Here is a 63,842-nt window from a genome sequence, read left to right as displayed (position 1 = left end):
TATTTTTAAAAATAAGGCCAGCACCTTCCAGGAGGCAGCTTTGAAAATGTAAAACTAAATTTGCCCTGGCCCTGAAATCCACCGGATTCCAGTGAGATGTCCCACAAAGGTTGTCAGAGGAGGAGGAGTTTGAAGTCTCCAGATCTCAGGGCTTTTTGCAGGTGTGTTGCAGGCGTACGCTGCAACATGTCACTGATGTAATAGCAGCACATTTGGGGGATGCATTTATGCTGGACTGTCCACACATCATTCTTCTGTATTCGTTGTTCTGTAAGACTACCTCAGTGTTGCTGCATTATTTCCATCGGGTGGGGGGCACTTTTGAACTTATAGCACAGCAAAACCAGAATAATCTCTCCCTCCCCAGAGAACATTGAGGATATAAAAAGTTAAAAGACTTCAGCAAGAAGTTACAGAAACTTGCACTGACATAAAACAAAGCAGGATAACCACCCCAGAACTACTGAAGCAAGTATTGAAAAATTTGCATATAATTGCCTTTGCACCATCATGAGCACAAATAATCACAAATGCCCAATAAAAAGGATGTCTCCAGAGTGAGGAGCCAGGAGCAATCCATACATCATCCAAGCTTGTTTCCTCAACGGTCCTACCACTTGAGAAGGTCCAAACCACAACACCATCTCCTTAAATTCTCTGCAACTTTGCATGAGGGGTGGCTGCTAGTCATGTGATGCTGCTCAAGGTATAAAAGGAGCTCAGTTGAGCCAGAGGCCGCCTTGGAGCAACATCTGCCTTTGTTGGGAGCTCTCCATGGTGCTGCAATGCCTGAGGTAAGAACCCAGTTCATAAACGAGGAATAGGGAAACTATGGTCCTCCAGATGTTGCTGAACCCCCTGGCCATTGGCCATGCTAGCTGAGGCTGATGGGAGTTGTAGTCCACCATCATCTGGAGGTTAACCACCCCTGTTTTACACACACACTCCTTTGCAGGGCCAGATAACTCCTGTTCAAGGTCAGGCCCCTTCAGGCCTTGATTAAAACAGAAGCAGCACTGTGTCCAAATCTTATACACAAGCCTTAAAAAAGGACTGAAAGGAATAATAGGGCCACATAAACAAGTCTATTAATATTCAACCAGTCAGCCTGAGGGGCAGAGATGGAAAAGGGTTGTAAAATACTAAGATGGCTACAAGATTAGCCACTGAGAACAAAACAGGCACTGCATGAAATTGCAGGAAGCTAACAGGAGGCCAAGTGTGAACCCAATGGAAGCTCCTAAACCAGGGACTCTGTGGTCCTCTGGACATTTGGACTCCATTTCCCATCAGTCCCAGTCAGCACAGCCAGTGGTCAGGAATGATGGGAGTTGTAGTCAATCAACACTAGGTGGGTCACTGGTTCCTCACTCTAAACCAGAGTTTACAAAACTTGGGTCTCTGGCTGTTTTTCAACTACAACTCCCATCATCCCTAGCTAGCAGTTTGGGAAACTGTGCTGTAACCAAAGTGCTTAGGGGATCCTCTCCAGGCAACTCAGGCAAGTAAGCCAAGCTGCGTGTTCCAATTGGAATGGAGATGGAGGCAAGGCAGAGATCATTCTTTCTCAACCTAATAAGGTTCTTTCTTTGCCTAATAAGGCAAAAGCATAACAATAACCAACTCTACCCCCCTAAATGAAAGTCTTGCTTGGACACAATCTCACATCGACCCAGTACCAACGGGACCGCCTCTCCCGGTATGCCCCACGGAGAGCCTCAAGGTCCATAAATAGCAACACCCTAGTGGTCCTGGGCCCTAAGGAAGTTAGATTAGCTTCAACCAGAGCCAGGGCCTTTTCAACACTGGCTCCGGCCTGGTGGAACGCTCTGCCTCATGAGACCAGGGCCCTGCAGGATCTCATTTCTTTCTGCAGGTCTTTAAGACAGAGTTGTTCCGCCTGGCCTTTGGCTTGGAGCCAATTTGATTCCCTCCCCCTCTTTCTTTTTTCTTTTTCCTTTATCCTCCTGTGATGAGGCTGCATTTTAATATTTTAATGTTTCAATATTTTAATTGTATGTTAATCTTGTTTTTAAGTTGTATTCATTCAACTTGTTTTTTTTTATTGCTTGTTAGCCGCCCTGAGCCTGGCCTTGGCTGGGGAGGGCGGGGTATAAATAAAAATTATTATTATTATTATTATTATTATTATTATTATTACTACCCCTATAGACAACTATGACTTGAAATGACTGAAGTTCTTTGCCTGGTGGAAATATGAAGTCCTCAGTTCAGATTTGTTGTGAGGCTATATTGAAACATTATATGTCCATGAATACTTTAGAAAGATAAAGAAAATCACTGCATAAATGCTGCGAAAATTATTGGTATTATCAACTCTACCCTGTTCTAATAAGAGTTTCTGGGAATCAAAAGTGGGGAGAGCTGTACACAGGTATCACCTGGCAGGTTTTAGTAGGACTGACATTTCCCAAAACCACCATGTGATACATCCTAGTTTGTGCTCAGTCCCCAGGGCAGTCTTCCCCAAATAGCTCCCCAACTGCTAGATGTTGCTGGACTCCAATTCCCATCAGCCCCAGCCTGCCTGGCCAATGGTTAGGGATGATGGGAACTGTAGCCCAAAACATCTGGAGTGGCACCAAGACTGAAGAAAGCTGTACTTGTGCAAAATCTGAGAAGTCATTCAAAAGATATGAGCTTTCTATTCTGGTCTGAAAAGAGATTTCTCATTGTCCCTCCTCTCCGATATTGTCTCACGCTGCTTGTTTCATTCCACCCGCCTCCCTCAAAACTGAATATTTATACCTTTGCAAATTTCATCTGCTACTTTCTTTGCAGATAAACAAAATTGTGCCTTTTTTGTATTTGCCTTTGTATTCTCTCTCTCCCTCTCCCTCTTGATCTTCTCAATCCTTCATGTTGTTGGGACGGGGTTTTTTTGGGGTGGGGGGAACAGCTTTAGTGTTTGAGTTTTGCAAAGTGGATCCTGTTTCCTGGGGCATGCATGCATGCCCGAAGGACAATTAATTCTGCAAATCCAGCACTTGCTGAGGCAATAAAATAAAATAAACCAACCTTCTAGTTAGAAGGAGGAGGAAGTGAGGGAAATGGACAGAGGCTTATAGTGGGCTTACAGTTTACGCATAACTCTTCTCTAGATGCACTTAGGCTGCGTGCACAGAACACATTTAAAGCACACACACTCTTAAAAAGGAATCCTGGGAATTGTAGTTTATCCCTCACAGAGCTACAATTCCCAGCACCCTTGACAAACTACTATTCTCAGGATTCCTTGAGATGGGAGAATGTACTTTAGATGTATGGTCTGTATGCAGCCAATATCTCTCATCTCAAGAGAGAGAGTTGCCTCTGTCTTCATGTCTCCATCTTTATATCCTGCTCCTCCTCAAGTATTTCATCTCAATAGCAACCTTAAGGGGCAACTAAGTCTGGGAACGACATCTCTCCAAAGGCTACCCTGTGAGCTCCAAAACTGAGCAGGGAATGGACTCTGAGTTTCCCACAATGAACCCTAGCACGCTAACCATTGTGCAAAACTGCCAGCAATGCTTTATCCTCTGGTTAAGTGTTCATCTGCTTGTTTGTTCTTTCCAGGGGGAGGGAAACTTGTGCACTTCCTGATGTTGCCGGACTACAACTCCCATCCTCCCTGACTATTGACCATGTGGGTTGGGGGCTGATGGGAGTTGTAGTTCAGTACAGATCTGGAGGGCCTCCAAGTTGTGAACCCTCAACGGGAAAGTCGAGGAGGGACTCCCTTAACAGGATTACAAACCACCTGGTCTCAGGGTAGTAGGGGATCAAGGTCTCGTGCACAGCTGAGAAATTACAACTGTAGATGTTGCTTGTGGTGGAGGGAACTTCTTCTTCATATCTCTGCCTTTACCAAATTTAGTCCTTTACCAAAGCCTAACCCATTCTCTTCCCCTTAGCTGTGTTCATCAGAATAGATTACTAGCCCCCCCAACTTAAATGCATTAATTCTGTACGCGTTGCACAGCACCTGGTGCACTCCTGCAGTTAAGTCGGCTGAGCCACTAGTGCATACGCCTACACAAAAAGGTTATTGCTTACACACACACACACACACACACACACACACACGCCAGTCAGTTGTGACATATTCACAGCCTTCAAGGTGGAAAGGAAGAACTCTTGTTTGGTAAAAGGGGAAAAAATAAAAAAAAGCTTTCTTCCCTAGTCGCCACGAGGAGATTCCGACTCGCCACAGGCGACCGGCGAGTTCCAAGCCTGGGCCTGGCACTTTGCTGGTGTGAAATGAACTGGTCTACAGCAGGAACTGCAGTGGTGGAAGACGCATTCCCACCCGAGGACGATCAGGCTGTGGGAGGGTGTGAGGAGTTGGCAGAGCCCGGCGTGAGCCGGTTTAATCGGCTGTGTCCATCTGGACGGATGGGGCGGCGGTGCCAATTCCCGGCCTTGAGCCCAAAGCACCAGCTACGGTTCTTGCCGGGCTCTCCGAGGCAATTAACCATGATTAAGAGAATCAGCCCTTGCCTGCTCACGCCTAAATAGCTCCTGTCAACCCCGCTTAGGCACAGACCGCCTCAACGGCTCTCTCCACGAACTGTGTCTTCTTCTTCCTCCTCCTGCTCCTCTTCCTCCTCAGGAAAAGAGGTCCGTGGCTGGAGGCAAGTATTGCAAGCACCCGGGCTAGCCAGAGGCCTTGCCCTGGCGATCACACAAAGAGGGGAACATCAGAATCAGGACAGTGGCCAATCTAGACCAGCACCCTGTTTCTCACAGCGGCCACCCAGGTGCTTATGGGAAGCTCACAAACAGGACTTATCTCCATTCCCGGGGGCTCCAGAAATTGGTGTTCCCAAACGTACTGCCTCCAGTAGGGGTTGTAGCCCAGAGTGCCCCATAACAGCTGGGAGGTCTTCACAAGTGGTGCTTGCAGAATAAGTTTGCTAAGGAGAGAAGCTCACAGGATGAGGCTCACAGTCTGTCTGGCCCATCGCTCCTCTGGTGCGCACTTGTGATGCCTTCAGAGACAGCTTAAAGAGATTGACAGTCTGTCTACTGATATCAGGTGCCGCTCGCCGCCTCCTTCCCTGCCCCGCTTGTGGGCTTCCCAGAGGCACCTGGATTATTAATGTTATTTATGATTACAATTCTATCCCAAGGAGTTCAAGGGGGGCACGCAAAGCTCCCCATTTCCTTCATTCCATCCCCATAACAGCCTTGTGAGGTAGGCCACACCAAGAGAGTATGATTGTCTTACCCCTTCCCAAGATCACACACACCCCAATAATAATAATAATAATAAATAATAAATTTTATTTATATCCCGCCCTCCCCAGCCGAAGCTGGGAACCAAGGGAGGTTAATGGCTGAGTGGGGATCTGAACCTTTGTCCCCAGTCCAACACTAACCACAACAACAACACCCTCTCTGTCAGGTTCTCTGGCACTGCAGTCACGAGGCTGGGCTACCTTTGGTTTGATCCTGCAAGGCAGTTCTTTATGAATACAAACATTATTTACACAATGTATGCAATGGCTAAACGGAAATTCCATAGACAGAGGCAGTCTATCGTAGCTGACACGAATATAAGAGCAGCTAGGTAAGGTCAATGGGGACGCAGGTGGCGCTGTGGCTTAAACCACAGAGCCTAGGACTTGATGATCAGAAGGTCGGTGGTTCGAATCCCCACAACGGGGTGAGCTCCCGTTGCTCGGTCCCTGCTCCTGCCAACCTAGCAGTTTGAAAGCACATCAAAGTGCAAGTAGATAAATAGGTACCGTTCTGGCGGGAAGGTAAACGGTGTTTCCGTGTACTGCTCTGGTTCGCCAGAAGCGGCTTAGTCATGCTGGCCACATGACTTGGAAGCTGTACTCCGGCTCCCTCGGCCAATAAAGCGAGATGAGCACCGCAACCCCAGAGTCGGTCACGACTGGACCTAATGGTCAGGGGTCCCTTTACCTTTACCTTAGGTAAGGTCAAAGGTCTAGGTAAGGCCAAATGGTTGTCTTCCAGATGCCCACGAGCAACAGAGGCAAACAGTCATTAGCTCCCCCAGCGACTGCTAATCACAGATAGGCTATTCCTGAACATGGAGGCTACCCAGATTAGCCACCACCTCGAGGCTGCAAATCCCAAACGCATCTGCTAGGGAGTAAGCCTGGTTGAATGCAGCTGGGGCTTATTTCCAAGTAAATACCCTTGAGGACTGTCGAGGGAGCGAGCCTTCCTAAATCTGCCTAATTTATTTATTAAGCCATCAGCGCTTCTCAGGGCAGAGAATTCCCTACATGAATGCCAGATTGCTTGAGAGAAGTGGCTCCTTGTCAGACGATGCCTGGCCCTAGTACTGCTCATCCGTTTTGTGGGGTGACCACCCCACCCCACCCTGAGTCCTTATATCACAGAAGGAGGGAGAAAATAAATAAGCAAATGCCCACTTCTCACACCGCACAGCTCACAGTGTGTTTACGCATCGCACACAGTCCCATGGCTTTTGTCAGGGTTCCCCCCAGCCCTGCTCCAGACATGGGGATTCCTCCTGCCGGATTTGGATCTTACACACACGGTAGGTACTAATGCAGGCTTCAGAGTTAACACATGCATTTGCATCAGTGTGTGTGTGTGTTTGTATATGTGTGCAGAGAAAGAGAGAGATGGCTTGGGGGAAGTGGTAGCCCAGTGCTTGGAGGATCTGCTTTGCATGCACACAGTCCCGGGTTCAGTCCTGGCCTCCCCAGGTGGGGCTGGGAATTTCCCCGGTCGGAAACCCTAGAGAGACTCTGCCAGTCAGTGTAAGCAATACAAAGCTAGACAGATGGACCAACAGTCTGACTCGGTATAAGGCAGCTTCCTATGTTCCACCCAGAGATAGAATTTGTGGATTAACAGACATGGGGTTGTATTAGACACACACTTTATAGTCTTCTCTCATATATACACACACACACAATTTCCTGCATGCACAGAGCTGTATCTCACTTTGGCATAAATACAGGATAGGGGTCTTCTTTGCACCCCTGTCACTCTCTCACATAGGCACCCTTCTATATGGTGAACCAGGTGCAAAACGGGAATGGGTTGCTTGCTGTATCTCTGACTGTTGTGTGGAAGAGGAGATTCCCCCCATCTTTTCATTCAGGGTGGATTAAAAAAGCTGCACTCTCTGAAATTCCCTTTGCTGGAGAACCGTTTGCTTACTTCTCTGTTTATTTTAGCGGTTTGTCCCTATCTGGGCAGGGAAGAAGAAGAAGAAGAAGAAGAAGAAGAAGAAGAAGAAGAAGAAGAAGAAGAAGAAGAAGAGGAAGAAGAAGAAGAGGAGGAGGAGAAGGAGGAAGAGGCATCCCATATATACACACACACAAACACACACCCCAAACACACAAAACTTACAAACATCAACATACAAGTGAGTTCTCTCTCTCTTATACTCTCACTATTCATCTCTCTCTCTCTCTCTCTCTCTCTCTCTCTCACACACACACACACACACACACACACACACAAACACACCTTAGCCATGCAGGTTGCTAACCTTTCTGAACAAACACACTCTCTCCTTTTCTTTCCAGACGCAATCAGCTGTTTGCACAAGAGGATAGAGTGTGCGGGTCACACGCAGCCAGATGGATTAGACGGTGACAGCAGAGCCTGCCTTCCTCTCTCTGTATATACCCCCCTCCTTCCTCCCTGCACCCCAAATGCATCACACAGTGAAGCTGTCTGTCTGTCTGTCTCTCTCCACTTTGGTAAACGCTCCCCCCCCCCACCCCCAGCCTCCAGTGCCCGGGGATCACCTCTGCCACGCAATCTGCCCAGGGGATGCCGAGCGAGCGACGAGAAGCCTCCTCCTCCAAATGGGCATCCCTTGGGGGGCAGGCACCCCCCCAAAAAACCCCCTCCTGGCACAAACCCTCCTCAGAAGACCCTCTCCATCCCATCCCCTCCCGGATTCCCGCATCCCCTCACCTTACTCATGGCGCCGGGATGGTACCCTAAGGATGCTCCAGGAAAGATGTTCTGGTCCTCTCTCCTCTCTTGCGCTCTCTCACTCTCTCGCTCGCTCTCATTCACACACTGCCCCCCCTCCGGCTCACTCGCATATATAGCATATTGCCGGACTCAAAGATGCCCGGCACTTTGAGTGGCAGGTGGAGGCAGCCAATGGGAGAGGCCCGTGGTTTCTGCTGCATTTGCAAACTGGGTTAATACAGCGGGATGGTGGTAGTAAACAGACGCTGAGGAGAGAATTGCCACCTTGTTGATTCTAAACTATCAACGTGGTTCTCTCTTTCTCTCCCATCCGCGCCCCCCCCCCCAACTTCCACCAACCTGACATTTATTTATTTCTTCTTTCTGAAATCCAGAGCTGAGTCCTGGGTAGTTGCAAATCTTCAGACATGTTAAAAATGAATAAAGACAGTTTTAAAAAGGAAAAGCAATTCTGTATGCGATTTCCCCATAGGAGCTGATGATCACAGAGGCTGCAAGTTTGGGGATGGGGACCCGGTTAATTGGGGAGGGGGAAGTTTCTCCTACCCAAATCAAATTGCATCCTTTCCAGATATCTTAAGGCAGGGGCAGCTGATGTTGTGCCCTCCAGCCATTTTCGGAAGGTAATTCCCATCGCCCCTCACCATGCTGGGAGTGAAAGGAACTGGAATCTATTAAATCTGCAGCTTACGGCATTGGCTACCTTTGTCTCAAAGGGACACATACAATAAATTCCACTTTTATGTCAGATCGCTCAGTTTAAAATAGTGACTACTCTCAGTGGCAGGACTTTGGGGAGACCCCAAATGCAGCAGGGTGGGCTTAAAAGATAAAGATAAAGAGACCCCTGACCATTAGGTCCAGTCGTGGCTGACTCTGGGGTTGCGGCGCTCATCTCACTTTATTGGCCAAGGGAGCCGGCGTACAGCTTCCGGGTCATGTGGCCAGGATGACTAAGCCGCTTCTGGAGAACCAGAGCAGCGGACGGAAACGCCGTTTACCTTCCCGCCGGAGCGGTACCTATTTATCTACTTGCACTTTGATGTGCTTTCAAACTGCTAGGTTGGCAGGAGCAGGGGCTGAGCAACGGGAGCTCACCCCGTTGCGGGGATTTGAACCGCCGGCCTTCTGATCGGCAAGTCCTAGGCTCTGTGGTTTAACCCACAGTGCCACCCATGTCCCATCTAAGGTGGGCTTACTCCAAAGCAAATACATGGAAGAGATAGCTCAGTCAGTAGAGCCTGAGACTTTTAATCTCAGGGCCATGGGTTTGAGCCCCACATTGGGCAAAAGGTTCCTGCATTGCAGTGGGTTGGACTAGATGACCCTCAGGGTCCCTTCCAAGTCTACGATTATGTCATTTATGACATCATAGTCTAAACAGCTCCCCTTCCTTCCAGGGTGACCCATTAGAACAAATACGCACACCATTTGAATGGCAATGCCCATCAACTGGGGGGGCAGCCCCTTCAAATATTTTATTGGGGGGCTGAAGGGACCTTGGTGCCTAGGAGTGGGCTCCTATAGGGAGAAAAGTCAAATGAGCTGGACCCGCCTCTCCTTGTCTCTGGCGCCATCTACTTTTGGGCTCCCTGCCTTCTCCCCTATCAGCCCCAATGGGCCCCAATCACCCCAGCAAGAATCCAGAGTCAGGATTACCCAACTGATGGCAAAACCCTAACCCTCTCTACTCAGATGTGCTTTTGAATTTGTTGGGGTTTACTCCCAGGTATGTGGGATTAGGCTTTTAGCCTGTGCCACCGGCTACACGATGATTCAAGGGTTGAAATCACACCAATAAGCATGCGCTGTAAGTCCAGCCCTTTTATGACTATCATAGCTCTAGTCTGTGTTTTGAATATAACCCTTTTGTCGCGGGAGAATTTCCCCCAGGAAAAGCGAAAAAACCCTTGTTTTATTTATTTAACATGCACACACACGTATATATTGCTCCATTTTTCAAAGAAATATCTTAGCTGCTTGCAATATCGTAAAAAAGCACAAACACAAATGTGGAATAAAAAGACCCCCATTGGAAAGAGTCACAAAACAATTAGATAAGATAACCTCTTAAGGAGAGAGAAAAAGTCAGTGCTGTATAAACCAATCCTCGAAATGCAAAGGGACCATAGTAACTTCTAGCAGATCCAAAATACAGGAAGACAGCCGAGACAGGCAGCCCTACCCACGATGTACACAAGCCTGTATTTAAAGGGAGCAACAAGATTCTCATTTCTGCGGCTGTCTCCTCAACCTGACATTAATCTGCCTCCTTCTGTCCTTCCTTCCTTTGCTGCCACAGGCAGTCTTGAAACATACGCTGTAAACACTTGGGAAGAGAGACTTTTAATTTTATTTTATTATGTTTATCCCACCCCCCCCCCAGTGCAGGACCCACAGCAGCTTACAACACAAATTAAAAACAGATGCAATTTTTAAAAATTGACACCCCCACCAATCAGTTTTAAATTAAAAAAAAGGTTTCCATTTGAAAAAACAGCACTGAACCAAAGCAACTTAAAGCCATTTAAAACACAGCAGAAAGAGAAGAAAACGCTCAACAGCCCACCGTTAAAAAGACCCTGCCCCAACAGTCCAACAAAAAAGTGTTTGCCTGCTGGCGAAAGGAAGGCAGAGAGAGGACCAGCGTACCCTTCCATGGAAGGGAGTCCCACAATCTGGGAGCAACCACCGAGAAGGCCCTGTCTTGTGCCCTCACCAAATGTGCCTGCAAGGTTGGTGGAGCCAAAAGAAAGTTGTCCCCTGAAGATCTCAAAGCCCGGGCAGGCTCCTATAGGGAAATGTGGTTCTTTCTCTCTTGCTTATCTTACTAAGGCAGTGTGGTGTAATGGTTAGAACAGACTGCCTCAACCTCGGCCCTCCAGATGTTTTTGGCCTACAACTCCCATGATCCCTAGCTAGCAGGACCGGTGGTCAGGGATGATGGGAACTGTAGTCTCAAAACATCTGGAGGGCCGAGGTTGAGGAAGCCTGGGTTTGAATGTCACGCTAGGAGCAGGAAGACAACTCCCACTGGTTAGAGTGCTGGACTAAGACCTGGGAGACCCAAGTTCTCATCCCGACTCAGCCCTGAAAGTCCCTGGCCCAGTCATTGTCTCCTAGGCTAAGATATCTTACAGGATTGTTGTTTGGATAAAATGGGAAGGACCAGGCATGCTGCCTTGAACTCCTTGCAGAAAATGTGGGCTATAAATGGAATACTAGTAGAGGTGATAATAAAAATGTCATTGCTGTAATAATAGTGCATTAGCGATGGATTTATAATGGACCAGCCACACATCATTCTGCTTCCTTAGTTGTCCTGCTGTGCTTCCCCAGTGTTGCTGCGTTACTGCCATCTGGAAAAGGGGCTTTTGTTTTACAGTGCGTCAAAAGGGGGATTAAAAAGAAGAAAAGGGCCTGGAACGTTTGTGGCGTGAAAAGCTACTGTATTTCAGCAGGAAGTTACAGGGCACTGAACGGGTTAGAAGCAAAGCATTCTGTCTGCCCTGAAACTTTTGCGGTTGCGAACAGTACTGAAAGCAGAACCATGTATTACTCTCCCGATAACATCAGGTGCACAATTCATCATGAACGCACAACAGAATAGACACACACATACAGTACGCATTTCCCCCCCTCTAAACTAATATTGTGTTGTCCAATCCTTTTTTAAAAACACACACACGATTTAATGGAGTAATGTTAATCAGGTAGGTGACCCAAGGGCAAATGGCCTTCATGCAATAGTTAAAGGTAAAGGGACCCCTGACCATTCAGTCCAGTCGTGACCGACTCTGAGGTTGCGGCGCTCATCTCACTTTATTGGCCGAGGGAGCCGGCGTACAGCTTCTGGGTCATGTGGCCAGCATGACTAAGCCGCTTCTGGTGAACCAGAGCAGCGCACAGAAACACCGTTTACCTTCCTGCTGAAGTGGTACCTATTTATCTACTTGCACTCTGACGTGCTTTCAAACTGCTAGGTTGGGAGGAGCAGGGACCGAGCAACGGGAGCTCACCCCGTCAAGGGGATTCGAACCGCCGACCTTCTGATCAGCAAGCCCTAGGCTCTGTGGTTTAACCCACAGCGCCACCCGCGTTGCCAAAATTGTTATCCTTTCTCAACTCTGGTAATTGTACTATTAACGTCTTTGTTCATCTCCTGTGGAATTCAGTGAAATATTAACAAGCAGTAAGTACACCCATGTAGAATCAGAGAACTGTAGAGTTGGAAGGGACCATGAGGATCACCTAGTCCAACCCCCTTCAATGGAGGAATTTTTTGCCTACCGTAAAGCTTGAACCTACAGCCCTGAGATTAAGAAACCCGTGCTCTAACAACTGAGCTATCCCAGCAGTTTTTTTTTTTAATAAACCACAGCAATTATTTATATACCGTAACAAAGGCTCACTGCATGGTTTTTGCCAAGCCGCAACTCTATGGGCCTCCTGTCTGCAACTTGCTGTTGGTCCGCCTTAAAGGGTTGTTGCAAGGAATCCAGTGATAACTTGCGTGAATTACTGTGATCACTTGAAAAGCGGGCGTTTGTTGTTGTTGTTGTTTAGTCGTTTAGTGGTGCCCGACTCTTCGTGACCCCCTGGACCAGAGCACGCCAGGCACTCCTGTCTTCCACTGCCTCCCGCAGTTTGGTCAAACTCATGCTGGTAGCTTCGAGAACACTGTCCAACCATCTCGTCCTCTGTCGTCCCCTTCTCCTTGCGCCCTCCATCTTTCCCAACATCAGGGTCTTTTCCAGGGAGTCTTCTCTTCTCATGAGGTGGACAAAGTATTGGAGCCTCAGCTTCAGGATCTGTCCTTCCAGTGAGCACTCAGGGCTGATTTCCTTCAGGATGGATCGGTTTGTTCTTCTTGCAGTCTATGGGACTCTCAAGAGTCTCCTCCAGCACCATAATTCAAAAGCATCAATTCTTCGGCGATCGGCCTTCTTTATGGTCCAGCTCTCACTTCCATACATCACTACTGGGAACACCATGGCTTTAACTATACGGACCTAATGCCAACTATTGCTGCCGAACGTGCAGAAGCAGCATGGCCGAGGCCCTAGTTTTGACCCGGAGCACAAGGACAGGTCATAGCTCAGTGGCAGAGTATCTGCTTCGTGTGCAGAAGGTGCCAAGTTCAATCCATGGCATCTCTGGGTAAGCCTGGGAGAGAATCCTGCCTGAAACGTTCGAAAGCTTCTGCCAGTCAGAGTAGGCGACCCTGGGTGAGCCGGTGAGCCTGACACTTCTTGGTTGCTTCCTTGCTACCGCCTTCCATCCCACTCCCAGCACATCAGATGTCAGAGAGAGGCGGCGTGTGCCAGCTGCCGTCACCCACCGTGGCCCATTTAGAGCTGATTAAAGGCCTTTATTTTTGGTGGCTTTCCCTTTCTGTTTTCTCCTCATGTTTAATTTAAAGCCCAAGAAGCAGGTGATAAAAGATTAATGTGGCACAGCCAGACCCTGTGGGCGGGGGGCGGGGGGGAGAGGGAACAGGCCGAGATGGGAAACGCTGACTCTGTCACTAACTCTCCTCATCCAGCTCACCTCCCCAAATCAATGGTCCTTGAACCAGAGGAGGCAAGAGTTGGCTCCCCTTTCCTTCCCAGATCCCTTTCGGAAGCAAATACAGTGGTACCTCAGGTTACATACGCTTCAGGTTACAGACTCCGCTAACCCAGAAATAGTACCTCGGGTTAAGAACTTTGCTTCCGGATGAGAACAGAAATTGTGCTCCGGCGGCACGGCGGCAGCGGGAGGCCCCATTAGCTAAAGTGGTGCTTCAGGTTAAGAACAGTTTCAGGTTAAGAATGGACCTCCGGAACGAATTAAGGTACCCAAGGTACCACTGTGATGTTTTATTATGTTTTCACAATAAGTGGCTGGGGCAACCCAGTCAGATGGGTGGGGTACAAAGGAGGAGGAGGAGGAGCAGGAGGAGGAGGAGGAGAAGGAGGAGAAGAAGAAGAAGAAGAAGAAGAAGAAGAAGAAGAAGAAGAAGAAGAAGAAGAAGAAGAAGAAGAAGCATGAACAGCCTTACATCGAATCCACACTACATGTTTACAGCACTGTCACGCCACTTCTAAACAGTCATGGCTTCCCCCAAAGGATCATGGGAAGTGCTGTATGTTAAGGGAGCTGGTTGCAGACCCCGTCCCACCAGAACTACAATCCCCAGAGTGGTTTAACAATGGATCACCCTTCCCTGGGAACTCTGGGAAGTCAGCTCTGGGAAGTCAGCTCAAATTCTGTTGCTGGACCACAGAGGAGGGAGGGATTTTTTTCCTACCCACCCCCCACGGTTCTTGGGCTTCTTGGAAGCACCTGTGGCTGGGTCACTTGGAGACTAAATGGACCCAGCAGATCAGCCTTAAATCAGCCTTCGCCAAGCTAGTGCCCTTCAGATGTTTCGGACTGCAACTTGGGATGGGCAAATTTCAGGGTCTCTCAGTTTCTTGTTTTCCCACTCTCAAGTTCAGCTCTACACATTTTCACATCAGCTTGCAATTCATTGGTTTGGCTTTAAAAAACACCAAGTCCCATTGAAAATCACCAGCAGTGCCGTACGAATCTCTCTCCTCTATCCCCCCTCCTCTTTTTTTTATTTTGCAAAGTGACTTCCGCCAATGCAATGCATTTTAGTACATTATGTTTTCTAACAAGTATGCATTTTAATATGCACTTCAGCCTAATATATGCCCCTTTTTGTGTGCACAAGCTGCTGGGCTGAGCAATTTGCAGTGCAAAGTTCAGTGTCACGGACTGGATGAATGCAGAGGTGCGGTGGGAGGGAACCCCTGGGGGAAGAAGGCTCAGAGGCAGGGGACTGGTGGTGGGACAACAATGAATGGTCGGAGGGAGAAGAGGGAGCAGACTGGGAGGAGGGCAGGCGTTGGAAGCTGAAGAGGCAACAGGGTTTAGTGAGCAGGAAGCAGCTGGGGCAGAAGGCAGTCCAGAATCAGAGGCTGAAGCGGAGGCTGGAGAGGAGCGTGGGCCAGGAGACAGAGATGAGGCAGGCTGCCGAAGCAGCCAGGGAGTCTCCCCTTCTAGTGGTTTCCAGAACATGCAGAGAAATGAAAGGATCAGATTGGTTGTGTGCAGACACAGTCTCTGATTGCTTGGGAAAAACCCTGGAGAGGACTTAGGCAACTTCAGTCCTTGCCATTGCCTCATTGGGTCAAGACCTACTGGAAGGAGTTCCTGGAATCCCTAGGCCTGTGCTGTTTGGGTTTCTTTGAATAAACAGTTATAATAAGGTAAAGGGACCCCTGACCATTAGGTCCAGTCGTGGCCGACTCTGGGGTTGCGGCGCTCATCTCGCTTTATTGGCCGAGGGAGCCAGCGTACAGCTTCCGGGTCATGTGGCCAGCATGACTAAGCCGCTTCTGGCGAACCAGAGCAGTGCACGGAAACACCGTTTCCCTTCCCGCCGGAGTGGTACCTATTTATCTACTTGCACTTTGACATGCTTTCAAACTGCTAGGTTGGCAGGAGCAGGGGCTGAGCAACGGGAGCTCACCCCGTCGCGGGGATTCGAACCGCAGACCTTCTGATCAGCAAGTCCTAGGCTATGTGGTTTAACCCACAGCGCCACCCTTATACCCCACCTATCTGGCTGGCTTTCCCCAGTTAACTTCACTGGCACTGGAGCATGTTTAACCTCCTGAAATGTGGAGAAGTGCAGATTTCGAAGAATGGCCACGTTTTGGTTTGCAACTTCTTTCAGAAAGTGTCAGACAGGTCTGGGTTTAAATGCAAGCTGCATTGAATGCCTTCGCCATCTGTAAGTATAATTCTCATTAGCCCCTGCTAACCGTAGTTGAAAACGCCTGAAGGGTGTTGGGTTGGCGAAGGTGGACTGAAATCATGATCTTGCCCAGGTTTTGGGTCCCTCTCCAAGCATCAGGAAGCAAACACGGGGCTGTCTTGGGCTTCCTTCTTCTGCTACTCTGGAAAGGCTCCCTCTTTCTCACTCGGGGCGCATGCTTCAGATCTGATGGGGACAGAGCAGTGCGGATCTACACGTCCTTCTCCGATTGCAGCCTACCCAGCTGGCATGCATCAGCAGCTTCAATTATACTCCCACTGGTGAGCTCGCAGCGATGCACTCACACCCCCATATAGGCAGGCCCTGCTCATACGCTCAGAGAGAGAGAGGCTGGCTCTGAAATTTATGGCGAGACCACACTTGGAAAACCACGTGCCGTTCTGGTTGCCTCGTCCCAAAAAGGGTACCTATCGCAGAGCTGGAAAAGGATGGAGCAATTCACTGATGGGGAAAGCAATGCTCCCTAATGGAGCAATTCTCTAGTGGGGAAAGGTTTCAACATTTGGGCTTTTTCAGTATGGAAGGGGGAAAGACACATACAGCCATACCTCGGGTTGCGAACGTGATCCGTGCGGGAGGCACATTCGCAACCTGAAGCGCTGCATCTGCGCACACGCGTGATGCGATTCGGTGCTTCTGCACATACGCGTGATGTCGTTTTGCACTTCTGCGCCTGCGCAAGCACTGAAACCCGGAAGTAACCTGTTCTGGTACTTCCGGGTTTGGCGCGGTCCGCAACCCAAAAACAGGCAACCCGCAGCGTTCGTAACCCGAGGTATGACTGTAAAAGCAAAAGAAGATCCTGGCCGCTGGACCAGGCCAAAGGCACGTCCAGTCAAGAATCCTGTTCTCATAGTTGCCAGGGAACTGAGGGTCATCTAGTCCAACCCCTTGCAATGCAGAAATCTCAGCTAAACCATCCATCTGGGATGGCAGGGTTGGGGGCAGGAAGATAGATAGATAGATGATAGATAGATAGATAGATAGATAGATAGATAGATGATAGATAGATGGATAGATAGATAGATAGATAGATAGATAGATAGATAGATAGATGGGGAAAGTGGAGAGGGGGCTGAGGTCCCTTGTGCCCAAATACCTGGCGCTGCTGAATAAGACCATAAGAGTTAGCGATGGCCACCACCCTGGATGGCTTGAAAAGAGGGTTGGACAAATTCACAGAGTAGAACACAGCTACCTCCGGTGTCAGAAGCCCTGTGCCTCTGGCCTGAATACCTGTTTCTGGGAATCGCAAATGGGCAGTGTTGCTATGCATTCAGGCTTCCTGGTCGTATCTGGTGAGCCACTGTGAGAATGCTGGACTAGATGGTGTTTGTGTGTGAGTATTTGTGTACACACACACACACACACACACACACGCACACACTAGAATCCCTGTGGCCCATCAGAGCCTTTTAAACTTGCAAAGCAAAAGTTCACACCCAGTTGAAGCATAAGTCATCTGTGCAGAGGCAATGCTCAGTTTGGCACCCTTTCTGCAGAAGCTGCAGATTTTCTCAAGCGACCAGGCCCTATTGCAGGATTCTTTGCAGAGGTTCCAGCAACTGTTAAGTCAGGGGTGGGGATGGCGGCAACCCTTGGGCTTTAAAATTTCAATAGCACCCTGTGCAATGCCAAAATTTGGCACTCCCCGCCTCTTGTATTCCGTTGTTCGTCATTCTTGCCTTGTCCCCTATGCGGCGCCCTCTCAGCTCAGCACCCAGTGCGGGTGAACCAGTTGCGCTCCTCTAAATACAGCGGTACCTCAGGTTACATACGCTTCAGGTTACAGACGCTTCAGGTTACAGACTCCGCTAACCCAGAAATATTACCTGGGGTTAAGAACTTTGCTTCAGGATGAGAACAGAAATCTGTCTCCAGCAGCACAGCAGCAGCGGGAGGCCCCATTACCTAAAGTGGTGCTTCAGGTTAAGAACAGTTTCAGGTTAAGAACAGACCTCCAGAACGAATTAAGTACTTAATCTGAGGTACCACTGCATGCCTCTACTGTACTGGGGAACCTCAGGTCTGAGGGCCTGAATGTGGCCCTCCAAACCTCCCTACCTGGCCCCCAGGACTCTCCACAGACCACACCACTTACCAGCCCTGCTATGGTACCTTACTCAGGTGCTTTGGCCTGCTTGAAATGTGTCCTCGAACTCTGATCTTGCCTTTTTCACTTACCTGGATGGGAATGCAGACCTGGGGCTAATGAATGGCCCCTCAGCCCTGCATTAGGCAGTCTATGAGAAATTGGGGAGGAGTAATCTGCCTCTTGCTCACCTATTTATCAAGACAAGAGATCCACAGACCCATATGTGCATGTTCTGCAACGCTGCAGTCTCATGCAGCATTGAACAAGGAAGTAAGAGCCAGCATATTGAGAGTCGTCTTTAAAAGGAAACAAGTTTCTAGTCCTTAAGATAAAGCTCTGAAAGTGTGTAGTTGTGCCGGGCGGAAGGTTAGGCACCCAGATGGTGTGGGGAAATGCTGAGCCGGATTACCACCAGCGCCATCTGGAATTGCTCTTTGGCCACAATGACTGCACCATACATTTAAAGTGTGTCGCTTCCCCCAGAGAATCCTGGGAATTGTAGTTTATCCCTTACGGAGCTACAAAGCCAGCAACCTTAGATGATGTAGTGAGGCAGCTGTGGTTAGGATGGATGAATCACAATGTGGGAATACTGCCCCCTGTTGGCTATAGGCTCCACCTCTCTCTCTCTCTCTCTCTCTCTCTCTACCCCCAAACCACCAATATTTCGGGCATAGCTTAGTGGTAGAGCAAAAAATGCCCCCACGTTAATAATAATAACAATTTCTTATTTATAGCCCGCCCATCTGGCTGGGTTTCCCCAAGCCACTCTGGGCGGCTCTCAACCGAATATTAAAAACACAATTCAGCATTAAACATTAAAAACTTTCCTAAACAGGGCTGCCTTCAGATGTCTTTTAAAAGTAAGAGAGTTGCTTATTGCCTTGACATCTGATGGGAGGGCTTTCCACAGAGCAGGAGCCACTACTGCAGGGGTCTGCAACCTTTAAGACAAAAAGAGCCACTTGGACCTGTTTCCGAAGAAAAAAAAACTGGGAGCCCCAAAACTCGTCATTATAAAAATAACTTTTTTGTCACTTTTTAAATTATTTCTTTGTTTGACCCCTCAGAATTACTCCTCCTCATAGAAATAAACGTTAAATTAACAAGTTACCTTTTTTTTGTGTGTGTTCTTCACTCCCCTTCAAAACAGTGACCAGCGTACATGCCCCTTACAATGTAGCGGGCGGGCGGGAAGGTGACATCGGGACGGTGCATGACTAACGCAGGCACTGCCCCCATGCGACGTCACAGCCAGTACAGCGCCCGCCACAGTGGGGAGTGTCGGGGCGCACAATGCGCCTCCTCCCCTCGCTAGTATCTGCCCCGGAGCCGCGGCAAAGGTGTAAAAGAGCCACATGTGGCTCCGGAGCCACGGGTTGCCGACCCCTGCACTACTGAGAAGGCCCTCAATTCACAGCATCTCCTGGCAGGGCTGGGAGAGACGTGGATCCCTGAAGAGCTGCTGCCAGCCAGTGTTGGCTATTCTGAGCTAGATGGACTAATGGTCTGACTTGGCATCTACTCTGATTCTGGGGGTCAGGGAGAGTTACCGTATTTTTCGCACGATTGGACGCACCGGACCATAGGGCGCACCTAGTTTTTTGGGGGGGAAATAAAGGGAAAAAAATTCCCTTTATTTCCCCCCCCCCAAAAGCAGGTCAGGGAAACCGAACCAGGTCGAGGAACAGCGGGATAGTGGCGCTGCGCCTCCCTGCTGTCCCCCGAGCTTGTGGGGCTGGCTGATGTCTGCCTGGCGCGAGGGGCGCTCTGCTTCAGGGCGCCCCACCCGCCGGGCGGCAGGCTGCTATCCGCAGCTTGGAGAGCCTTGCAGGGAACTCCTGCAGGGCTCCCCACCCTGCGGATGTCTGCCCGGCGCGAGGGGCGCTCTGATTCAGGGCGCCCCACCCGCCGGGCGGCAGGCTGCTATCCGCAGCTTGGAGAGCCTTGCGGGGAACTCCTGCAGGGTTCCCCACCCTGCGGATGTCTGCCCGGCGCGAGGGGCGCTCTGATTCAGGGCGCCCCGCCCGCCGGGCGGCAGGCTGCTATCCGCAGCTTGGGGAGCCTTGCAGGGAACTCCTGCAGGGCTCCCCACCCTGCGGATGTCTGCCCGGCGCGAGGGGCGCTCTGATTCAGGGCGCCCCGCCCGCCGGGCGGCAGGCTGCTATCCGCAGCTTGGGGAGCCTTGCAGGGAACTCCTGCAGGGCTCCCCACCCTGCGGATGTGTTCCCGAAGCGCCGGGCGCTCTGCTTTCAGGGCGCCCGACGCTCCGGGAAGCAGGCTGCTATCCGCAGCCTAGACATCCCTGCGGGATCTCCCGCAGGGTTGCCTAGGCTGCGGATGAGTTCCCGAAGCGCCGGGCGCTCTGCTTTCAGGGCGCCCGACGCTCCGGGAGGCAGGCTGCTATCCGCAGCCTAGACACAGCTAGCGGAGCGCTAATCCCGAAGCTTGGGGCTGCGGAGCTCAGCGCGCCCCAAGCTTCTGGGTGCCGGCAAGGTCTAGACGGCTAGCGGAGACCTTGCCGGCACCCAGAAGCTTGGGGCGCGCTGAGCTCCGCACGCCGCAAGCTTCGGGATTAATGCAGCGCTCCGCTAGCCGTGGGAGAGCTGGGTCTCCCACGGCTAGCGGATAGCTTCCTGAAGCCTGGAGAGCGAGAGGGGTCGGTGCGCACCCACCCCTCTCACTTTCCAGGCTTCAGCGAAAGCCTGCATTCGCTCCATAGGACGCACACACATTTTCCCTTGCTTTTTAGGAGGGAAAAAGTGCGTCCTATGGTGCGAAAAATACGGTATATGGGTGATACGTGAACCAAGAGAGACTTTCGTAACCTTGGTGGGTTCACGCAAACATCCCCTTGATGTAGGTGCCAACTCTATGGGGCTGAGGACACCTCAGCCTCCCCACCCCCAAAGTAAGTTGGGGCTGAGCCCCTCCCCCAGTCTTGAGGGGCTGGGCCTCGCCAGCCTCCCTAAGTTGGTTGCAAGCAATGTTGGGCCTCGCAACTCTCCCCATTTGTGATTCAGAGGCAGATAAGGAAGAATGTAGCCCTCGTGGCTGCTAGCCATGGACAGTCACAGTCTTGTCCTCTGTTAATTCCTCCAATCCTCTTTTAAAGACATCTATGGTCACATTCAGGGACGTGGGTGGCGCAGTGGGTTAAACCACAGAGCCTAGGACTTGCCGATCAGAAGATCGGCGGTTCGAATCCCCGCAATGGGGTGAGCTCCCGTTGCTCGGTCCCTGCTCCTGCCAACCTAGCAGTTTGAAAGCACCTCAAAGTGCAAGTAGATAAATAGGTACCACTCCGGTAGGAAGGTAAACGGCGTTTCCGTGCGCTGCTCTGGTTCGCCAGAAGCGGCTTAGTCATGCTGGCCACATGACCTGGAAGCTGTACGCCGGCTCCCTTGGCCAGTAAAGCAAGATGAGCACCGCAACACCAGAGTCATTCGCGACTGGACCTAATGGTCAGGGGTCCCGTTACCTTTACCTATGGTCACATCCACACTGTACAGTGTAGCTCTCTGAGGGGCAAACTACACTTCCCATAATTCATTGGGGGAGCCATGACTGTTAAAGTGGACTAGATGTGTTTTAAATATATGGTGTGGATGTGGCCCAAGTCAGTGGCCGTCTCTACTTCTTGTGGGAGCAAATTCTGCAGTTTAACTAGGCGTTGCGTAAATAAAGTTATTTTCTCTGTCCTGAATCTTCAAACATTCAGTTTTATTGGCAGGCCCCAAGTTTTAGTATTATGTATCCAATTTCCCCCCCCTCCCTCCCCTCTTTTTACCTGCTGAAGTATTTCCAGTGTGGTACCAAACTTAACACCATATCCGAATCCAGGATGCACTGCCTTATTAGCAAAGCAAACACACACGCTGCAGAGGTAGAAAACCTGGAAAAGGAGAATGGTGCCTCCAAGGTGACAAGGGAGGCAGAGATTTATAGGGAGAGATCTCTCTTTTTCTCTCCCCTCAATTGGAAGGAAGAAGAGAATGGATTGAAGCCCCAGGGGATAAAAATCTGAGCAAAACAGCCTCAGCCTGAGGGAGGGAAACGTCCCCTCAGGGATGCAGGAACAAATCCATCAATTTTGGTTTCTCTCAGGTGCAGACACATTCATGGCACTAGCCGTAATCCATATCTAGCTGGTCATTTCTGAGGAAATACTTCATTTCAATGCGTTTCCCACCAAACAAGCTGCAATCCAAACTGAGAAACAGGGTGACCCAGCTGCATTTTAAGCTGGTAATGTGCCTCAGTTTCTAATTTTTCCAATCTTAATTTCAAGTCTCCATATATTCACAATAACACACACCCAACACATTTAAAGGCCATGGAATATTAATCAGCCAAAGAGGAGCTGGCGCCTAAAGATGCAGTGGCGTGAGGTCAGTGGACTAGGGGACTAGGCTAGTCCCCTAAATGTTCCCAGTAAATTAGAGTATTAAAGTATTAAAGTCTAGCACCTCCTCCCCAAAGCTAGGGGAGCATCTGCCCGGTTTAGGGAGGCATGATGCTCACGTGAGTGACGTCCCAACGTCCCCACACCCCGCAATCGCCCTCACAAACTGGTGCCTCTAGCCCTAACTGTTCCCCTGTGGAAAATTTCACTGCACACCACTGTAAAGATGTATAATGAAGGTTTCAGTCGAACCTCCCTGAGGTTCCACAATTCCACAAATGGGGAGCCAGCACAGAAAAGGCCCGTTCTTGTGTTGCCACCCTCCAGACCTCACGTGGAGGAGGCACATGAAGAAGGGCCTCAGAGGAAGATCGTAGGATCTTGGTCAGCTCATTTGGGGAGAGGTGGTCCTTGAGATATTGTAGTCCTGAGTCATTTAAGGCTTTATGGGTCAAAAACAGCACATTGAATTGGGCTCGGATGCTAATCAGTAGCCAGCGCAGCCGGGCCAGGATCAGCATAATATACTCAAAGCCTCTTGTCCCTGTGAGCAACCTGGTTGTCGAATTTTGCACCAGCTGAAGCTTCCGAACCATCTTCGGAGGCAGCCGTAGTATAAAATGTTGCAGTAATCTAACCTAGAGGTTATCAGAGCCTAGGCAGCAGTGCAGTGGTACCTCTGGTTAAGAACTTAATTCGTTCCAGAGGTCTGTTCTTAACCTGAAACTGTTCTTATTTTCATAGGAGAAATGTTGGAGGGTATGGAGTTATGCAACCTGTGAGCCAAGAAGATAAGTAACTATATAATCTTTAGAAGACATCTGAAGGCAGCCTGGTATAGGGAAGTTTTTGAATGCTTAATGTTTTGTTATGTTTTTATATACAGTGGTACCTCGGGTTAAGAACTTAATTCATTCCTGAGGTCCATTCTTAACCTGAAACCGTTCTTAACCTGAGGTACCATTTTAGCTAATGGGGCCTCCTGCTGCTGCCATGCGGCCGCACAATTTCTGTTCTTTCTCATCCTGAAGTAAAGTTCTTAACCTGAGGTACTACTTCCATGTTACAGGAGTTTGTAACCTGAAGCATTTGTAACCCGAGGTACCACTGTAGTTGGGCTAGCCCTGTCTAGATGGGGGCACAGCTGGGCCACCTGAACCTCACGTGACAGCAAAGGATCCAGAAGTACCTGCTCCTTCAGAGAGAGTCTAACCCCATCAAGAGCAGGCAACCTCCCATTCATCTTCCTCCCCCCACTCTGGCCCCATCCTAAGCAAGAGTCAGGTGTCAACTGTCCAGTTTCCGCCTGTGTCTTGCCGGACCTGAACCAGTCCGGTCTCATTCCCAGCTTGTTATGGGAGGCATTTCCTGGCAAGTGGGCCCTGGAGCAGAACTGAGGAGGGACGCTGGCCGCGCCTGTGATCCCCGGAGGCATGGGACCGACGGCTCCGTAGGCTGACCGCCACCAGGCTGAGAACCCAGCAGAGATTTGGCCTTCCTGGAGTGGACAAGGCCCACAACCATTAAGGGAGGGGGCAGGCGGGCAGCACCCCCACCCCACCGACAGGAGCAGTAAGGGATCTGGGAACAAGCTTTGCTCAGGCTTCAGTGCGACAGGGTAAGTGCGTCACCTCGCCAAAGAATGTGTAGTTTTCATAAGATTACTGGCTGCGGGAAGGGAGAGGGGGGACTTCTGTGCCTTTAGCAGGTATAATGATTTCAGCAACAGGCAAAGGGGCATGTGCCACAGGGGTGTGTGGCCCTCTGGTCCTCTTTGTTTGGCCCTCGTACTCTAGGCGGAGGATGGAGAGGGTGTGCATGTTGAGAAATTAGCACCCCGTGCAAAGGTAAACATCGCATTCGTTGCTCCGCCCACTTTTCCCACTGGCCCCACCCATCTCTGGCCTGCAGCCCACCAGGCGTGGTCCAGGAAGGAAGGTGAGCTGAAGGCACCACTGACTCCAGGGTTGAGGGGATGGGACTTCCTGGAGATGAGCCAGCCCTGCCTCCCATCATTCAGCCCCGGACCCTGAGGTCCAGCTCTGAGGGCCTTCTGATGGTTCCCTCACTGCGAGAAGTGAGGTTGCAGGGAACCAGGCAGAGGGCCTTCTCGGTAGTGGCACCCGCCCTGTGGAATGCCCTCCTATCAGATGTCAAGGAAATAAACAACTACAGTGGTACCTCAGGTTACATACGCTTCAGGTTACATACGCTTCAGGTTACAGACTCCACTAACCCAGAAATAGTAACTCAGGTTAAGAACTTTGCTTTAGGATGAGAACAGAAATTGTGCTCCAGCGGCGCAGCAGCAGCAGGAGGCCCCATTAGCTAAAGTGGTGCTTCAGGTTAAGAACAGTTTCAGGTTACGAACGGACCTCCAGAACGAATTAAGTACTTAACCTGAGGTACCACTGTACATGACTTTTATAAGACTTTTATAAGACATCTGAAGGCAGCACTGTCTAGGGAAGTTTTTAATGTTTGATGTTTTATCGTGTTTTTAATATTCTGTTGGGAGCCACCCAGAGTGGCAGGGTATAAAATTATTATTATTATTATTATTATTATTATTATTATTATTATTATTAAATGCAAGCATGTGCTCTGCCACTGAGTTCGGGCCATGGAGAATAAGGGTGTGTGTGTGTGTGTGTGTGTTGATCAGCGAATTTGCAGAACCACTTCTGACTTTGCCATCTCTCTCTATCTGACTTTGCTCCTGTGCCAATCGAATCCCAGGGGTCTGTGTGGCTGTGGAGGGAGGAGAGGGCATGGTGGGTGGGAAGCTAGGATATGAAGGAGCTGTCATCGGAAAATGAAGACATCCTGTTCAAATATAATTATCCTCTCCGCCTCAACCACCACCGGCGAGATGGGGGTGGGGTGGGGAGGGAGAGACGGCAGTGGGAAGAATGGATCGGCCCGACTTGCCTCAGTGCAGATTAATCAAGCTCTTCAAAGTTTCATTAGCAGGAAATTGGTCTTCATTGCCGGGGGATTGGGGGATTAATCAGACACTGGGGAATGGAAGGATGGGATCTGGTTCATTTTTCGTTCTGCCCTGCTCCTCTCAGGATTGCCACCTCTTTAATTAGCCTTTCGCCGGAATTTTGTGGGTGAACCTTTGCACAGGCCTGGAGAGGAAGGTTAAAATTGGCAGTGGGGTGGGGTAGGGACATTATCTGCCAACTGTCTGCGTGTCAGGCAGTTGACTAAAGGCAGAGGAGCAGGGGCAGGGAGAGAAAGTGGCAACCCTGAAGAGGCAGGTGCTGGCTGGGAAAATGTGCCTGGCCCAGGAAGAAAGGAGAGCTGGCCGTGGGGAAAGGAAATCCACAATGGGGATGAGAACAGATTTTGAGGCCTACGGATCAGCCTTAAAGAGCCTCTTTCAGCCTGAGGGCCACATTCCCTTCTGGGCAACTTTCTAGGGGCCGAATGCCAGTGCTGGGCAGGGCCAGAAGCAAAAGTGAGTGGAGCAAAAAATGTAAATATTGCCTTTATACAGGCAAAGGCTTCCCCTCCTGAGTTTTTGCCCGATGTGCATCTATTAGTGCTGTTGCTTAAGCCAGCTCAGATGCCAGATTGAAATGCTCACCCCTTAATCCCATAAATTGTGAGGTCTGGTTTGTAATGAATAAAAATATACACTGCACACATTCAGACATGTGTTCTGCCCCTGATTCCTGAGAAGGCGCCACCAGGACACTTCAAAGCACACTTTGAGCCAGCGCAAGGTGTAAAACAGCAGGTTGTGCATTGCCTGGCTCATGCGCATGGATTGAGGTGCATGTGCAATAGAGGCAAGAGGCATTATTTCACTTCTGGAAACCCAGGGTTGGGGGTACAGCGGAACCTTGAAGGGTGGCAATGAGAGCAATATACAGTGGTACCTCAGGTTACATACGCTTCAGGTTACATACTCTTCAGGTTACAGACTCCACTAACCCAGAAATAGTGCTTCAGGTTAAGAACTTTGCTTCAGGATGAGAACAGAAATTGTGCTCCAGTGGCGCGGCAGCAGCAGGAGACCCCATTACCTAAAGTGGTGCTTCAGATTAAGAACAGTTTCAGGTTAAGAACGGACCTCCAGAACGAATTCAGTACTTAACCTGAGGTACCACTGTATGGCCATCTGAAAATATGAGCGAGATGCACCCCCCCAAAAAAAACACCATATGGGGGAAATGATTTACCAGGGACTAGGAAATAGGGACCATCTCAGATAAATAACGCGGGATGCAGGTGGCGCTGTGGGTTAAACCACAGAGCCTAGGACTTGCCGATCAGAAGGTCAGCGGTTTGAATCCCCGCAACGGGGTGACCTCCCGTTGCTCGGTCCCTGCTCCTGCCAACCTAGCAGTTCGAAAGCATGTCAAAGTGCAAGTAGATAAATAGGTACCGCTCCAGCGGGAAGGTAAACGGCATTTCCGTGCACTGCTCTGGTTCGCCAGAAGCGGCTTAGTCATGCTGGCCACATGACCAGGAAGCTGTATGCTGGCTCCCTCGGCCAATAAAGTGAGATGAGCGCCGCAACCCCAGAGTCGGCCACGACTGGACCTAATGGTCAGGGGTCCCTTTACCTTTACCTAGGAAATAGGGACCACCTCAGATAAATAAAGGGAGATGGGAGCATATCTCCTGACAACCCACTATAGCATGGATGGGGAAGCTGTGACCTTCCAGATGTTGCCAGACTACAACTCCCATTATCCCCGTCCACTGGCCTTGTTGGCTGTGGTGGTTGGGAACTGGAGTCAAAGCACGTTATTGAACTACAACCCCCATCACCCTGAACATTGGCTGGGGCTGGTGGGAGTTGGGTGTTCAACAGGATCTGAAGAGCCAGAGTTTCCCCATTGCTCCAGAATCACAGAATTAGAAGGGACCTTAAAGGTCATCCATTCCAACCCCCTGCCCCCTGCTCAACACAGGAACCTTCTGCCTCTCCAAAAGAAATGAAAAGCCACAACCAGACCTCGCCACCCAAAATCGAAGCCTGGTCACACGTTCAACTCCAAGTCATCCAATCAGATCCATGCAGTTGTGAACAGACGTTTGTCAGTCTGAACTGGTTTATGTCAGGGTTTCCCAAATGTGGGTCTCCAGCTGTTTTGGGACTACAGCTGCCATCATCCCTAGCCAGCAGGACCAGTGGTCAAGGGAAGATGGGAACTGTAGTCCAAAAACAGCTGGAGGCGCACGTTTGGGAACCCTGGTTTATGGCACAAGTTCGAAAGGTTGACGTAACCTAATATTAACAAGAGATACTTCATCCTGACCTTTGGTGATGCTGGTACCAGTCTGATCCCAGCCTCTTGTCTCCCGAAAGGCATTCGGGGATATCTTGAGTTCCTCACACCTTGCAGAAAGGTCAGCACATGCAAATTTAGTTGCCTGAGTACAGTCTATTCAGCCCATCAAGATAATGTTAGGATAATCTGAAGGGAAAGAGGAGTCGAAAGATAACCAGTTCAGTCACAGCCCACTAGGATGGGAGTCTTTCAAACTCTTGATTTGCAAGATGAGCGAGGTGAGAAACTCGGGGGGGGGGGGGAGACAATGGAAACTACAGGAATCGCTCATCTTCCCCAGGAAGGAAAGCACATAAAGGAACCCTAAAAATGGTAGTCAGTGGCTCTCATAGCTCCAAGGAAGACCATCACTCAGCACTCACAAGGAATGAACTGAATACACACACACTTAAGGACAGGTATACTCTTCTCCCCCCCCCCAATTTCTTAGCTTACTATCAATGTGGGTGGTGCCAGAGGAGGGGGAGGCAAGCACCCCCCCAACAAGAAGCTCACCCCCAACTCCTTCCCCCGCTGCTGAGCTCCTGTCAGTAACATAAATTGATATTTTCTCCTTTCACAGAGCTTTAACATGTGGGACACAACTCACCCTATTAGAGATAAACTTTGCCCCTTCTCTTCCCACTCACGCTAGATTTCCCCCCTGCTGCCACCACTGCACATCAGGCTCCAGTACTTGTGTAGCAGCTGCGTGACAGGCCGAACTCCAACAGATGCAGCTACAAAAGCAAGACAGGAGTGGAGCCCACGATGCCTCATTGCAAGCACCCACCCACCGACCCCTTTTATGATTCCACCCAGCCCTCATTTTTGCTCCCTCTCTTTCCGTATTGGCTCCTAACCTCCCTCACCTTGTGCCCCCCTGGTTTTTCTTGCCTCCGCCCTGCGGACGCCAGCTGTGCATGAGGCCAAAGTACAAATTTCACTTAGCCTTATCAGAATCCAGATCCTTTTCTCTCTCCCCACCAGAGAAACAAACGCCAGTGGGGAGGCAAACAAGAAGTCCGGTGCCGAGTGGCAGCCCTGTGGGGAGACCCTCACCCTCCACCCTCCCAGCTGCCCCCCTTGTCTGCACCCACTCACAAACACACACGCTGCTGGAAACTCAACTGGTAAGCTCAGCTTTATGGGGTGGACATTTTGGGGAGTGGGGTGGCTTTGGAAGAGTGGGGGGAGGCATGGTGAGGAAGAAGAGCAGGACAGGGGGAAAGAGGACTTAGGAAAGGTCAGAGGTCAGGAACAGCTGCTTCTCCCCAAAGCCCCCCTTTCTCAGTACACAACAGGTATATACCAAAAGTAAGGAAGGAAGGCCGGCCGTTTTTGGGAAGAATTGGCAGAATGAACCAGGACCGCAAACGGGGTTTGCCTTTTTATTGCTTTCTTCTTCGCAGCTCTTTGTTTTTCTCCTCGAGCCGAGCCAGACACTCAGGAGAGAGTTGCTTTCTTCTCTTGACCTTTCCTTTCCTTTTCTCTCTCTCCCCTCCCTCGTTCTCTTTCCTTTCCAGGTTGCGTAACGGCTGCCCTTTTATCTACACCCAAAGGCGCAGGCGCTTGCAAGGAGCTGGACGTGACATTCGCACAGGTGGTAAACTCAAGGTGCCTTAATGCAGATTCATGAGACACTGTAGGTTCTTGGGGCAGCCACAAACACCCCCCAGCAGCTCCAAAGAGGTGTCACTCAATTCCCACTATTGGGGCCGCTGCTTACAGCAAGGATGGGGCACTTCAGGCCTGAGAGTCTTATATGCCCCCTGCTAAGCTTCTCTCGCTGACTCTCGGAACAACCCCCAGGCCACACCCCCTCTTCCTGAGGCCACACCCCTCACCTGCTCCACACCTTCCGTAGTGTTTTCACCTGCCTGCGATGTCTCCTTGAACTCCGGTAATGCCCCTTTACTTGCTTTGAAGTGGGAGAGCACCCTTAACTAGGAACTACAGTTCCTAGGATTCTTTGGCATTAAGCCACAGAACGTGGATTTTAGAAGTGGTGTGGTAGTGCTTTAAATGTATGGTGCAGATATGGCCAGATGGACCAATTTAAGACAATGTCAGGTCTCTTATGGAGCCTGAACACTGCAGAGCCGTGTTTGATGAATAGAGAGAGGCATTCAAGAATTCAGAGTTGGCCACATCCGGCCAAAAACCAGGGGCAGCTGGACTGTATGCAGGGCCAGCCTCAGCAACCAGCACCAACTAGGGAAAACCCTCCAAGTGTCCCTATTTTCCAGGGACGTCCCTGATTTGGAGAAGCCATCCCAGTTTCTGATTTGATCTCAGAATGCCCACTTTTCCTTAGGATGCCTCTATTTTCACTACAGAAATGTTGGAGGGTATGGAGTTATCTGATCCCCGAGCCGTCTGAAGGCAATCCTGCATTGGGAAGGTTTTTTTAAAAAATGTTTAATGTTTAATTATGTTTTTATATAGGTTGGAAGCTGCCCAGAGTGGCTGGGGCAACCCAATAAGTTGTGTGGGGTATAAATAGTAAGATTATCATTATGGAATGGGACGTCAGATTGACCACCCGTGCCTGTTCTGAGCCCACCTTTTTAAAAAACCAAACCTCTGCATGGCACTCTGAGCAGAACTGGATGGGCTAGTCTAGCCACCATTTTAATGTCCCACAGGGCAATATGGGAAATTAAAATGGTCGGCAGACCCATCGACAGAAGGTGGGCTTCAGTAGAGGGCGCTTTGTCCAGGGCAAACCCTCTCAAACCTTAGTGAAATGTGGGGATATGCTTAATAATAATAATAATAATAATAATAATAATTTATTATTTATACCCCACCCATTTGGCTAGGTTTCCCCAGCCACTCTGGGCGGCTTCCAACACAACATTAAAATACAGTAATGCATCAAAAGTTAAAAGCTTCCCTAAACAGGACTACCTTCAGATGTCATCTAAAAGTCTGGTAGTTGTTGTTCTCTTTGACATCTGGTGAGAGGGTGTTCCACAGGGCGGGTGCCACTACCGAGAAGGCCCTCTGCCTGATTCCCTGTAACTTGGCTTCTTGCAGTGAGGGAACCACCAGAAGGCCCTCAGCACTGGACCTCAGTGTCTGGGCTGGACGATGGGGGTGAAAACGCTCCTTCAGATATACTGGACTGAGGCCGTTTAGGGCTTTAAAGGTCAGCACCAACACTTTGAATTGTGCTCTGAAACGTACTGGTGTCCAACCCACTACAATGCAGGAAATGCAGTCATATTCCAAAATGCTTGTCTGGAATTTCAGCCTCAGGCACTGATGTGGGCCTGCCTGTCACCGATTTTCCTCCCTTCACACCAGGACTGCAGCTCCCATGGCATCGGTGCGTGGGGTCGCCGTGCAGTGCCCCTCCGACGGTGAGAGCAGCTGCAGCGGAGGCAGCCCAGCCACCACGGCCTCCAGTCGCAGTGACACAGACCTTGACGGGGAGGAGAAAACTTGCGCCGTGTGTGGGGACCGGGCCACAGGCTACCATTTCCACGCCATGACCTGCGAAGGCTGCAAGGGTTTCTTTCGGTACAGTTCCTCGTCTCGGTTTCCACTCCTCCTCCCACTTCTGTAACCCCATTTCTGAAAATGATCTAGGGGGCATCTTCCCTGCATGCAAAGACTCAATGTTTGGGTCCCCCCCACCTTTTTTGCGACTGAGGTTAGTGTGCTTAGAGAGACATTAAAGGTAAAGGGACCCCTGACCATTAGGTCCAGTCGTGGCTGACTCTGGGGTTGCGGTGCTCATCTCGCTTTATTGGCCGAGGGAGCCGGCGTACAGCTTCCGGGTCATGTGGCCAGCATGACTAAGCCGCTTCTGGCGAACCAGAGCAGCGCACGGAAACGCCGTTTACTTTCCCGCCAGAGCAGTACCTATTTATCTACTTGCACTTTGAGGTGCTTCAGAACTGCTAGGTTGGCAGGAGCAGGGACCGAGCAACGGGAGCTCACCCGTCGCGGGGATTCGAACCGCCGACCTTCTGATTGGCAAGTCTTAGGCTCTATGGTTTAACCCACAGCGCTAGCTGTGTCCCCTAGAGAGACATTAGAGAGACGTTTTTGTGTGTAGTCGTCGCTAACATGTGGCATTTATAGGCACACTGTAGTCTACACACTTTTACACACATTAGGTGGCTGCAGAAGTCAGAGAAACGCCACGGTGCAACTGTGAGGTAATTTACATTCCCGCCCGTCTTGCAGGCGGACCGTCATCAAGGGCATCCAGTTCACCTGCCCCTTCACCCGAAGCTGCACCATCACCAAAGCCAAAAGGCGGCAGTGCCAGGCGTGCCGCTACCAGAAATGCCTCGTCGCGGGCATGAGGAAAGACAGTAAGTGTGGCTGGCCAGTGTTCTTCCTTGCTTGGTTTTGGCCCCAGGCAATATCAGCGGCTCCCGGCTGGTTGCCCAGGAAAGTATAAGGCTAGGAAAAGTTTATTACGGTCCTTTTTTATTTCAAACTTTGCAGAGAGAGGCTATAGAACCCAGCCTCTTGGATAATGGTGTTGTCCCGAGTGAATCTCCACCCCACCCAGTCTCTCCCATTTCCTCATTCATCAGTTCTACGGCTGCTGCTAAGTGCTCTCTGTCTTTGAGCTCTTTGCTCCCCTACTTTTAAGGCTCGCCGGGTTCTGGGAGATGGGGGGTCTGGAATGCTTTCAAGTGACAATGTGTCAGCCAGCTGCTGTTCTGGCTCTGCTTGCTCCTCCTCTCCCGTTATTTCCCAACTTTCCTCCTCATCTGCCTCTGAGCTGTGACCTCCCTCAAACCCCTGTTATAAATCTATACTGTCTTCCTCTTCCTCCTCCCTGGAAGGGTCAAGATGGGGAGGTGGTCTGCGGTCTCCAACACTCCTCCTCCTTCTCTGCCTGACAGGCAAATTACTGTACCAGGCAATGCAGAACCTTTTCAACATTTTCAATGCAGAAACCATCCTGGTTTCTGATTTGATCCTGGAATGTTCCACTTTTCCTTAGGATGTCCCTATTTTCATTGCAGAAATGTTGGTGGGTATGGAGTTATCCGACCCCAGAGCCGTCTGTAGGCAATCCTGCATAGGGAAGGGTTTTTTTAAAAAAATGTTTTATTATGTTTTTCTGTAAGTTGGAAGCTGCCCAGAGTGGCTGAGGCAACCTAGTAAGATGTGTGGGGTATAAATAAGTAAAATTATCATGATGGAACGGGACGCCCTTATTTTCATCAGAGAAATGTTGGAGGGTACGCAACTGGAATTTATTTATTTATTTACTCATTCAGAAAACTTCTACCCTGTTTTATAGGGGCTCTTAGGGTGGCTTACAGCAGATTATCACAATTTTCTATATAAAAAAAAATCACATTCAAGGCTAGTATCAGGAAAAGAAATAAAGCGACGTCCCTAGGGTGCTTTTGCATGCAAGGGAAAAAACAAAAACAAAATTCCCATTGAGATCCTCTGAGGCAAAAGAGTGATGCTTAGCAGCTGGGCCTCACTCAGGTCCTCATGGAGGCCAGGCTTTCCCTGTTGGCGGTTGCTAGGCAACAGCTCCTATCCGCACCTGTTTGGCCACTGTGAGAAAAGGATCCTGGACTATATAGGCCTTTGGCCTGATCCTGCAGTTGGACTGTTACTACTCCTAATCTTATTAATTTGTTAAGTCACTTTCCCCACAGACTGATGCAAAGTGACGTACATTAAAATGGATTCAGAACAAGCGAGTAAAACCCCAACAACACGGCTATACAGATAAAAGGCAGGAGTAACCCCCCCATTAAAAGCAGTCACAGTGCCCCCCCTTCAAATGAAAGGCCAAAAGCTTGGGTAAAGAGAAAAGGCTTTGCCTGGCATCTAAAAATAAATAAAGATGGCGTCTAGCGTGCCTCCTTGGGGAGAGCATTCCACAAGCTTATGTTCTTAGGTTCTCCCAGTAAGGTCTTCTGAGGCAAGCGAGTGGGACTGACACATACACACACACGGAAAATACATATGGTTGCCCCGTCGCATCTTTGGACACCGACAGCCCCTCTTGCCACTCCTCCACTCCTGTGGCTGCATAATGAAAAAAACATTAGAATTGATTGAATTCTAAAAATGGCTGACGGTACAGAGGCCAACTGTTCGCTGCCTTACATCCAGGGATGAGGGGGAAATTTGCTTCAGATTGCTTTTAAAGGCAAACCCGTGTCATTTGCACCTTCTAAAAACACTAGGGAGAGCGGAACAGAGCCATCCTTAGAAATTTGTGCCTCTCTGAATTTTGCATTGCTATGTGTTAAGGGAATGTGTGCATATAAATGCATATATTAGTGAAAGTAATATGCAAAAATGTGAGTGTGTGTGTATAGAAATAAGCTTTGAAAAAAGTCTGTAATAATAATTTAATTATTTACAGTATATGCCACCCATCTTACTGGGTTGCACAGAAATGTATATTTTAGGCTAAATTTTGCACTAAATGCTAATTAATTTTCATGAGGATTCTGAGTAGTAGTAGTAGTAGTAGTAGTAATAATAATAATAATAATAATAATAATAATAATAATAATTTCAAACTGATGTGCAACTCTGGGGAACCGAACTTAAGATTGGAAAAACGACAGAAATAAACTGAAATTGACACGTTCTCCCAACCCTAATTACATCCTATGGCCTAAACAAGTTCAGCTGTGGTGGATTTGAATCTTCCTACCAGATCCCATTTGTGATACCCATCCTCCATATATTTGCCTATCAATAGCTATTAGCGTTAATGAAGCTGTCTGGTCAAACGCAAAAGTCATACTAGACCTGGAAGGGGTTGTGAGGAAGAAACAGACTGGATGGCTTCTGCCCTCATGCCCTGGCTTGTGGAGTTCCTTTTAATTCCTATTACTATATGACCCAGGAAGCCTCTCTCTCTTTCCCCACCCCCCAATTCTTTCGGCCTGGTCCTTTTGTCCTGCACTTAACTGCATTTGGCAAGAGAGGTTCTCCTTAAAGTTCCCTGCGTTCTGCAGGAGAGTTTCTCTTTGAAGTCCCAAAAATATCAGATGGCTGCTCCAATCAGGGCTGCCCCCATTTGTGGGACGCTGTCCCATATAACTGTCCCATATAGAGATATGACAGGCAGACCACTACTATCTGCACTTTCAGGAAACAGCTGAAGGCATGTTTGCTTTGATAGGCTTTTCCAGCAGGATGGAAAGGTCTCTGGTCTTAGGGGTTCATTTTGTATAGTTTCAAAACTCATCCTTAGTTGTTGTTGTCAATGTTCTGCTTTTAAAGCTATTTCCAGCTGTTTTTAATGGCACGTTTGCAAATTGCCTTGTAAAAGGTGGTTCATAATTTAATAAATTATAGTATAAAGAGACCCCTGCTAGATCAGATTCCCAGCAGACGTAAAATATAACCGTCGGGGCTGGTCACATTGGTAGCCCTGTCCTCTGTGAATTTGTCCAGTCCTCTTTCATAGCCGTCCAACCTAGTGGCCATCGCTTCTTCTTGTGGGAGCAGCTACCACAGTTTGGCTCTGCACTGTGCAAAGAACTACAGTGCTACCTTGGTATGGGACTGGCAGAAATGACCGGCAGAATCCGCGACCAGGGAGAAAAGTCAGCAGAAGAAGATTGGAAGAAATTTAAGGAATATCTACAGAAATATTATAAAATTAATGAACTTTGAAAAGATGTTGGTTTGAACTTTGGTGGTCTCTAGCTGTTATGATAAAGATAATGGGGATTATAATTGTTTTTGTTATTAAATTTAAAAAAGTTGAGTGGAAAATAAGGTGATATTCTAAAAGGAATGTTAAGAGATTAGGATTTGCTGAATTAACAAATTGAACTAGAGAACAAGAAGGGGAGGTATGAGGAAGTCAAAGAAACATGTGATTGAAAAACTGTTATTGAAACTGAATTGTTTTTAATATTTTTCTTTTTCTTTTTCTTTTTGTGTTTATATAAAATTGGAAAATTTAATAAATATTCATTTAAAAAAAAGAACTACAGTGCTACCTTGGTTCTCAAATGCAATCCATTCCGGAAGTCCGTTCGACTTCCAAAACGTTCGAAAAACAAGGCGCGGCTTCCAATTGGTTGCAGGAACTTCCTGCACTCAAGCGGAAGCCGCTTTGGACGTTCGGCTTCCAAAAAAGTTAGAAAACCAGAACACTTACTTCCGGGTTTTCGGCATCCGGGAGCCGATTTGTTTGTTAACGAAGCCATTCGGGAACCAAGTTCCACTGTACTTTCTTTTGCCTGTCCCATATCTTCCAACATTCGGGCTTCATAGGTTGTCCCCGAGTTTAAATATTATGAGAGGACCTCTCTGTCCAGCCCCACCCCCCACACCAGGCCTCGTTTCACACGCCCCCCTGTCATGCCTGCTCTTCCTTGCCTATTCTTGAAACTAAAAAGTCCCCAAATGTTGTAACTTTTCGTCACACGGGAGTTTCTCCGGCCCTTTGTTGATTATTTTGGTGGTCCTTTTGGGAAACTTTTCCCAGCTCTATAACGATAGCAACAACATTCAGACACACACAGACACAGACACAGACACAGACACACACACACACACACACACACACACAAACAGCACAAGATGGGCACTCTCAAAGGATCTTTCGGTGTCATCTTGAGCAGAAGAAGCCTTCAGCTTGTTTGCTTCTGCAAAGCCATCCTCAGTAAAGAAAAAGGATTGGAAGCAGCTGTAGGGTTGTGCGGAGAGGGAGGGGTGAGGAGGAGGAGGAGGAGGCTGTCAGCAAAGCCGCATCCTCTCTCCAGGGAACGATACACTGCGCTGGAAAGCAGGGTGGATTTGAGGCCGCCCAGCCAGCTTTTCCTCCGCATCGACTGGCCCAAAGGGTCAGATTTCATTAAAAGAAACGCCAGAGAGGAGCAAGAATAGAGTCATCTCCCTCCTCCAGCTGCAGAAGCAAGACATTTAAAAGCAAAAAAGATCTCCTTCTCAGAGCAGGCTGGCAGCAGAGCCAAACCAATAAAAACAAAACAAAATGGGCCTCTGCCTGAGCACAGATTAATCTGATGGGGGCAGTGGGGTGGGGTGAGGTGTGTGTGTGGGCAGACAATAATCTGGTCCAGGATGAATCCTGCCGCACACCCCGGGGCTTTGTGGAGAGAGGAAGAGAGGAGCATCAGCGCTGTGCGAGAGACTGTCAGAGGGTGATGCATTGCAGTCTCCTTACACAAGAGGGTGTTCCGCGCTGCAGTCGGACTGTGATGTAGCCGTGGGCACACACACGTCATTGTTGTGTGTGTGTGTTTTAAGAAAAGAAATACCACCTCGATCTGCCCGCAAACAGCTCCGAATTGCACCTGACCCTCTCTGCAGAATTTCCATTAAGGAGCTTCTAGCGAGAGGCACCCCCTGTAAAGTGAATCGAGAAGGGGGGGGTTGCTGCAAATCAATTGGGGTTTCTCTCTGCAGAATCTTAAGCAAGTTCATCTGGACACTGACAGCGGGGAAGAAAGAAAGAAAGCAGCATTGCAAAGAGACCGATAGAGCGGCAAAACCTTTCTGACAGTGTTGTGCCCTGCCTGCAGCAGGAGGCTGACCCCCAAGCCCAGGGATGATGCAACAGGGTTTAATTTGGACAGTGGCGAAGCCCATGGGGGTTTCAAGAGCTACAACATAGCCATGGAATGTGTAATACAGTGGTACCTCGGGTTACATACGCTTCAGGTTACATACGCTTCAGGTTACACACTCCGCTAACCCAGAAATAGTGCTTCAGGTTAAGAACTTTGCTTCAGGATGAGAACAGAAATTGTGCTCCGGCGGCGCGGCGGCAGCAGGAGGCCCCAATAGCTAAAGTGGTGCTTCAGGTTAAGAACAGTTTCAGGTTAAGAACAGACCTCCGGAACGAATTAAGTACTTAACCCGAGGTACCACTGTATTAATAATAATGGAGAGTGTGTAATAACAGAGTTGGCATGGCGCCGTGGTTAGGAGCTGGGGTAGGGAACCACCGGCCAGGGGCAAATTGTGGCCCTCCAGGGCTCTCTGTCTGGCCCTCGGGATGCTCCCAGACTACACATTTACACATTTAATCACAGGAAGCTACTGGAGTAGTCCCTAAAGTGTGTACAGGAATGCATTTTACTAGGGAACTTTGCAAAAAAAGTATATAGGGCAAAAATCCATATAAACATGTGTCTGTTAGGAGAAATTTGCGCTAAAATGCCGGTGAATTTTCCTGAGGACTTAAAAAAATTCCACACACTGTTGTTGAAATGTGGAGAACTGTACTTGAGACTGGGAAAACAAGAAACTGAAAGAAACCAAACGCATCCCACTTGCTCAGGGATGGAAGGATCAGTTCATTCCGATTCTCTCTGTTTTCTCGTTTTTCCCATTTTAAATTCAGTTTGCCACATTTTGCAGCAATTTGTGGGGTTTGTTTGTTTAAATTCTCATGAATATTCACCAGCATTTTAGTGCAAACGTCTCCCAACGAGCACGTATGTATATGGAGTTTTGATTAACATACACATCTTTGCCAGCAATTCCCCCTAATATAATGTTTTCGTGCATGTGCCGCTTTCACCAATATATTCATGCCTCCTTTCACCTAATAGATCCGTTTTTTGGTTGACAACCCGCATAGTAAAATTCAGTAAAATAGTAAAATTCAGGGAAGTGTGAATTTCAGAGGATGGCTGTGTTATGGTCCATTCGGAAAGTGTAGATTGGAAAGATTCGGCTTCAGAGGAGACGTGAATCAAATCCCTCCCTCACCCCTATACCCACCCTTACTGGTGGAGCGTTTGGTTTATCAGGTCCCTGGTAGCTCCCTGCCCAAGGTCCGCACTCAGCTTGGCAGCGGGGTCCACAAAGCTTCTCCTTTGAGCACTGCTTCCTTTTTGTCTCTGACACAGTGATAATGTCAGAGGAAGCTTTGCATGTGCGGCGTGCGCTGAGGTGGCAGAAGAAGCACCAAGGACAGAGTCTGGCCTCAGTGGAGCCACCTGAGGAAAGCAGCCTCACAGAAGAGCAGGAACAACTGATTGAACTCCTCACCGAAGCCCACAAGAAAACCTTTGACTCCAGCTTCTCTCAGTTCAACCACTACCAGGTGAGCTTTGCAGGAGTTCCAGACGGTTTGTTTCAGGAATGAGGGGGGAGGAACACCCTGTGGCCCCCAGGTGCTGCTGTTGGACCGCAGCTCCCAGCCAGTCTGGCCAATGGTCAGGGGTGATGGGAATTGGAGCTCAGCGTCTTCTAGAGAGGGGTCCCTCATCCCTGAATTGATTAATGTACCAGGAGAGACCTACACGATGCTTTGCAGATGTTGCTGGAAATAAAATATCACCGGTCCTAAAATATCTACAGTGGTACCTCGGGTTACAGATGCTTCAGGTTACAGACTCTGCTAACCCAGAAATAGTACCTCAGGTTAGGAACGTTGCTTCAGGATGAGAACAGAAATCGCGTGGCGGCAGCAGGAGGCCCCATTAGCTAAAGTGGTACCTCAGGTTAAGAACAGTTTCAGGTTAAGAACGGACCTCCAGAACGAATTAAGTTCTTAACCCGAGGTTAGCCCTGTGGAACGCCCTCCCATCAGGTGTCAAGGAGATAAAGAACTACACAACTTTTAGAAGACATCTGAAGGCAGCCCTGTATAGGGAAGTTTTGATGTTTTACTGTGGCTTCATAATCGTTGGAAGGGGGCAACCCAGTCAGATGGGTGGCATTAAATAAATAAACAAATACACAAATAATGATCCTTAACTCACTGTGATTGATCAGGCGAATGGCTGCCTTACAGGCCTGCTTGACCAATTTCCATGCATTTCTCTTGAGGACTAGATGCTTAGGATCAGAAGCTGGTGGGAGAAAGAAAGAAAGCTGAGATGGTCTTGGGGTTCAATGAAAGGAAATTTATTGTGAGCCCCACTTAACCAGCGTCTCCCCTCCAGCCAGCGGTGCGTCTCTACATCCACAGCCAGAGATCTCAGAGCCCCCAGGATGCTGCCGTCCCTCCCATGTGCCCCTACAGTCCTCAAGACCACATGGAGAGCTTTCCGGAGGAGGTCCTCCCCGATGTCTTCAACCTCTTGCCGCTCTTTGCCGACATCAGCACCTACATGATCCAGCAAGTGATCCAGTTTGCCAAGGCCATACCGTCTTTCAGGTGAGTGTGTTGCTGTGAATCAAAGGGTCTTTATTCACCCCCTGCAAATTCCTATCGTCCTCCGGGAGTCAATAAAGGTAAAGGGACCCCTGACCATTAGGTCCAGTCATGACAGACTCTGGGGTTGCGGTGCTCATCTCGCTCTATAGGCCGAGGGAGCCGGCGTACAGCTTCCGGGTCATGTGGCCAGCAGGACTAAGCCGCTTCTGGCGAACCAGAGCAGCGCACGGAAACGCTGTTTACCTTCCCGCCGGAAGGTACCTATATATCTACTTGCACTTTGACCTGCTTTCGAACTGCTAGGTTGGCAGGAGCAGGGATCGAGTAATGGAGCTCACCCCGTCGTGGGGATTCGAACCGCTGACCTTCTGATTGGCAAGTCCTAGGCTCTGTGATTTAACCCACAGCGCCACCCGCGTCCCTCCGGGAGTCAATATGTGACTACTAATGGGGAACTCTGATCTAAATTAAGGAAGCTTCCAGACTGTTGCTATTTTCGTGCGGGAGATTCAATCACATATGGACATATTTAGGTCATATGATTAAAGTCGTTCCTGTGCATCAGACCTGCTTCATTCCCCCCCCCCCCAAAAAAAAATCCTTCTCTTTTTTTGCAATAAGAAAAAGCATTACGGAAACATGCTGGAACGTGTAGGGAGGCAATTGCTTGACGCAATGTTGTCTGAACTCTCCACGAAGGTTGTGCAAACAGATCAGGGTGGGTGCTCAATAAACCAGTCACCCAGAGGTGACCTCTGTCCCGTGTTGCCTGCTGATAACTCATAGGTGATGAATGCCGAAAAAGTGTGTGTAAGGCAGGCGGCTCCGCTGTAAAACAATGAAATTAATCTAAAACTAATTATCAATTAATTATGGAACTGATTTTAAAAGGTTTGAGGTAAGGATCAGTTACTGGAGGGCGTCCCCTGTCTTGGGGAAGGGGAAAGAGGTTGTTTATAGCTCAGCAGTCAGTGATTGATGGCTTGAATAATGGATACAGGGGGATTTATAATAAACAACAAAATGCTGGGGGGGGGAATGTTTGTTTGCTACTATGTTATGCATTTTTGGGTTTTCACATTGTAAACCACCCTGTGATCCTTGGACGAAAGGCGGTATAGAAATTTAATAAATACAGTTATACCTCTGGTTGCGAACGGGATCCGTTCCGGAGCCCCGTTCGCAACATGAGCAGAACGCAACCCGTGTCTGCGCGTGCGTAGGTAGCGATTTGCCGCTTCTGCGCATGCACGTGACGTCATTTTGAGTGACTGTGCACGTGCGAGCAGCAAAACACGGAAGTAACCCATTCCGTTACTTCCGGGTCACTGTGGGACGTATCCTGAAAGAACGTAACCTGAACTGAACTTAACAAGAGGTATGACTCTAATAGCATCTTTAAAAGCAGAGACATCACCTTGCCGACAAAGATCCATATAGTTAAAGCTATGGTTTTCCCAGTAGTGATGTATGGAAGTGAGAGCTGGACCATAAAGAAGGCTGATCGCCGAAGAATTGATGCTTTTGAATTATGTTGCTGGAGGAGACGCTTGAGAGTCCCATGGACTGCAAGAAGATCAAACCTATCCATTCTGAAGGAAATCAGCCCTGAGTGCTCACTCAAAGGACAGATCCTGAAGCTGAGGCTCCAGTACTTTGGCCACCTCATGAGAAGAGAAGACTCCCTGGAAAAGACCCTGATGTTGGGAAAGATGGAGGGCACAAGGAGAAGGGGACCACAGAGGACGAGATGGTTGGATAGTGTTCTCGAAGCTACCAGCATGAGTTTGACCAAACTGCGGGAGGCAGTGGAAGACAGGAGTGCCTGGCGTGCTCTGGTCCATGGGGTCACAAAGAGTCGGACATGACTAAACGACTAAACAACAACAACATGACTGTAATAAAATAATAATAGTTTCCCCACCATCCTCAGCCAGTCCCCACCTGCCCTGCCTTCTTGTTTTCATCTAGAACTGAGATCTGCCAATCAGAACCAGGTGCAAAATAGCCGCTCTGTGAACAGGGTGCCTCTGAGCACATGCTCAGTTCAAGTAACAAGAAAGGAGATTCCAACTAAATACTGTATCAGGAAGAACTTTCTGACAGTAAGAGCTGTTTGCCAGTGGAACGGACTCCCTCAAGAAGTGGTGGGCTCTCCTTCCTTGGAGGTTCTTGAGAAGAGGCTGGATGGTCATTTGTCCTGGATGCTTTAGCTGAGATTCCTGCATGCAGGGGGTTGGACTTAGGTGACCCTTGGTGTCCCTTCCAACTCTACAGTTCTGTGGTTAGAACTTTCCGAAACAGTCTGCTGACCAAAATGCAGCTGGCCTTTGAAATTTGCACTTCTCCGAGTTTTGCAACACAGTTCTCTTGCCAAGTCACATGTACGAAAAGCCTGACTTTAAAGGTTTAATAAATCGAGCTTTAAAAAAAAAAGTGAACACAACAGGCAAAAATGCATTCTGTTAGGAAAAGTTGCTCTGCAACATTATGTACAGTCATACCTCATGTTACATCCGCTTTATATTTAATTAATATTTAATGTTGTATTGTTTTTAACACTTGATTGGGAGCCGCCCAGAGTGGCTGGGGAAACTCAGCCAGATGGGTGGGGTATAAATAATAAATTGTTATTATTATTATTCATGTTACGTTCTTTCAGGCTACGTCTCGCGGCAACCTGGAAGTACCGGAAAGGGTTACTTCCAGGTTTCACCGCTCGCGCATGCGCAGAAGCAGAGAATTGCAACCCGGGCATGTGCAGATGCGTCGCTGCGGGTTGCGTTCTTTTAATGTTGCAAACGGGCCTCCGGAATGGATCCCATTCGCAACCAGAAGTACCACTGTATATGAGGCAAAACTGCATACAAACGTTTATATTAGGAGAAGTTTTCACTGTTGTTATTATTTTTAAAATAAATTTGCAATACTGATGTGGAAATGTGGAGGACGTTGGAAAGACGAGAAACTGAGAGAAACCAGAACTGACAGATGAACCAATCTCTAAGTCAAGGATGATGGAGTAATAGTTCAACAACATCTAGAGCGTCACAAGATTTCTACCTCAAGGCTAAGGATTGGTTCAGAAACTTTGAGCCTGTCTTACTGCTTAACATGTTTTTTCTCTCTCCCCCAACCAGAAGTTTGCCAATTGATGATCAAATCTCACTCCTCAAAGGCGCCACCCTGGAGATCTGTCAGATCCGGTTCAACACAGTCTTCAATGAGGAGACCAAAGCTTGGGAATGCGGCCAACACTGCTACACCATCCAAGATGGCGCCCTGAGTAAGTCACAGGAAGTCTAGAGAGTCCACAGCTGCCATGTGACTGGGAGCAGAACACATTCCATGGGCTCTCTCAGGCTTGCCTATAAGAGCGCCCTGCTGGATTAGGGCCACAGTCCATCTTGTCTAGCATCGTGTTCTCACAGTGGCCAACCAGATCCCTAATGAAAGCCCACAAATGAGATCTGAGTGGAAAAGCACTCTCCTCACTTGTGATTCCCCTCCTTTGGTATCCTGAGGCAGGCTACCTTCCAAGCGTGGAGACAGGACACAGTCATCACGGCTAGTAGACATTGATAACTTCTTCCTCCATGAATATGTTCAATTGTTTTGTAAAAACATCCAAGTTGGTGGCTGTCACTGTGGGCCACGACTGGCCCAGCCCATTAGCATTTTTAAAACTCCCACAAAACTTCCAAATACCAGTTTCCTAGCCTCTTTGCTAATTGTACAAAGGAAAGCTGTCTTGTTTTGCAGTTTCCAGGCGCTAGTACTTCCATAAATTTAGTATTCAGTCTGTACAATCCAGTTGTTAGCATTCCTACCAAACAGAATGTATGGAGCACAATTTACGGCTGCCGTGATTATGCTACCTGGGCTGGGTTAGAGAGATTACCCTGGAAGCAGCAGTGTGGGTAGATGAATTCATGGAGAATTCACATGAGCTATTGTTTTTTGTTTGTTATTACGTCATGCATTTTTGTGTTTTTATATTGTAAACTACCTTGCGATCCTCTGATGAAGGGCAGTCTAGAAATAAGAATAAGAATAAGAATAAGAATAAGAAGAAGAAGAAGAAGAAGAAGAAGAAGTTGTTGTTGTTCCTGTTTTCTGAGGCAAATGATGCTAAGTGGGGAAAAGAGCCCTTTTGGGGCACTGAATTCTTTCCTGGGTTCTTTCACCCCTTGCTCCGGCATAGTCCTGACCCGGCCGCCTTCTGGAACCAATTTTGCTCATGGGGTTCATACAACCAATCTAGCAAGAGACCGATAATTGGATTACGTTGTGTGAATGCTCCCTCCTGTGGTCAGAGGGGAGTATTTAGCACAGCAGAGGATCCTGGAGGGGCCAGTCCTGTGACCTCAGATTGGTTCCTTCTCTGGGCAAATTGTTCCACGACACTACATGGCCCACAATACACAGAGACCCACTTTATCAACCACCCTGTCTTCTCCTCCAGCTGGATTCCAGCAGGTCTACCTGGAGCCATTGCTGAAGTTCCACATCAGCTTGAAGAAGCTGAGGCTGCACGAGGCCGAATACGTTCTGCTCCAAGCCCTGGTGTTGTTCTACCCGGGTAAGTCCTCCGCATCCCAGTAGCGGCAGATTGCACCATCGCCACCCTTTCTGAAAGGCAGGAGGCCCTCAGGCCTGCTCAGTTAGAGCATTCGACTAAGACGTGGCAGACCAGGGTTCAAATCCCCACTCAGCCAGGAAGCTCACCGGGTGACCTAGTCGCAGCCTCTCAGCCTGGCCTACCTCACAGGGTTGTTCAGAGGAGAACATGGAGATAGAACCGTATATGCCACCTAGAGCTCATTGGAAGGAGAGATGGAATAAAAATGCCTATCTATATGCGGGTGTGCTTATATATCTGTGATTAAAAATAAATAAATACAGTATTTTTTGTTAATTGCAGTATCATACAGGCAACGGCCAGTCGATGCACGGCCCATTTGGTGTTGCGCCAAACCTGGAAGTGACTTTTAAAATAGCAAAAATGAGCCCAGAAAGGGCAAAAAAGCCACTTAGCAATCCTACAAGCCTTTGCAAGTGCAATCCCATGAGCCTTTGCACTGAACATTGAGGCCCATGGAGTTTTGGGAGTTTGAGCGAGGAGGTTGGGAGGGAGCAATGGTGGTGTTTGCAGGTTTCCTCAATGGTGTTCCCAATATTCGTAATTTCAGTTAAACGTGTTGCCTCGTAACATAACCCCTTCGTAAATGGGGAGTGGCCTGTATCTATTATTCCTGTGATTAACAGAATCTCAAAAGGGATCCAGAGAAAGTTTGGGTGAAGTGCTGTTTGCTCATATATGTGTATACACACACACACACACGCACACACGCACACACGCACACACGCACACACACACACACATCACACAACACAGTATGTCAACCTCATTCTTTATTTCAAGAGGTCTGGCATTTCCAGACAAGGGCCTCTGGGTGCATGCAGAGTATATCTTCCTCAAGAGGGGGACGTTTTTCTATGTGCCTCTGAGCATGCACTAAGTAGCAACCCATTTGGGTGGGTGGGTTGTTGTTTTTTGCCAGCGCTCCCTTTGGGTAAGAGGGGAATTCCACACCCTTTGCCCCATATCTCCTCTGCCTTGTCTCTCACTGCCCAAGCCTGCGACTTTGCAGACCACATGGACGTCACGCAGCGAGAGGTGATTGACCAGACCCAAGAGAAAATCGCTCTGACTTTAAAAAACTACATTGACCAGCGACATGCTCTGCCCGAAGGGAGGTGAGCAGGGAAAGGGCTTTGTGGCGGGGGAGGGGGTGCTCTCTACAAGGGGTGGGGAACCTGTGGCCTTCCCGATGTTCCTTGGGGGCTTCCAGACGGGTTATTTATTTTGCAAATGTGATTGTTTTCTTGCAACCGATATGCAACTGACCACACTCCCTGGTTTTTAGGATTGCCATGGGTGTTCTGCTGTAGTCAGTTTTTCACAGAACATTTCTGTTACATCTTTTCTGACCTGTCCCAACAGTTACTACTTCTCCACTCTCTCACAAACCCAACTTTCCAGCCCCTAGTTATCATGCAATGGGCAAAATGAAGGTTTGCGCTGTTTGTGTGTTTGTGCTGCAATTCCCAGAGTGGTCCCAATCAATCCCTCTTCCCAGGGGACTCTGGGAACTGTAGTTCTGTGAGAGGAATAGGGGTCCCTGAACGACTCTCAGCACCATAGGAGCCAACTCCTAGGGGCTGAGGTCCCTTCGCCCCCCCCCAATAAAACATTTGAAGGGGCCGCCCACCCAAAGTTGGCAGGTGTTGCCATTCAAGTGGTGTGTGTGCATCACGTTCTGTGATTGATTATGTAGGGTGGGACTTACCTGGGGCCCTCCCCGTATTTTATTCAAGCTGGCACCCCTGCTCAGCACAAACTACATTTCCCAGGATTCCTTGGAGGAAGCCATGAAGTCTTAAAGTGGTATGATACTGCTTTAAATGTACAGTGTGGATGGAGGCCTTAGTCTTTTAAAATCCCTTAAGCAGCCTTTGCTTCCCCCAATGAATCCTGGGAACTGTGGCTTATTAAGGGTGTTGAAAATTGTTAGGAGACCCCCTATTCCCCTCACAGGGCTACAATTCCCAGTGTTCCCTGGGAAGAGGAATGGATATTGTTAAATCCCTCCGGGAACTGTAGCACTGCGAGGGGGTCTCCTGAACAACTCTGAGCGCCCTTAGCAAGTTACCGTCCCCAGGGTGATTGGGGGGGGAAGCCGTAGCTGCTTAAAGCAACCTAACTTGAATGTGTGGTGCTGATGGGGCCCTAGGTGGTGCTCAGGGAAGGAGCCAATGGAAATTTGGTGTGTGTAATAGAGAGCACCCACTCAAACATCAGGAACGGCAAGGACTGATGGCTGCCTCCTTCCACTTCTCCAGGTTCCTCTACGCCAAACTTCTCTTGTTGTTGACAGAGCTGAGGACGCTGAAAGTCGAAAATACGCGGCAGATCCTCCATATCCACGACACCCAGGACCTCACCACCATGACGCCCCTGCTTTCGGAAATTATCAGCTGAAAGCTTGCACCAGGAGAGTGCTGCATCTTTCGTTCATGTTTTGCTTTAGGTGTAAAATGGGACATATGTGCTGGAAGACCGGATCCAGAAGTTTTCCAAGACTTCCCTCGAGATCCGGTAGTTTTAGGGATCTGCTGGAAAGCCAGGCATTGCTCCCTTCTGCTGCTACCCTGAGCAAGGGCTGGTTACTTTTGCAGACCTGTAGTCTCTTCCCCCTCCATCTGCTGCAAACCCATATTTCCCGTCCCCCGCTCCCCCACAAGCAATCTAATCTTCCTTCCACAGCTAATGCAATAGCAGCCAACCTTGTTCCTCCCATCCTCACCCCCAAGCTGATCCTGGCTTAGCCAAGCATCATCATGAGCCTCCTTGCAGCCAACCTTGTCTGATCCACTGATCCTCTCTAAGCTCCCCCCTGCGCTGCCCCTCAAAACCCTCTTTAGGCTTCCGAGATCATGAAAGCAAAGACCGACTGCCAGGGCCCCACCCCCAGACAGAGAGAATTTCAGGGCAACTTTTGCGTATCAAGCTGGTGTCCTGTGGGAGGAAAAGAGCTCCCCCCAAAAAGTGATGGCATATTTTTGTGTGTGTGTGTGTGTGTGTTTTAATGTGTTTATTTACAGCTCGAGAAGGATTTCCGGGGGCACATCAAATGCAAGGCCAGAGCCAGAACAGAATCAGTACAGGCACCTAAACACAGCAGGCTTCAGAGTATGGAAAGCTATCTTGTCCCCCCTACTCTGCCCCTAGACTCTTTTGGCAGCACTTTCAAAATGAGGCAGTGCCATTTTTGCTGCAGCACACACTTTTCCAAGTGACTTTTGAGCAAGAAAACGTGATGATGATAATTTATTACTTATGCCCTACCCATCTGACTGGGTTGCCCCAGTCACTCTGGGTGGCTTCCAACAGAATATAAAAACACAACGAAACATCAGACATTAAAAACTTCCAGATACAGGGTTGCCTTCCGATGTCTTCTGAAAGTCGTATCATTATTTATCTCCTTGACATCTGATGAGAGGGCGTTCCACAGGGTGGGCGCCACTACCGAGAAGGCCCTCTGCCTGGTTCCCTGTAATGTCACTTCTAGCAGTGAGGGAACTACCAGAAGGCCCTCAAGCTGGCCAGAATTAGTTACTAATAGACAGCGCACAAGAGGCTTCCAGCTAGCTCTTTGTGAGATTTCTTCAGGGGCAAGTGAATTGAACTGCAGCTCAAAGGCTTGAAGCCTTGATAAAATTTGCTCCTAATACACCTTTGAGGTCTCCTGTTTCTTTCCTTCATTCCTACACTGAGCTTTTCCATCCCCCCCAAGGAATTTTAACAGAACAGAACAGCAGCCCTGCTGGATCACCCCCCAGGGTCAAGATGAAAATTCTGTTTCCTATCCAATGGCTTTGAGGATGTGAATGTTTTTGGACTACAACTCCCATCATCCCTAGCTAACAGGTCAGGGATGATGGGAATAGTAGTCTTAAAAAATAGTCTAAAAACAGCTGGAGACCCAAGTTTAGGGAAACCCTGCTTTAGAAGAAGTCAGCTAACATATTGGATGCAATGCCTTAGTTTTCTCCTGCCTGGGACTGGGTGGGCAAAGTACAGTGGTACCTTGGGTTACATAAGCTTCAGGTTACATACGCTTCGGGTTACAGACTCTGCTAACCCAGAAATATTACCTCAGGTTAAGAACTTTGCTTCAGGATGAGAACAGAAATCGTGCAGCGGCAGCAGGAGGCCCCATTAGCTAAAGTGGTGCTTTAGGTTAAGAACAGTTTCAGGTTAAGAACGGACCTCCAGAACTAATTAAGTTCTTAACCCAAGGTACCACTGTACATCACGGGCAAACCTTCCTGCAGGTCCCCCAAATAAGCACCAACAAGACACACATTTTTGAGGGGGGTGGGATGTCCCCAGCATGATTTTAATTGTATATTCCAAGCCATCACTACACAGAAGCCACAGCCCTTGCCCTTGTCACAGTCACAGGCAAGGGGAGTGGCACGATGCCCACATGCATGCCACCCTCTTCAAAATTCAGAGTTTTGGGCCAGAACTGACGTAGTGATGGCATCGATTCCCAGTTCCTCAAGGGAATGCCATTATTGACATCCTCCAAGCCCCAGCAAATGAAGGCATCTGTCCTTCCACGAGCCCCCTGCCCCATCACCCACACCATAACACCTGCCGCGGAGTTTATGCCTTGCACGATCTGGAAGAAAACAATACATGGTCATGTTTTCGGAGGAGAGCACATCTCCCTGCCACACCAATAACATTAAATGTCCTTCTGGAGGCAAAAAAAAATTAAATAAAAATCCGTGGACCTCCTCAAGGCAGGGCTGTGATGCAGGCACGCTGAGAGGATGCTGGGGCCCCCAAATCATTGCTGCCCCACTGCAGAAGTCTGTGGTGAAGTGCCCCGCTCTGCCCACACAAAACACACAGACACACGGACAGAACGGGGGTCCCCTCTGACCAAGCAGCTTCGCAAAATCAAATCCAACTGCCTTGCGCAGTCGAGAGAGATGGATCCTCAGGGCGCTCAGCCCACGATGATGCTGAAGCCGCAATGGAACCGGTTCTTCCAGTGGTTGAGGAAGGCGCCCAAGGCCAGGGTGACGGGCAGAGGGGGGAGCTTCTTCTCCAGGACAGCCCCCACACACCAGCTACTGTCCAGGAAGCCTAGAAAGGGAAAGAGGGGGCACATTTTGTGTAGGTTTAAATATTTACAAACTAATTTGATTTTTTCTTAAAGGATAATAAGGCAGTAGGGCCCTATGGAAAAATATAGTATTACAGTGGTACCTCGGGTTACATACGCTTCAGGTTACAGACTTCGCTAACCCAGAAATAGTACCTTGGGTTAAGAACTTTGCTTCAGGATGAGAACAGAAATCGTGCTCCGGTGGTGCGGCAGCAGCAGGAGGCCCCATTAGCTAAAGTAGTGCTTCAGGTTAAGAACAGTTTCAGGTTAAGAACGGATCTCCGGAACGAATTAAGTACTTAACCCGAGGTACCACTGTACTACAATGGGGTTGCCATACGTCCAGAATTTCCCAGACATAGCCAGAATATGGCACTTGGAAACAGCGTCCGGGTGGAAATCGCTGCAATGTCTGGGAAAATCCAGACTTAGGCAACCTGTGTTGGAAGTGTTGATTTTGGCGAATTTCCTTAAAAATAGTTCAAAAACATCATTTTGTTGTTGGTGAGATTTTGGAAATATGGCAACCCTATTCACTATAACATCAATAAAGATTGGTTTGGTAAAACACACACACAGAGGGAGGGAGGGAGGGAGGGAGGGAGGGGGAGAGAACCATGTCTGAACTGTATGGTTTTTAAAAGGTGCCTCAAAGAAAGCAGGGTGGACTTCTGCTGGCCTTCACGGGGGAGGTCCTGTCACATTAGGGACTCAGCTCCTGGTAAAGGCCACCTGAACCTCAGGGGAGTGGGGGACCCCCAAGTTAAGATGGCAATAGCAGCCACCCAGTTTACAATTCCCCACCGCCAGAACTTCTCAAGCAAGCTGCTGAGATGCAGTCTTATCTCCTCTCTTAAAAGTCTGGCCAATTTCTCTCAGACTCCACTGGATGGCTTTGAGAGCCCCTAAGCTTGGCTTCAGGAGAGCCTCACACTCAGGGAAGACGTCCAAGATGGGACATTTCTCTGACAATCTGCTTAAACCATTCCCGGGATTCAGCTCCTGGCTTCCTCAATCACCAGCCCTTCTCCTCCAACTCAGACATTTCTTGAGGGGTGATTTTGCCCTCTTCATGCTGCTTGGGATCATCTAGCTGCAACCTCCTGATCTCTTTTCCCCTCATCTCCTCAGGATGTTCCTGTCCCATCCCCCCCATGACACCTCCACAGGGCTCATGACAGACAGGAACTCAGGTTCCCTATCCCTGCCAAACTCATTTCCTGTCGATATACGATATATACGATATACAATATCTTTATTGTCATTGTCCCATGCAGAACAATGAAATTGAAAAACTACATAAAACTACTACAAAACTACATAAAAACTATATAAAACATTCAAAAACCCCTAAAAACTCTGAAACCCCATTTTAAAATACACTATACTATAGAGACCCCTTATGCTGCATTTAGAACCAGAATTGCATTTGCATAGAAACTGTTTCTCAGGCGGCTAGTCCTGGCCTTTATAACCCTGTACCTTCTTCCAGAAGGCAGAAGCTGAAATAGATCATTTCCGGGGTGCGTACTATCCTGTCACAGGAAGAGAGGCAATGGCGAATGAAGGAAGGGTTTATGGGAAGCAGGGCCTGTGGCAGGAAGGTTCAGGCATTTGATCACACTCTGGCCTTGCACAGGGAGGGGGTCCCAGCCCCTCGCTCACCTCTGAAAACCATGTTGGCCTGTGGCAGCATGAGTTGATATCCAAAGGCAAAGCTCGTGTCTTGCAGCCGAGTGTTGGCCTCAAATTCTACCCCGACCTGGATCTGTTGAGGGGGAGAAATCAAGAGGTCAGACTTGGCCAAAGAAAAAGTGGGCAATGGGCAGGGGCGCAAAAGAAACTCCTTTTTGACTCACCTGGTCATTGGCACGGTGATAATAGCTGGCGTGAGCCCCGCCATAGCCAAGGTTCAGGGTGGCTATCCATTTGAGGGCTACAGAAAAAAGGGGGGAAATACACACAGCACAAAGGAACACATTGAAATTCATGGACCCCAATGAGGGTTTTTTGGGGGGGTGGAGGGGCAGATTTGTGTGGCTTAATGACATCTTTGTAACAACACCTCTATCCTGTCTCTATTCTTGGCTAAGAGTGTGTGTTAGACTATGCAGACACTTCTTGACGCAGCTTTCCTGGCTACAAGAGTCCACTTGAACCATTATACAGTTTTCCAGGGAAACCAAAATATCTGCTGCTGTTTTGAGGAAGGGAGAGTAGAATCCTTAGAAAAAAAGGAGGGAGGGTAGATCTTTTTCCTTGCCTCTCCTCCCACCTTCCTTCAGAAAGTAAAACACATTCATTTCATTAAGGGTGCTGAGAATTGTTAGGAGATCCCCGCCCCCCCCCCCCGGTGTTCCCCTCACAGAGCTACATCCCAGAATTCCCTGGGAAGAGGAGTTGATTATTAAGCTATCCTGGGATTTATGGCTCTGTGAGGGGAACTGGGAGATAGCCTAATGACTTTCAGCTCCCTTAACGAACTACAGTTCCCAAGATTCTTTGGGTGCCAGTAATTAAACATGACTGTTTGGAAGAGGTACAAAAGCATTTTAAAGGTATGGTGTGTATGTGGCCATCACCTGGGAGGCCACAGGTTTCTTCATCCCTGCTCTCATGTGTGTGTGTGTGTGTGAAGCTAGATTATTCACAGTACAGTGGTACCTCGGGTTATAGATGCTTCAGGTTACAGACTCCGCCAACCCAGAAATAGTACCTCGGGTTAAGAACTTTGCTTCAGGATGAGAACAGAAATTGGGCGGCAGTGGCGCAGTGGCAGTGGGAGGCCCCATTTGCTAAAGTGGTACCTCAGGTTAAGAATGGTTTCAGGTTAATAACGGACCTCCAGAACGAATTAAGTTCTTAACTCAAGGTACCACTGTATCTCCCAGACGCAAGGGAAGAAGGGAGAAATTTAGCAGCCATAAACTGATTCTGCCCTTGATACTAAGCCTCTGACACAGAGAAGCATTTGGACATGCAGACTTCTTCCTGCCACATCCCAAAACAGGAAAGTCTGAGGGCAACTGAGAAATGAGCCTTTCTGCAAGTGTTTCAATCAGCTCTGTGTGCTCTTGTTCAGGTGTGGGGAAACTTTAGCTATCCCGATGTCTGTTGGACTACAACTCCCATCAGCCCCAGTCAGCATGGCCAAGGACCAGGGATGATGGGTGCTGTAGTTCAGCAACACCTGGAGAGCTGAAGGTTTTTCATGCTGATCGCATCTGATGCCGAATCAGCAATATCAAGAAGCTGCTCTTTGAAGAACCATGAGGGAAAATGGAGGCCAAGTATGTGGGGGACCAGCGCCTGCCCCTCGAGACACACCCCAAACCTTCAGCAAAAGGTAACCAACCTGTGTACTTCCCAGCAAGCGTGACGATGGCCCCTTCTTCCCCCGGCCGCCGGTGGTACACCATTTCCCCGCCAAGGACTAACCGCGAAGTGATGCTCTGCAGGAAGTGTGCCACGACAATGACTGCAACGAAGGAAGAGCAAGTCAGTGTGTCCCCCCAAAGAAGACTTGCATGCAGCTGCAAAATAACCAACACCCTTTGGAGAAGAGCTGTGGCTTAGTGGTAGCACATCTGCCTTGTGTACAGGTTCAATCCCCAGGATCTCCAGGTAGAGAAGCACTGGGAGAAATCACTGCCTGGAACCCTGGAGAGCCACTGCCAGTCAGTGCAGGCAGTATGGAGCTAGATGGACCTGTGGCCTGATGTAGTGATCAGGTGGGATTGCTATGAGGAATTATAACAAATATAGAGTAAGCCATCTGTGTCAGCAATGAAAGCATTGCGTTGACTGGGTTTAAACTATTTTGATATGATTCTTGATCAATCCACACCTCTGTATCCCTGTTCCATTTCTCTTTCTTGACAAGTCACGTACACACCCAGGCAGGCATCTTGGGTCATCAAAGACAGTGGGCAGTTTCTTTGATGTAGCTTTTCTTTTTGCAGAGTCAATGGAAATAGCAATGGATGGGAAAGTATTATAAATTAAGAAAAAAAGTATTTTACTGTGAGCAGGGTTGAAAAAGAAGCTGGGGCTGATGGGAGTTGTAGTCCAGCACCAAAGGTTCTGCATGCCTGCTCTATAGGTCACACCAACTTTGGTCCATCAGCACGGACAGAGGGAACTTTTTCTAGTCCAAAGGCAACCTCCCAAGAGCTGTCACATGCCAGCGACAGGCAGGCCAGAGGCCAAAGTAGACAAAGCAATGCATGCAAATTTGTACTTTGCACAGCAGGCAACCTTCTAAACACCTCTCTATCTCCTCCACCCAGGCAAGCCAAGAGGCATTATCAGAGTTCAAGGGCATGATCTAGCTAGGCAAAAACACCTGGGTGAGAGGACAGCAGGGCCAGGGAAGGCTGTGGCCTGGGCAGAGTTTTGAGCAGAGCCTGGGAAGTTCGTTTTAAAAAGGACCTAGTTCAAGTTCAACATGTCCGAAAAGGAATCTAATTCCAGTTCATGTCTGTCCCTTAATGAAACGACCTTCAACAACGTTCAGTAGTTTATCCAAGTGTTCCAGGGCAATTTCCCTGTTCCCACACCCAGTATTCAAAAAGCTACAAACAGCCATGCTGAAATTTAATGGAAACTTAAGAAGATGTTTTTAATTGTGGCTGCTTTTAGAATGCTTTTACCTGGAACTGCTTTGAGAGGTTTTCAACTGTTGCTGTTTTTAAGAACGTTTTACTTTCTTCCAGGATGTTTTTGCTTGATCTTTGTTTTTATTTGTTTATTAGATTTATTTATTAGCTCTATATCCTCATTAAGATCTCAGGGCGGTTCACAGAGCAAAAACAGGATAAAAACATGAAAAATAAGTAAAACAAGACAGCGAAACAATAACCTCCACCATTCCCACAGATGAATTCAAAAGGCTGTAGAATATTAATCCATTTTAAAATTGTGCAAATCCGTTTGCCTCGGCTCCTTGGGAGAGGAAGAGTGGGACAAGAATTCAATAAAGAAATAAAATAACACACTAGTCAGGAGTTGAGGACGGAAGCAAATTTGTCCCACCCAGGGGGGCAACTGCTAGGCTGCTACTCCACCCCTCTCCAGGCATCACTGTAGGCCACAAAGAAGCCATGATGTTCTTGCCCCATGTTAGAAGCTGCCACCAGGTGACATAGGGCTTCTCACTGTCTAGCAGGCCCTACATTACATGGTAGAAACTCCATCCTTCTCTAGGGTTGGTTGCTAAGCAACACAGCAGCTGTGGGAGAGTCGCCCCCTCTAGTGGTCGTTTGAGGGAAACAGTGGTCTTGGGGGCTCCCTCCCATTCTAGGCCTCCAAATGTCTTTTCTTTCTTTTTTTAACTACATTTATTTACCACCTTTTCCTCCAAGGTGGTTTACATGGTTCTCTTTTTCCCATCTTAACCTCACAACAGCCCCTGTGAGGTAAGTTAGGCTGAAAGACACTGACTGGTCCAAGGTGACCTACAAGACTAGGACTAGCCACCTGAGAAACAGTTTCTATCCAAATGCGATTTTGGTTTTAAAGGCAGTGTAAGGTAGTCTCTATGTGAGCATATTGTACTCAATTATGGGGTATCAGAGTTTTTAGGGGCTAACCAGGCTGGGATAGTTGGGATAGCAGGCTTGTTGGTTTTTGAATGTCTGGTGTAAATTTTTTTCAATTTCGTTTTCAATTTCATTGTTCTGTATGGGACAATGACAAGAAAGATTATCGTTTCGTAAGTGAGCTCCGTGCCCAATGGGGATTCAAACCCTGACCTCCCAGGTCTTAGTCCAACACTCTTAACCACTACACCAGGGTTTCCCAAACTAGGGTCTCCAGCTGTCTTTGGACTACAGTTCCCATCATCCCTGACCAGTGGCCGTGCAAGGTTGGGATAATGGGAATTGTAGTCCAAAAACAGCTGGAGACGCACATTTGGGAAACCCTGCATTGTGTCCTATTTATTCTCCATTCATTCAGAGTCTGGCTCTCTCTCACTGCCTGCCTGCCTCACTCCCCATTATGTCAGCCTCTCTCTCTCTGCCTGCTCTCTACATTTGTACAGGCAACTCTCCATTTGTGCACATTCAAGGCACACGTGACCACAAACATGTGCATTGCGCGAACCCGGAAGGGGCAAAAACGGCCCCCAAAAGAGCCCCAAAATGGCTCAAAAACAGCGCCTAGCAATCCCACAAGCCTTTGCAAGCGCAATCCCATGAGCCTTTGCACTGACCATTGAGGCCCATGGAGAGCTGGGAGTCTGAGGAAGGAGGCTGGGACACAGCAACTACGGGGCTTGCAGGCTTTTTCCAATTGTGTTCCCAATACATGTGATTTCACTTAAATGTGTGATGCTTCAAAACGTAACCACCGCATAAACGGAGAGTTGCCTGTATCTATCTATGCACATGTGTATATTTTCCTGGACAAGCTGCCAACCAAAGAACTAAGATATTTTTTTCCCCAGAGAGGGGCAGGCAGGATGCAAACAAGCCTGCGGCAATTGCCAAAGATTGCCAAGATGGCAGCCGGGCACTCACTCACTCGACTCGCTGATCAAGTCAGGGTTGCCCAGCGTCAGGGTGGCCGTGTAGTCATCTCCTCGGTACTCGGTATCAAACTGCCAAGTCAGGAATTTGGACTGCTGAGTCTGGAACACAAAAAAGTTGGGGGGGGGGCGGGAACAGGGTTGGGCATGGACTTTTACTCAAAACGAGTTTACAGCCTAGTTCTCAGAGATGCAAAAGCTCCCAAGGGGCTGTAGGGGGACCACATGTTAGCAAAGACTGGTCCATTAGGGCAAATGGGGCACTGTCCCACCCATCTCGTCTGTCCCGTCCCCCCCCCAGCTCCCACCTGCCTGCCTTACCAACCACCAGTCCAGGAGGTGACAGTACAGTGGTACCTCTGGTTATGTACTTAATTCGTTCCAGAGGTCCGTTCTTAACCTGAAACTGTTCTTAACCTGAAGCACCACTTTAGCTAATGGGGCCTCCTGCTGTTGCTGCGCCTTTCTGTTCTCATCCTGAAGCAAAGTTCTTAACCCGGGGTACTATTTCTGGGTTAGCAGAGTCTGTAACCTGAAGCGTCTGTAACCCGAGGTACCACTGTATGGCCTGCCAGCTTCCCCTCTCCTTAGTCTCAGTGTTGCCACTTACAGAACTCAACAGCAGACAAGAGGGTGATGGCAAAACTAGAATTATTTGACTCTGTCTGTCTTTAGCTCTGGCGCCACCCACTGTTGGGCTCCATGGCTTCCGCCCTACCAGCCCCAACAGGTACCAGCCAAATGCTGCTGCGCTCCGATTCCCATCAATCCCAATCCACAATATCTGGAGGGCCCCAGGTTCTCAGTCCCCTGATTTACAGCCTCTTCCACCTCTCAGACAGGATGCCGTTGTTAACGTGACAAAGCCTCACAGGCGTGTGAGATGCTACCTCTTTCTTTCCTTATTTAGGATTCATTTTTATTTAGAAAAATATTTGCGTACTACCAATTCATAAACAATATACATAGTGTAAAACGCCATTAAAAACAGGGTGGGGGGGAGATAAAAAGGTAAAGGGACCCCTGACCATTAGGTCCAGTCGTGGCCGACTCTGGGGTTGCGGCGCTCATCTCGCTTTATTGGCCGAGGGAGCCGGCGTACAGCTTCCGGGTCATGTGGCCAGCATGACTAAGCCGCTTCTGGAGAACCAGAGCAGCGCACCGAAACGCCGTTTACCTTCCTGCCGGAGTGGTACCTATTTATCTACTTGCACTTTGACGTGCTTTTGAACTGCTAGGTTGGCAGGAGCTGGGACCGAGCAACGGGAGCTCACCCTGTCACGGGGATTCAAACCACCGACCTTCCGATCAGCAAGTCCTAGGCTCTGTGGTTTAACCCACAGCGCCACCCGCGTCCCTGGGGGGGAGATAGGATGGTTTTTTTTAAAATTAACCGTTGCATAGGCCTGTTGCTTGCCATCAAACACTCAAAAAAATATACGCTGACGAGTTTTCAGCCTGGCAATACCGAAAGCCTTAAGATCCTGCCTTCAAGCCCATTGGCCTCTGACCCAAACACTCCCTGTGTAGTTTTTACCTGGAATACAGCTTTTGTCCGTATCCGCTCAGCCAGTAGGTGGAGCACCTGAGCGTTGAGGCTCCCAGCATTATTAATGTCTCCAATGAGCGTTGGGAAGGCCTATGATGGAAGCAGGGAGAAGGTAAGGAGACCCAATGGCCCATCTCGTCTCGCCGTGGCCGAGCACTGAAATTTAGCACCAAAGCAGCACCTGAGCTAGAGAACAGTCTCTCCACCTGTGTGCTCCAGCAACTGGCATTCAAAGGAAGGAAGACTGAATGAGTTAGGAACCCATGCTCAAGAGAGCAGATGGTGCATAGATGCTGCCATTTTCCCCTTCCACCTTATTCAAGATGGCGTCGGGGCGAGCAAATGTGCATGCCAGGTATCATTCTGGAAGCATCTCTGCCTCTGCAGAGGGGGTGACTAAGCAGGATGGAAGGAAGAAAAGAGATGCAGCTTTTTCTTTGAGGCAATGGGAATTTTGGGTAGAACATATTTATTTCACTTTTAACTTGTATATTGCCTTTCGAAACACAAGGAGGCTTACAGCAACAAAATATACACACCTTATAGTAATCTGATCCAATACAGGAAGTCATAATGAAACATAACTTCTAAAGTAATATTCAATAATTGATTAGAATATAATAGCACACAATAAAATTAATTCTCAAAACACCAGCAAATAATAATTAAATATAAAATTGGGGGACTGGGCAACCTGTGGCTTCAAGGAATGAGCCTGATTTCAAGTTCCACCTTGGGCAAAAGATTCCTCTAAATCAGGAAAAAGCCCCAAATTTTGTCATCTTTCCTCACAGGGAGTTGCTCCAACTCCTAGATCATTTTTTAAAATAAACTTTTATTAACCCTTTTCACAAGCCCCCTAAGACCACATATCTAGAACCATGTTGCTGTTTTCAGCTCTTTCCCCACTTGTCACAACCCCACCCCCCAGGAAAAAAAAAATGCTTTGCTCACTTCCGTGGGGCTCAACTGCTGGTCTCCCACATACGTTGTATTGAGATGATAGCTTGATTGTCCAATTGTGCTCATGTGAATAGTATGGGTCACCTGGAAGAAGGAAAAAAGATGCACTCTGTTGATGGAAGAGAGTCTTATCGTCTTTGAGAAATGAACACCATGATCCAGCAGACAGCTCATACTCCAGGTTTGGGAGCTCTGGGATCTGTAAGACTGGGTGCCACCGTTGGTCAGCACAAAAATACAGGTAGCACAGAAGTATGTTTTAGCATAGGTGGTCCTAGCACACAGAACCTGTTATACAGTAAAATGTTATCTGATTCGTTGGGTTACAAAGGCAAACATAGAAACCTTATATGGAGTGTATAGATCCCCACCCATCAGCAAAAAACAGATCCCCCCCCCTCCTATTATTCCAAAAAGAAACTCTCTGGAGAATTCCTTTGAGAAATTCATCCCTAGGCGAAATATTTTTTATTGGCATCCATCTGTCTCGAGAGACGATGGAGTGGACCTCCAGAAGTGAAGTCTAAGCACTGCATTAGCAGCACTGAAGTGGTCTCCCAGGGTGCAAGTCTCTGCAGTGTGTATGGGGGTCCTGGGCTGCCCAGACAACAAGACCCTCCTCTTGGCCTTGCTGATGTGGTCCAAAGGAAAGCAGAGCAAGATGTCTGGCACCAGCTTGGCTGCAGGAGTTGCTGGAGGGAGGCGTACAATGCGCCATCCAACCATCTTAGGGATGCTATTCCGGATTTCTGTAGGGTTTACCCCATCGCTTTTTTTCTCCCAAAAATAGTGGAGGTTTAGGATCAGAAGTTTCCTTCTCCCATTGGACCAACTCCTTGTCCTGTCCATTCAATCCTTCAGAGCCTGTCTTCGCATGCAGGGGAAGCCCCTAACACATTGAGGATTTGAAACCCATCGGCTCCCCTCACTTGCTTTAGTTGCCAGGGTGTGGCTGCTGTCGCATGCTGACAGCTTCTGGGAGCCACAGGTAAGATTTGAGTGCAGGCTGGGGACCAAAGGTGGACAAAAACTGCCCCAGAAAGAGCATGGCTTGTGTGTTCCCCCCCCAGAGGCACTACCCCTCCCCTTACACCTTACAGGGAGCAATATGGTAAATATTGAACAGTATTTCCCGCTTCCCCCTTTTGCCTGCAAACCAGACGCTGTTCCGCTGCACCACAGCGCTTCCCCTGGGAGCCGGACCCATTTCTCCACTTTATATGACTAAAAATAACCAGCATGATTAATAGCGGCAAGGGTACGCACCTGAAAATGGCTGGTGAGGGATTTATTAATGATAAGCTTGACTCCTTCTGTCTGCTGGGGGAAGACTTCTGGAACAGAAGTAGAGACAGATGCAGTATTTAAGCTTACAAAATGAAGAATATGAATAATCCAGGAAATTCTAGACCAGAGATGGAGAACTTCAGCCCCAAGGGCCAGATGCGGCCCTCCAATCCTCTCTACCTGGCCCTTGGCTCTCTCCCCAGGCCACACCCCTCTTGAGTCCTGCTTCACCCCCTCCTTGAGTGTTTTTGCCTGACTGGAATGCATCCTTGAACTCCCTTTATGCCTCCTACATGCCGATAGAAGTGTGTGTGAGCACATGGAGAAGTTAGTTGATTGTCCAAAGGCAAAATTGTTTTGCAGCCACAGAAAGTGAGAGGTTTCTGCATGCACATATCTCTCCAACCTCCACCCAGCAAGCAAGAGGAATGATCATAGCTCAAGGACACATTTCTAGAGGATTATTACTATTAGTAGTAGTAGTAGTACCCTGCCCATCTGACTGGGTTGCATCAGCCACTCTGGGTGGCTTCCAGCATACAGTGTTACCTCAGGTTACATACGCTTCAGGTTACATACGCTTCAGGTTACATACACTTCAGGTTACAGACTCTGCTAACCCAGAAATTGTACCTTGGGTTAAGAACTTTGCTTCAGGATGAGAACAGAAATTGTGCTCCGGCGGCGCAGCGGCAGCGGGAGGCCCCATTAGCTAAAGTGGTGCTTCAGGTTAAGAACAGTTTCAGATTAAGAACGGACCTCCGGAATGAATTAAGTACTTAACCCGAGGTACCACTGTATATACAAAACATTATAAGAAAAAAAAAACCTTCCCTATAAAGGGCTGCCTTCAGATGTCTTTTAAAAGTCAGATAGTATTTATTTCCTTGACATCTGATGGGAGGGCGTTCCACAGGGCAAGCACAACTACCGAGAAGGCCCTCTGCCTGGTTCCCCGTAACCACACTTCTCACAGTGAGGGAACCACCAGAAGCTCCTCGGAGCTGGACCTCAGTGTCCAGGCAGAACGATGGGGGTGAAGATGCTCCTTCAGGTATACTGGGCTGAGGCTGTTTAGGTCTTTAAAGTTCTGTACCAACACTTTGAATTGTGCTTGGAAACAAACTGGGAGTCATTATAGTTCTTTCAGGACCGGTGTTATGTGGTCCCAGTGGCTGCTCCCAGTCACCAGTCTAGCTGCAGCATTCTGGATTAGTTGTAGTTTCCGAGTCACCTTCAAAGGGAGGAAGCTGCCTTATAAGGAATCTTCCTTATAAGTAGTCATTGTGATCCTTGTGGTTCGGTATGAATGAATTTCTCATGAATTTCAGCTGCGGGGAAGGAATGAAGAGGGAGATCATGCGGGCAACAGGGAAAGCTTCTTGGGGTCTGGAAGTGTGCAGCGACTCCTGCTCTGACTGGCAGCAGCTCTCTGGGGTCTTATGATGGGTCTTTCCTTTCCTCTCCCCTACTGGTCCTTTTTAACTGGAGATGCCAGGGACTGAACCAGGAGTCTCCTTCATGCAAAGCAGATGCTCCACCTACAGAGCTATGGCCCTTCCGCAGCCACACAAAACTACTCAGGGAGGGTGTAGAGCAGGGTGAGGGCCAGCAGAGAAGTCCGAGGGCCAAACAGAGCAGCCTGGAGGGCAGCACTTGCCCCCAGCCCCGAGGTTCCCCGCCCTAGCATTAGACCGTCATGAGGACTAGGGGGCTGCCTGCACCAAAGGCTTCGTGAGAAAGGTGAGAGCTTTGAGGAGGGATGAGGAGGAAGAGCAAACGACGGCTTACCTTTGCATTTCCGATGGAGCTCATCGAAGCTGCCCGGGTTAGCAAGCGGCTCCTTCCGATGCGACCCCCTGCGCAGCCCAGGCAGAGGGGACAGCATGTTCCCCATGGCCCTCTAGAACCAGGCTAAGAAGCTTAGCTTTGGCCCATTGGTTTGGCGTTCATTTGCTTTTTAAGGTAGAAATCTATTTATACAAACTCTTGCGTCCCACTTCCTGCCTCTCAGTTTAAAGAAAAAACTACAGTAACGCCAGGTTTTAAGCGGAGGAGCGCTTTAACACCAGCAGCCGCAGCCATGATAACCACTCCCAACATCCCAGGACAACTCGCTTCTTCGGATATTTATTGCCAACGAGTTAACGAAGTTTCACAAGAAGCTTGCCAGGTCAGCCACATAAAGCGGGACCTGGTTTGCGGGGTTTGCAAAGGAAGACAAAGGATATGAGGGTTCTGAGCAGGGGGAAACCTGTCAGTGCATGTTTTGGATGCTCACGAGAGGCTTCTAAAGCAAGATCTGGAACATGCACAGAAGGAGAAGCTCGGATAACTGGGCACATACACGCACACAAAACAGCAGGCAGCGTCCTGGCAAAAAGCGGGGGGAAGCTTGTGGTGGTGGGGAAATAAGGGGCATCAGCCAGAAACTAGACTCTAGGAAGAAACCCACTCTGTGATCTTGATGGGGGCAGCCATCTTGGGCCCCCTTGACCCCACCCGCCCTCTTCCAGGAAGCGATTTTCAACGGTTGAAGCCTAACATGTGCTTTCAGCGGCCATGTTTGAAACGGGCACGCAACACGCACGCGCGGAGGAGAGGAAGCAAACAAGGGCTGTGATTGGATAGGAATGTTGCAATCGATGTTGTTGTTTCCTTCTCCCCCGCCCTGAACTGTTCTGTGATTGGGTGAAAATGTTGCAGCCTCCTTCTTCCTTCCATTCAACATTCCGAAACCGCCGCTCTCGCTTCAAGCCGCTAAATCAGGGACATCTGTGGCTCTCCAGATGTTCTTCCATCTGGGCTACTTGGGGAGGAAGGCTAAAATCGATGCTTACTTTGGAATCTTACTTGGGATCCCTTCTGATCCCTTCTGGATCGGGCTGCAAACTTCTGCACACACTAAGCGCAACGGGTTCCCTTCGAAGTAAATGTTTACCCAGAGATTTTGTTCCTAATTGGTGTTCATCTTTTAGCTGAGTGGGAGACAACGTGTCCTTTTTATGCGATTGCAGGATGAGCGCTTTTAGTTCTAATCTTTTGGTGGATTTTAATTTGGTATTGTATGCTTTTAAAAAAGAAAAGTTGGGGCGGGGGCGAATCTTAGTAATTTTATTTGTTGACATTTATATTCCTGCATTAAGGGACGCGGGTTGCTCTGTGGGTTAAACCACAGAGCCTAGGACTTGCCGATCAGAAGGTCGGCGGTTCGAATCCCAGTTGCTTGGTCCCTGCTCCTGCCAACCTAGCAGTTCGAAAGCACGTCAAAGTGCAAGTAGATAAATAGGTACCGCTCCGGCAGGAAGGTAAATGGCGTTTCCATGCGCTGCTCTGGTTCGCCAGAAGCGGCTTAGTCATGCTGGCCACATGACCCGGAAGCTGTATGCCGGCTCCCTCGGCCAATAAAGCGAGATGAGCGCCGCAACCCCAGAGTCGGCCACGACTGGACCTAATGGTCAGGGGTACCTTTACCTTTACCTTATATTCCTGCATTGCAGGGGGTTGAACTAAATGACCCTTAGGGAGGGGTCCCTTCCAGCCCTACAATTCTATGATTCTACCACCTTTTTCTTCCAAGAAGCTCAAGGTGGTGTCCATGTTAAGTGTGGTGATATCACCAAAGATACATTCCAGGCAATCACAAGCAATTAGTGAGGGAGCTGCGAGATGGTGAGGCCAGGAGGTGTTGCTTAAATAAAGTCATAAGAAGCAGACAGAGAGGCTTTGAGGGCCACATTCAGATTGCAAGGTAACCCAGTATTTATTTTGGGGTGCCAGGGCAAAGAAACTTACATTCATGCCCTGCTGTGTCAAATAAGGAACCAGAATTTCGGAACCAAGTTCTGGTTCCTTAGAACACAAGGAGAGCCTGCTGGATCAGGCCAATGGCCCATCTAGTCCAGCATCCTGTTCTTACAGTGCCCAAACAGATGCCTGGAAGGGAAGCCTGCAAGCAGGACCAGAGCACATGAGCCCTCTCCCTGGGATTCAGAAGCATCTGCCTTCTGACCACAGAGCCCCCAAGGCTAGCAGCCATCAATAGCTGCCTGCATCATTTTGCCCA

General features: G+C 48.8%; 2 protein-coding genes across 5 annotated transcripts; one reads left to right on the top strand and one right to left on the bottom strand.

Moving 5' to 3' along the window:
- Window positions 1-28,518: 28,518 nt before the first annotated feature.
- NR1I3 (nuclear receptor subfamily 1 group I member 3) lies at window positions 28,519-47,996 on the top strand. 4 transcript variants are annotated; one of them, XM_083591370.1, is made up of 10 exons: window positions 28,519-28,720; window positions 29,114-29,204; window positions 30,900-31,115; window positions 31,788-31,918; window positions 38,441-38,637; window positions 39,482-39,696; window positions 42,837-42,982; window positions 44,162-44,278; window positions 45,351-45,456; window positions 46,603-47,996. In XM_083591370.1, exons 3-10 carry the CDS (start codon window positions 30,913-30,915, stop codon window positions 46,739-46,741), a joined length of 1,254 nt encoding a protein of 417 aa, XP_083447496.1. In that variant the 5' UTR covers window positions 28,519-28,720; window positions 29,114-29,204; window positions 30,900-30,912; the 3' UTR covers window positions 46,742-47,996. The 4 variants fall into 4 exon arrangements, with proteins under 4 accessions (XP_083447496.1, XP_083447497.1, XP_083447495.1 ...); XM_083591371.1 differs by having other exon boundaries at window positions 28,563-28,720; window positions 29,114-29,190; XM_083591369.1 differs by having other exon boundaries at window positions 28,563-28,720; window positions 29,114-29,190; window positions 45,336-45,456.
- A 635-nt stretch (window positions 47,997-48,631) lies between these two features.
- TOMM40L (translocase of outer mitochondrial membrane 40 like) lies at window positions 48,632-62,301 on the bottom strand. The gene is made up of 9 exons (XM_083591523.1): window positions 61,568-62,301; window positions 59,756-59,823; window positions 58,481-58,573; window positions 57,515-57,616; window positions 55,974-56,079; window positions 52,804-52,926; window positions 51,308-51,384; window positions 51,114-51,216; window positions 48,632-49,426 (listed from the first exon to the last, which is right to left on the bottom strand). The coding sequence occupies exons 1-9, from the start codon at window positions 61,671-61,673 to the stop codon at window positions 49,287-49,289; spliced, it is 918 nt and encodes a 305-aa protein (XP_083447649.1). The 5' UTR covers window positions 61,674-62,301; the 3' UTR covers window positions 48,632-49,286.
- Window positions 62,302-63,842: the final 1,541 nt, after the last annotated feature.

The sequence above is a fragment of the Podarcis filfolensis genome (assembly GCF_964270895.1).
Source record: "Podarcis filfolensis genome assembly, chromosome: 16".
Classification (NCBI taxonomy): domain Eukaryota; kingdom Metazoa; phylum Chordata; class Lepidosauria; order Squamata; family Lacertidae; genus Podarcis; species Podarcis filfolensis.
Note: the sequence above shows the minus strand (reverse complement) of the source record. Positions and strands in the feature narration are given on the sequence as shown.

What these genes read in the sequence shown, in the direction of transcription:
- NR1I3 (XM_083591369.1), top strand. Translation starts at nt 30,913, where the DNA reads ATGGCATCGGTGCGTGGGGTCGCCGTGCAGTGCCCCTCCGACGGTGAG. An exon ending in CGCGGGCATGAGGAAAGACA is followed by an intron (nt 31,919 to 38,440) that starts GTAAGTGTGGCT and finishes TCTCTGACACAG; the next exon opens with TGATAATGTCAGAGGAAGCT. An exon ending in CCTGGTGTTGTTCTACCCGG is followed by an intron (nt 44,279 to 45,335) that starts GTAAGTCCTCCG and finishes TCACTGCCCAAG; the next exon opens with CCTGCGACTTTGCAGACCAC.
- TOMM40L (XM_083591523.1), bottom strand. Translation starts at nt 61,673, where the DNA reads ATGGGGAACATGCTGTCCCCTCTGCCTGGGCTGCGCAGGGGGTCGCAT. An exon ending in CCCTCACCAGCCATTTTCAG is followed by an intron (nt 58,574 to 59,755) that starts GTGCGTACCCTT and finishes TCCTTCTTCCAG; the next exon opens with GTGACCCATACTATTCACAT. An exon ending in TGACTTGATCAGCGAGTCGA is followed by an intron (nt 52,927 to 55,973) that starts GTGAGTGAGTGC and finishes CCTTCGTTGCAG; the next exon opens with TCATTGTCGTGGCACACTTC.